We start from the raw sequence: 67,639 nt of genomic DNA on the forward strand, positions 1-67,639 counted from the left end.
TAAATTAGCTAACTTAACAAAATTCTCCCGAGGGGGGGATACGACAAATTTGGTGAGAATCAAAAGTAACGCCAATTTTCTGTCACGTTTTCAATCTGTGGTCACTGGATTGACCAAAATCGATACATCGGTCGGGATAGGGTTTTTTTATGACTTGTGTGACTACTTTGCTAGCCCTTTACTCGTGGAAAACACCAATTAAATTTAATCATGACTTTTAAGAAAGAAAGCTGTTGTTAATAGTGTTATTATTGTGTCGTTGATATCGTTCATGCCCATACATATCCCGAAGAAAGTTCTAGATTAAGACCACTAAGTCATCGGAGATTTGTCAAAGGCTACCACTGATGGTGCAATAATACAGTTTGTGTTGATCAAGTGATGTGATGTCTACAGTAAGAAAAGAATCATCAATGACTGCTTTGGAATGTGCACTGCGTTCCGACGGTAGTGCTAAACGAACAGTTAAATTTTAAAAGCGCGGTTATAAGATCTAACAGATCTTCTTGTTTTTTTCGACTTCGGTGCGAGCAGACCCAAGCTTCCACTCGGCCAAATTTTGAGTCACGCAACCTGTGATGTTTACTCGCCAAAAGCTGTTGAAACAATAAATCTCATCTTTCGCGGGAATAAATTAAAAACCCAGCGCTCGTCAAAAATTATATTTTTTCACCAGAAATTTAGCTCGGAACATATACATATTTATATTCGTTTGAATCGTCGATGAAATGACCTTTTCCGGATATTTTTTCCTTCGGGGTCAACCGAAACCTCAGATTACAAAATCACGCCGAACCCACATGTTGCAAAAAAATCTCTTCAAAACCCTGACTTCGAAGCGATATAACACTTCAGCGTTAATAGCTACCACACATCGGCAGGCGGTAAATCTATTCGTTAACAATCCAGCTTTATCGTGTTAAAATTTCAGCGAAATCGAACAAAACCAGAATTAATTAGAATTTTTTTGTGACCTCACTTCCCAGACTTGTCCTAACAAAGGAAGCAACGGTCGCCCATAGCAACCGAAAGACACCAACATAACAAAGCCGACGTTTCGGCCAAAAAACTCCACAATTATCGCCTGAGAGTTTAAACCGGAATGGGAACATCTTTTTCGAACTTTTTTCAACTGATTTAGACGAAAGACTGGCCTCGGCGGGCTACAAAAACGACAAAGAGAAAAAACAGAACAAGACAGCAGAACAAGACGATAATATTTCATCGCGTGGCTTTCGACACGAAAACGAAAATACAGCTTACTTCTGGATAAATTCAGCCTTAGAAGCCAGCAACCGGTCCCAAATTACTTTCTGTATCCTTACAAATGTCCTGATTTCCATCTCCGAAAGATTTTGCCCCAATTTTGAGCAAATAAACATTTCGCCGGCGGCGACCGCCATTACGGTGGCTTGCATACTAAATTAGCTAACTTAACAAAATTCTCCCGAGCGGGGGGGATACGACAAATTTGGCGAGAATCAAAAGTAACGCCAATTTTCTGTCACGTTTTCAATCTGTGGTCACTGGAGTGACCAAAATCGATACATCGGTCGGGATAGGGTTTTTTTATGACTTGTGTGACTACTTTGCTAGCCCTTTACTCGTGGAAAACACCAATTAAATTTAATCATGACTTTTAAGAAAGAAAGCTGTTGTTAATAGTGTTATTATTGTGTCGTTGATACGTTCATGCCCATACATATCCCGAAGAAAGTTCTAGATTAAGACCACTAAGTCATCGGAGATTTGTCAAAGGCTACCACTGATGGTGCAATAATACAGTTTGTGTTGATCAAGTGATGTGATGTCTACAGTAAGAAAAGAATCATCAATGACTGCTTTGGAATGTGCACTGCGTTCCGACGGTAGTGCTAAGCGAACAGTTAAATTTTAAAAGCGCGGTTATAAGATCTAACAGATCTTCTTGTTTCGACTTCGGTGCGAGCAGACCCAAGCTTCCACTCGGCCAAATTTTGAGTCACGCAACCTGTGATGTTTACTCGCCGAAAGCTGTTGAAACAATGAATCTCATCTTTCGCGGGAATAAATTAAAAACCCAGCGCTCGTCAAAAATTATATTTTTTCACCAGAAATTTAGCTCGGAACATATACATATTTATATTCGTTTGAATCGTCGATGAAATGACCTTTTCCGGATATTTTTTCCTTCGGGGTCAACCGAAACCTCAGATTACAAAATCACGCCAAACCCACATGTTGCAAAAAAATCTCTTCAAAACCCTGACTTCGAAGCGATATAACACTTCAGCGTTAATAGCTACCACACATCGGCAGGCGGTAAATCTATTCGTTAACAATCCAGCTTTATCGTGTTAAAATTTCAGCGAAATCGAACAAAACCAGAATTAATTAGAATTTTTTTGTGACCTCACTTCCCAGACTTGTCCTAACAAAGGAAGCAACGGTCGCCCATAGCAACCGAAAGACACCAACATAACAAAGCCGACGTTTCGACCAAAAAACTCCACAATTATCGCCTGAGAGTTTAAACCGGAATGGGAACATCTTTTTCGAACCTTTTTCAACTGATTTAGACGAAAGACTGGCCTCGGCGGGCTACAAAAACGACAAAGAGAAAAAACAGAACAAGACAGCAGAACAAGACGATAATATTTCATCGCGTGGCTTTCGACACGAAAACGAAAATACAGCTTACTTCTGGATAAATTCAGCCTTAGAAGCCAGCAACCGGTCCCAAATTACTTTCTGTATCCTTACAAATGTCCTGATTTCCATCTCCGAAAGATTTTGCCCCAATTTTGAGCAAATAAACATTTCGCCGGCGGCGACCGCCATTACGGTGGCTTGCATACTAAATTAGCTAACTTAACAAAATTCTCCCGAGCGGGAGGCGGGATACGACAAATTTGGTGAGAATCAAAAGTAACGCCAATTTTCTGTCACGTTTTCAATCTGTGGTCACTGGAGTGACCAAAATCGATACATCGGTCGGGATAGGGGTTTTTTATGACTTGTGTGACTACTTTGCTAGCCCTTTACTCGTGGAAAACACCAATTAAATTTAATCATGACTTTTAAGAAAGAAAGCTGTTGTTAATAGTGTTATTATTGTGTCGTTGATATCGTTCATGCCCATACATATCCCGAAGAAAGTTCTAGATTAAGACCATTAAGTAATCGGAGATTTGTCAACGGCTACCACTGATGGTGCAATAATACAGTTTGTGTTGATCAAGTGATGTGATGTCTACAGTAAGAAAAGAATCATCAATGACTGCTTTGGAATGTGCACTGCGTTCCGACGGTAGTGCTAAACGAACAGTTAAATTTTAAAAGCGCGGTTATAAGATCTAACAGATCTTCTTGTTTTTTTCGACTTCGGTGCGAGCAGACCCAAGCTTCCACTCGGCCAAATTTTGAGTCACGCAACCTGTGATGTTTACTCGCCAAAAGCTGTTGAAACAATAAATCTCATCTTTCGCGGGAATAAATTAAAAACCCAGCGCTCGTCAAAAATTATATTTTTTCACCAGAAATTTAGCTCGGAACATATACATATTTATATTCGTTTGAATCGTCGATGAAATGACCTTTTCCGGATATTTTTTCCTTCGGGGTCAACCGAAACCTCAGATTACAAAATCACGCCGAACCCACATGTTGCAAAAAAATCTCTTCAAAACCCTGACTTCGAAGCGATATAACACTTCAGCGTTAATAGCTACCACACATCGGCAGGCGGTAAATCTATTCGTTAACAATCCAGCTTTATCGTGTTAAAATTTCAGCGAAATCGAACAAAACCAGAATTAATTAGAATTTTTTTGTGACCTCACTTCCCAGACTTGTCCTAACAAAGGAAGCAACGGTCGCCCATAGCAACCGAAAGACACCAACATAACAAAGCCGACGTTTCGGCCAAAAAACTCCACAATTATCGCCTGAGAGTTTAAACTTGAATGGGAACATCTTTTTCGAACCTTTTTCAACTGATTTAGACGAAAGACTGGCCTCGGCGGGCTACAAAAACGACAAAGAGAAAAAACAGAACAAGACAGCAGAACAAGCCGATAATATTTCATCGCGTGGCTTTCGACACGAAAACGAAAATACAGCTTACTTCTGGATAAATTCAGCCTTAGAAGCCAGCAACCGGTCCCAAATTACTTTCTGTATCCTTACAAATGTCCTGATTTCCATCTCCGAAAGATTTTGCCCCAATTTTGAGCAAATAAACATTTCGCCGGCGGCGACCGCCATTACGGTGGCTTGCATACTAAATTAGCTAACTTAACAAAATTCTCCCGAGATGGGGGATACGACAAATTTGGTGAGAATCAAAAGTAACGCCAATTTTCTGTCACGTTTTCAATCTGTGGTCACTAGAGTGACCAAAATCGATACATCGGTCGGGATAGGGTTTTTTTATGACTTGTGTGACTACTTTGCTAGCCCTTTACTCGTGGAAAACACCAATTAAATTTAATCATGACTTTTAAGAAAGAAAGCTGTTGTTAATAGTGTTATTATTGTGTCGTTGATATCGTTCATGCCCATACATATCCCGAAGAAAGTTCTAGATTAAGATCATTAAGTCATCGGAGATTTGTCAACGGCTACCACTGATGGTGCAATAATACAGTTTGTGTTGATCAAGTGATGTGATGTCTACAGTAAGAAAAGAATCATCAATGACTGCTTTGGAATGTGCACTGCGTTCCGACGGTAGTGCTAAGCGAACAGTTAAATTTTAAAAGCGCGGTTATAAGATCTAACAGATCTTCTTGTTTTTGTCGGAGCCAGACGCAGATCTCCACTCGGTCAACTTTGAATTACGCAATCTGTAATGTTTACTCGCCAAGCCTTGTTTCTTCAGGGTCAACAGAAATCTCAGATTACAAAATCACGCCGAACCTACACGTTGCAAAAAAAATCGCTTCAAAACCCTGACATCGAAGCGATGTATCACTTTAGCGTTAATAGCTACCACACATCGGCAGAAGGTAAATCTATTCCTTAACAATCCAGCTTTATCGTGCTAACATTTCAGCGAAACCGAACAAAACCAGAATTAATTAGAATTTTTTTGTGACCTCACTCCCCAGACTTGACCTAACGAAGGGAGCAACGGTCGCCCATAGCAACCGAAAAACACGAACACAACAAAGCCGACGTTTCGGCCAAAAAACTCCAGAATTATCGCCTGAGAGTTTAAACCGGAATGGGAACATCTTTTTCGAACTTTTTCCAACTCATTTAGACGAAAGAATTGTCTCGGCGGGCTACAAAAATGACAAAGAGAAAAAACAGAACAAGACAGCAGAACAAACCGATAATATTTCACCGCGTGGCTTTCGGCATGGAAACGAAAATACAGCTTACTTCTGGATAAATTCAGCCTTAGAAGCCACCAACTGGTCCCATATTACTTTCTGTATCCTTACAAATGTCCTGACTTCCATCTCCGAAAGATTTTGCCCCAATTTTGAGCAAATAACAGGGGCACCCAACGACCGTTTTCTCTCAAATGCTTTTAAACGCTGTTTTAGGTTATCTGGAGTAGTTTTAAGCTCTGTAGGTTAATTTTAGGTTGCGCTAAAAAATTTTGTCTGTTCGGTTATTCTAGGAGAACTTGAATATTCTCGAATTTATTAGGGCTTTTTCGTCCATTCCCCGAAAACCTTAGGTCTTATCGCCTTTCCGAAAATGATAGCTGACCTTTTTTCGGTACCTAAAACGACATTTTTTACAATTCGAAAACAACAGACACTAAATTTCTCATATCACGAAAGTTCGAGGTGACAATTCTCTTCAGAAAATCAGAGGGGATTAAAGGCCTTCCGAACAAATAATTTACCGAAACGATCCGTTGGGTGCCCCTGAAATAAACATTTCGCCGACAGCGACCACCATTACGGTGGCTTGCATACTAAAATAGCTAACTTGACAAAATTCTCCCGAGGGGGGAGGATGTGACGAAAAGAGCTGAAAAATGGCCTGTAATTGGCTAATGATGAGATCTTCCCACTGTCCAAATTTGGTGAGAATCGACAGTAACGCCAATTTTCTGTCACGTTTTCAATCTGTAGCCACTGGAGTGACCAAAATCGATACATCGGTCGGGATAGAGTTTCATTATTAAATTACATGACTTGTGTGACTACTTTGCTAGCCCTTTACTGGTGGAAAACACCAATCAAATTTAATCATGTCTTTAAAGAAAGAAAGCTGTTGTTAATAGTGTTATTATCGTGTGGTTCATATCGTTCATGACCTTACATATCCCGAAGAAAGTTCTAGATTAGGACCATTACGTCATCGGAGATTTGTTAACGGCTACCACTGATGGTGCAGTAATACAGTTTGTGTTGATCAAGTGATGTGATGTCTACAGTAAGAAAAGAATCATCAGTGACTGCTTTGAAATGTGCACTACATTCCGACGGTAGTGCTAAGTAAACAGTTAAATTTTAAAAGCGCGGTTATAAGATCTAACAGATCTTCTTGTTCCTTATTGTTTCTGCATGTTGAGCGAGTTTGCAAAAGTGTTTGAAAGGAAAGTCTGACGCGTACAAATAGCTCATTTACATAGTGCAGCGCGTGCACTTTCAAGTCCGAGTCGTTGTTTTCAATTGTCATCAAATCTTGACAAAGATTTCTTTCGTAATCTTTGATATTGCGGTTAAAAACAAATCGAATGTGGTTTAGCGTGGTCTGTACTCTTATCCACTCTTATCGAGTGGACTCGGCTGCGCCTCGTGAGTCGACATCATTTTGACCACTATGATGACGCGTACTCGTTTTTTACCACAGTATCAACGTCAAAGAAAATGTTTTTTTTTTTTTAGAGCGCGAGCTGAAAAAGGCATTACGCGACACATTGACGCGAGCAACGTGGTATGGACTCTTATCGACAACGGCAAATTAGCCAATTAGATTGCGAGATTAGCAGCAATTGTGGTAAAAAGTAACCTTACTGAAGCGCACCAAATAGGGGGAAAAATGAAAACGAGCAATCAACTTTCCGGGAGATGGTGATATGTCAGTATACTATTTTTATGATTGACCCTCTGAGCGGAAAACCTGTTTTTGCGGATCCGAATAAGCAAGGGAACTGTTCATTTCGAGGACAGATCTGGCTGTAAACATTCAAGAAGAGTGTCAAATAACTGAAGATGTAATCAAACGCAGGATGCAGTTAAAAAGGCATTTACATTTAGATTCTTGCAAATTCCCCAGTGACATTAGTACAGTGGAACTCAGTTAATACGGACACCAAAGGGACATGATTAAGTGTCCGCGTTATCCGGGTGTCCGTATTAAGCGGGCTAATTTAAGAGAAAATATATGAGCTTTTTGGTTGCCGGGACAAAGAAAACTGTCCGTTATAAGCGAGTGTCCGTAGAGCGGGGTTTCACTGTACAAGATTAAATAAACAAAATTAAAATACAAAAATTAACAGGGAAAATTCAAATAACATTCGGGAATAAAATTACAACAACTAAAAGTGGTCAGAGACAAAGACAAAGAAAACGATGAAAACACACTACTACTTGGTCCGGGGCGAAGTGTTTCGGATACGTCACCGAAATGAATTGACCGCGAAGGCCTTGGAGAAAGCCGTACAAGAACTAGGCAATAAAACTCGTCGTGCATACTCGCAGTCGTGTAATGACTTTCTCCCATTCGCTATGCTGCTCCATGATTGGCAGGAAATGCAAGTGTCACTTTCTAGATGATCAATGTGGGTGGTTACAAGGCGACCCCTAGATCTCTCTTCACGGAAAGGGGTCTAAAAACAGGACCGTTCACCGAACGAGAGGGCACTATTTGACATCACTGTTAAAAGGGAAAGTTGGTCCCCTCGTCTCCCTCCCCCAACAGTCAAAGGACCTTACACGATAACGTAGGGGGACTGGTAAAAGTTCATTTTGAAGAAATCAAAGACAGCAGAACTGTGCACAAGAGTGAACGACAACAACACTGAAATATTAAAGATTTAATATTTATTGTGCCATGTGCGTGACGTAATATTTAGATAATTTTATAAAATTCTGGATTTACAATTTCTTTCATTACTAGAATAATATATAATTCCACATTCAACTTACCACGAACGGATAGTAAATACCGCTAAGAGATAAAAACCAAATACCAAGGGAAATAGTCCCTTCTCTCTTTTCCGTAATTTCTAATTAACAATTAGATTATGAGCTCGAGATTTCTATCTCGCGTGGAAATCGAGAGCGAATAATCTAATTGTTTTCAGTGTAAATCTGCTAGTCGTGCAGAACCTTCTCTAAATCCTCTTCAAACACACTTCGAAAACGCAAAGAAGTGCCCAGTTTATTACCTGGCGCACATTGCTACGCTACTCACTATCTACAACAGAATAGATAGTGAGTATAGCGTGGCCATTCAGAAAGCGGTATTTGTGATAGACCGCTAGTAAATTTATACTAATGCCGACTTTTCTCGCTTCATTAAATTAAATTCCAAATATTCTCCAAAATTTTACAAATTTTTACTGGGTGAAGCTCTTCGTGACATAATACAAAGCTCCTACAAAATGTAAACTCACACCACCATGTTACGCAAATGATCGCGATGTGTTTTTTTTTTTTTTTTTTTTTTTTTTTTGGCTACAAAATATCATTGACGGTATTCAAACTATCACAGGTATGGTCAAGAAGTACGAAAATCTAAATCACGGCTTACTTATCATTGCATTTTACAGTGTTTTTTCGTTTCAACAAATCTAATCTAGTAGTGTGACACTTTACGTTATTATTCGACAGAATTTTGCGAATGCAAATACGGTAACATTTTACAAAGTGTGACTCTGTAGCAACGATACGATGGTTCTTAATACCTTAAACAGCGTCAGCGTTTGCTTTAAAACTATCTTAAAATAAATACTCTATTTATTCTTACTTGTTAGGCTCGAAAAAGGCCTTGTTATTTCGGATAACCCTCTCGTACCAAAAGTACCCATAATACATACCTTTACGTTAACTAACCAGAGTATACATGTATTTACACTCAATAAAACTAATACTCTACAATATTTCCACGGTTAAAAAGTATCTATCTTAACATTTACAGGAACGACAGGAATTTATATACTACAAGTATTAGGGTTTACTATTACCACAAGAGCTAAATATACATCAGCAACAATACCAGATATTTCTAAAATTATTTTCTACAATGTTTCCATAACGTCTATTAAAATAGCAGATGGAGAGTGATAATTTTCTACGAAGTCAATTCATACTTCATTGTGTGATGTTTGTCGTACCTGACGATGACAATCGACTGTTGAAACATGTCCACTATACAAATAGGTACCCAATGGGTACTTGTGTCTGCTGCAAAGGAATGCAGTATGTTTACAGATCCACTATAAAAATGTTGTGCTTTTTTCCAAAAGTATTTTCAAGGAAATTGCATGCCGCAAAAATGATGTCGAACCATTTGAAACTCACGAAATGTCGTTAGCTTCCCTTACAGAACTTGAAGTTCGAAAAATTAAAAAACTTACGTCATAATATCGCAATGCTATGATTTTATTGCTGGTCTATGATGCCAGTGGTTTTTTAATGTTAACACAACAACACTATGTCGAAGTGTATGTAAACCATACAAAAATGACGATAAAAAACTTTTTAAAAAAGTATACCAACCACGGTCTGACTAGTTTTCAACTTATCGTGCACTCTCTTTTAATTTTTAATTTTTTTTATGAACATTTGGCAAAAATCTTGAATTTTTCCCATAAATTTAGTGTGAAAATGACAAATATACATACAGAACGAATCAGCTTAATTCAGTTGTACCGGGGAATCAACATTGTTGTCACGTGACAGCGACTTAAGCAAGAGTTATCGCAATTCAACTTTTTAAAAAACTTCAAAAATACAAATCTCTAAAGAACATTTTCAGGACCAAATCGTTGAAAAATAGAAACTTCCACCCTCAGCCTCAATACAAACGATGTTATAAAAAAAGAGTGCGTGTCGTATACAAGTAAAAATGTCATATAGAGTTCTGTTAAGAAATACACGAAATCCACAACCTGGTATGGGAGACTAGTACAAAAACACACAGTGTTTCTAACTACTAAAATCTCGAAGCTTTCAGTACATTGAAAACCTCGCTTAGCTAAATTTGCAATTACATGTGCTAACGAAAAAAAGTACAGTAAAATAAATAAAAAAATAAGTAAAAAATAAAAAGAGTAATATAAAATGCACCAACAAAAACGCTACATACACACTTGATTGCGTTGAAAGACGTTTCCTTGAGACCCTCTTACGCAGTACAATTTTTCGTGAAAACCATGCATGTTGCACTGCGAGTCAAGTTTCAACGAGAGCTGCATAGAACAGAGTTTGAAATCACAGCGAAGACGTTCGGAATGACGATCATTTCTCGCGCCGCTACACTATCTTACACAGGAATTTGCAAAGACAACGTTCCAGCCTGTCCAAGTAGAAATATGGAAAATTCACCTTTTAATCATTTCAACTCAGTTGCAAAGAATGCTCAAATGTAGTGACTTGTATAACGCACGTGCAGATCACGTGTTTAGTGATGTTCTCGTTGCCGTTGTCGTGGTTTTGTAAATCATCTATTTTATGATTAGTAAAACTGTTCTCTACATGCGAGTTTCGAGTTTTGGGGTTACGCCGTAACTGAGAAAGATATTATCCCAACCACGAAAAATTCCACACAATTAGTTAACGTCTCGTTCAGCTCCATTTCTTGAGTTGTGCACAATTGCCTGACGTCTTACGCCTCTGTAACTCATTTTTCTGTATCAAAAATTGTACTGTGTAACAGGGTAGAAAAAAAGGCACAGAAAACTACTTGCTTAAAATACAGCTCACGCTTCTGTGTCTCCGAAGTTAACCTTTTCGTACGTGTCGTCCTCGTCCTGAAGCTCGATAGGCTCCGGTGGTGCTTCGTACGATCTTCCGAGAGTCCTCAGCGGTAAGCATGGCCGGCCAACTTGCAAGGCAGGGATGGTCGAGTATGTCGGATCTTCGTTGGGGGTTGCTTGGTCACTCGTAGGATTATGGTTGTAAAATGGATTATCAAATGACGGTGGAACCTCGCTGTTTTTTAGTGAATGCATTTCATCATTATTTGATGCTTTCTCGCCACTTCTCTGTCGCCTGAACTTCCTTGGTTGACCCGCGTTGGAAGCACGAACTTTGACGTTCGCACCTTTCAAGTACGCATTTAGATTCTTTTCAGCTTCGGCGATTTCCCCTCCCTGGGACTTAGCCGATTTATAACCGAGGGATACCCGCATCGGAGGGGAGGTTTCATAAGAGGGATTCAGTGCTCCCCCACGGGCATCATCCTTAGGTTCCGAGTAAGGATTCTCTTCTTTGTTCTGTGCTTTAGCCGACGCAATGTCATCCTCTTCAGGCATTCTCACCGCCTTGGAGAACTCTTCACTCCCGCCGGAATTATTGGTGGAAGGACGATAATAAAGAGGGTTCTCTGACATCTAAGGCAAAACAAAGCAAGCAGTTACAAACTATGAATTTACCAAAACAATTTTGCGATGACCGCGGTGACGACGGGAAAACAGAACTGAGTTCGTATAGTGTGATCGTCCGGGTGAGAGTAGTTCTAAAAAGAACTGTTGACGGTGACCGACGTTTCGATAAACTGAGCGGAAGTCATCTTCAGAGTCAAATGAATAGTGTTTGGCAGTCGATGGTGTTGTACGTTGGTTGAGTAAATGTAAATAGCGCTCTAGAACTGATTGGTCAGTTTGGCTGTGATTGCATTGCTTGAAAGACGGCTCGTGCGAAGTTTGTCAACAGTCAATGGTCAGTTTCTATCCGTATCGAAACCGACCAATGCCTGTTGACAACACTATAGATTGACAAACACCATTCACTTGACTCTGAAGATGACTTCCGCTCAGGTTCAGTTGTCGAAACGTCAGTCACCAACAACAGTTCTTTCCAGAACTACCCTCACCCGGAGATCACACTATACGAGCTACTGATACTCCTGGGTTCAAACAATTTACTAGGATGCGTTCCTTTGGGATGACCCAAATCAGGAAAGTTTATGACCCAGTAACACTCAGATCATGGTGCATCAAAGGAAACGATAAACTCACTCAGGACCAGGATTCATCGGCTCGTCACGCACCATCCCAAAGGAACTCATGAGTTGCCCATTCCCTGACTTAACCTAGCGGGGTTTTATTTGATGCGCCATTATCCGAATGATCTCGGATCCTAAATCCTAATTTGGATTATCCCAAAGGAACGCAAAGCCCTAAGTCAATCGCTTCTGCCATTTGCAATTTGGTTTGTCACACAACGCTTCTCCCCTAAAAGATGCTTTGAGTGACCACCCACATACGTGTAACGGCTGCTAAAGAGAAGCTCTCCCAATTTAAACTTGAAGAGTGAATGATTGACTAAATGGCTGAGGGCTGACAAGGTTTTTCTCGTCAAATTCTCTTCCTAAAGCTTCATCTAACATACATCTCACCTTGATATCATTTCGTTTGATGGCCAAAGTTGGATCCAAGTTGTGTTGCACAAGTCCGTCGGAATCCTTCTTCAGTTTCTCGGCCCATTCCCTGTTCGACGGTTTTGACGTCGCCGCATTTCTGTTGTCGCCATAGATTGGGTCTGAGAAATCGATCTCTTCCGTGCGGGACTGGTAACGAACTTCTTCTTGATTCTGCTGTAAAAAAATGATAATCCAGTCTTAGGTCTCCGCTTGTCACACTACACAACTACACTACATATAATAAGTCATCAAAAGTCGGTTTTGTTGAAGCCAAAAGGGTTACCCGCTTGTATTAAGAGTGCCCCCTCCTTGAGTAATTTTAAAAGTTTGATAATTAAGCATTTTTATTTGTAATTTTTATCCTTTGGAAATCTACAAACATTTTATCATATTTGTACATTTCAGCCTTTTCAGTGTTTTTTAAAGTTTTTATTATTTCTACTCTAATTTTAACTTTCTAAATTGTACTTAATTTTTTAGATCTTGTAGATTGTACATATCTTTATTTCCCAGGGCCCCTATGGATACCAGCCACGTTGCTGAATGTGCTACCCTGGTTAAATAAAGTTACTTACTTACTTACTCACTCGCTCACTCACTCACTCACTCACTTACTTACTTACTTACTCACTATATTTCCGTTTAAACTCGGAACGAATTACAACTAATTAATTTCAGATACATTCACGATTGGGATTACGCTGGTTGAAAGACTTCGTCTTTATTCCACCAAACCGAAACAACAGCGCTATGCTTATGAAAACTATCCACTTTTGCACAATTATAAAAGAGCGTCAAAACGTATGTATGTCTTTTCCAAACCAAAAAGCATTACTGTGGGCTGCAATTTTAAGTGAGACACGGTTTTTATTTGAATGTTTAAGCGTTCTACTATGCTGAAATATAACAATCCCGGATTAGGACCATTAAGAAGTGCGCTTCATCCCTTGCAATATATAGACTGAATTGAATGACATATTCTCTGAGAAAAATGTGACAGAAACAAGCCACAGCAAAGCAACTACAAAAACTGATGATGGAAAACGTCTCAACGCAAATTGGAAAATTCAGTTCAATCCAGTTACCTTTGCCATTTCGTATTTCCTTCTGTAGTAGAAGGCAGCACCAGCTAGAATGACAACAATGAGAACAATGACCACAACAGAAATGCCCGCCACTCCTCCAGTGGACAGGCTTTGTGTTGCTTCTTCTTTGGGAACATCAACGTTCTTATTTGATCCCCCTTGGCCACAAGGCAGGTCAGCCTCTATTAGTATTTGACAACTCTCCACGCACTTGCGCTCGGTGTTGACGAGCAATGCGCATGCTTCAGAAGCGAGAAGAGGGGAGTACTTGTTGGTAGCATCCAGGGCTGTGAGGATCAGTAAACTCTGTTTCTGGGTACTCAGTTGATTGATTTTAAGAATTTCAACGTAGAAGAAATTTACTCGCGCTCTTCGTTTTCTGGCGCTCGCTACAAATAATAACAATAAAAAAAAACAGTTAAGGTTAATTGCCATTTGTAGACTCAATAAACTTCATCAATCGGGACTGACAGACTTTTCACTGACTACTAAGCAATTTTCACTGACCATGAAAAGTAAGCAAGTTTACTTTGTTGGCTTTCTCTTGGAGATATCAAAAACCTGTAGCAACCTTAGAATAACATTACACGAGATCTTAAGAATAGATATTAACGATGGTTCTTGACAATCAATGACCCAGGTCGAACCCCTAAATTTCCCCGCCCGATTTGTCAACGAAAAGTGAGCGGGCGTTCGACTCCTGTATCGAGAATTTTGAATTTTTTCGGAGCAGAGTGCATCATGGATTAAAAGATGGATTAAAAAAAATGAATGATTGACTGACTGACTGACTGACTGTCTTTCTGTCTGTCTGTCTGTCTGTCTGACTGACTGACTGACTGACTGACTGACTGACTTTGTTTACCTTGGTTGCCTTCACTTCTTTTTGCATCCAAAATGGCTGCTATCTCTTCCTCCAGCTCGGTGGTTCTCTTCGATGATATCCCAGTCTCGCTCACGAGAATTGGGATGTGATATTGCTTACCTAAACACCTGCCGGACAAAAAAAAAAAAACAAAACTGATCAACATTTGCAAAAACTCAGTTCTGTAAAGGTTTCAAATGGGATTACTCACATGGCGATTTTTCTTGCATGTCAGATAACAAGATGCTAACATAATCGAAGCCATAGCAGAAAAAAAGTTTATGAGTGAGTACATGTAAAATTATTGGATGTTATCAAACTAAAAACGTAATGTACTCTGCACTCTTTTTAACTCCCACTTTGAAATACTTCTTCTCCACACTTACCATTCCCATGCAATTAAAACATGTTCAGAGCAGAATTTCAAGGTGCGCGAAAGTTCTTTAAAATGTTCAAGTTGTGGGACAGTCAATTGTTGCGTTTCAAAACATGTATCAGATTTCATATAACCCATTTCCGAGTGCCGTAAGCCTCTCTATCAAAGCGAGGCCTGGTGCGCAACCATTCATATGAAAATGAGTTTAATTTGCATGTGAATGAAATCTCATTTTCATATGAAAGGATGGGCACCAAGACTCGCTTTGAGAAGGAGGCTAAAGGCAATTCAGAAATGGCCTACTGGGAATTAGAAGGCCTTGTTAAAAGAAGCATTTAGGTCGTACACTAACAGTATCAAATCTCAAGTTGCGAGACAGCACTGGGTGAGAGCGAGTGGGTGCATGGATGAGTGCGTGACCAAACAAATAGAGCTTTCAGCATTCCACAGCGTTAAAGGCATACGTTTTACCTGATGGCTGCTTGCGTAACGGTTACACACAACGTTCTTGCAGCACAATTTGCACAAAGAGACGGTTGCCGTTCACAAAATTCCCCTGAAAATCCACCAGCACACTGGCAAGTGAAGGATGCAATTCCATCCGCACAAACACCTCCGTTCTAGTTTGGTGAGAAAAACAACAACAACAACAATAAAATCGAATATTAAATATAAAAGTTGTCAAGTTTTTAACTTTATACAAATATTATATTTCTTTTAAGCTAACTCGGCTGACAAGAGCACAAAGGTTACCGTGAAAGAGAAAAACCGAAAATATATTGATCATTTTACTTAACAGGCATATGTTGAAGTCTTTTTCAATCACAGGCTTGGAACAGTTGGAAATGCCAAATGAATCATCAGTGGCAGTGTTTATCTTCTGGCTCCGTAGAATGAAGTGACTAAGAATAACACTACTCTCTCCTGGATAGAATGCTAGAGCATCGCAGGGCTACCTACCCCCTACCCCCCCCCCCCAACATTCTGTCAACTTAGCCCATCAAAATGCTGGTATCTATCTATACTCCGGGGGGGGGGGGCCTTCCCTTAGAACACAACCACGTGTTGAACTAGAGTCCAATGTCTTTAGGCCACAACGGTGTAATTATGAGCATATGATGACAGAATACACAACAGCCAATTCAAGCTCATGTGACTTACCTTACAGTCAATGCCTTGACATTCATTAACGTTTGTCTCACAGTGGACACCAGTATATCCAGACATACACAGGCAGCTGTAGCCTTCAATCACATCTTGACAGGTGCCACCATTCTGACATGACGAACACTCATCAACGTCTGGACACACATTATTGTTGTCACAATCTGAATACGGGGGAAGAAAGACAATCCATATTAATCGGAAAAAAATGACGATTAAGCGTCTTTGAAACAGAAATCATGTATACTTCCAGTCAAAGATGAGACGAGTAAGGGCCGGGTACGCGCTTTACGATTCTAAGCATCAGCATATACGCACAACTCCGTGTGAACACGCGCGCATGAAAACCCCAGTTTTATTCTCAGTCGACTACAAATAACACCCTCGGAATTTATACACTACGCTTTTCCTTTGTTTTAAACCTAATGTAAGCGACCATCTTTGGAGATAAATTTCAGTAATTCGGTATTGTATTAAACATAAGTACCACTCAAAGTTGTATTTTAATCTGTCAGACAGATTGTTGCAAGTCTACTATGAGGCAATGGTATCGTATAATGTTGGATCAAGACAGTGTGTTTGTAGTCTCTTTGGTGTGTTGGAAGCTCTCGCAGGCAACCAACTTCTACCTTTTCTGTGGGTAGTTGCTGACAAAATCTCATCGCTATTAAGAGATTAGCACCAGTTAAACCACTTTTCCAAACCCTTAGGTGATCACTTATGAAAGCTACAAATAGAGCGGTTTTCGAAACAGGCAACCTATTGAACCAATCAAAACTTGAAGCAAATCAATGTAGACAGCGCCAAGCGCGGGAAAACGTGTACGACCGAGTTGCTGATTCGTTGAGAAAGAGGCACACGATTTCCTAGCCAATCGCAAGTGTAGTAATGCGAAACCAAAGCAAATGAGAGTTTCTTTTGACACTCGAGTGAAAACCGCTCTTAGTTAAACAAGCGCATAATCACTGCACCTGCAACAGAAACTTGGAGAGATTGTCCAATGAATTGCAGTGGATGCCTGGTATGGAAACAGCTGAAGTGTACTTCCACGCTGCCATTAGAGTCCTTGAAATTACTGTAGAGTAGTGGAACCTTGGTACGAAGCAGAAAGCCATCATCCAGTCTAAACAATGAACTAACATTTTTTTGAAGCTGTGGAATGGCCTCGTTATTCTCTGGAGTGTCAACATGGCACTGATAATCAAATTGCCTGCCTAGACTTTGAGGGGGAGGGCAGCAGTGCTGTTTAGCGCAAGATGATAATGGTGATGATGAGTCGTCGATGACCAGCTGACCCGCAATAATGCCCGATGGTTGATTTTCATTCACAGTGTGGGGGATCAAACACATGTTGACTGGATGAACCCTTTCATCTGAAAAGAAAGTAAAAGAACAATTCTCAAATAGCATCATAGGCTGGGTATCAATGAACAGAGAGACCTGTAAGGCATGTGGTGGAGAATGGTACACAAGTAGAGGAGTAATTTTGGCTGGAAGAGTTGGAGTGAGGTGACAGCAATAACCAGGAACAAACAGGACCGTTGTTCACGCCCTATATATGCAATACCTTACTATTGGTCAAGTGGCACATTTATGACAGATGATGATAATGGGCATGCTATTCGAGTGATTAAGAATTCAACGCTTTCTGTATGCACGCCATTTCATTTATTGCAAAGTACCTTGGTAGACAGGCAATGCGAGTGAATGGCTGTGCGGTACTATACTTCTGCATGCATTACCTATCCGACACTGTTCAATGATGATTTCCAGTTCTTTCTACAACACCTGCATAACTAGGAAGCCGAGATGCGACCTAGTCTCAAGAATTCATAAGCTACTAACACCCTGTACATAAGAGACACTTCATGATAATCTACAGAGCTACATGTACGTCACCAGGATTTCAGTTTCAGTTCTTATTTCAGTTTAGCAGTCAAATTTGCCTTTAAGTAGGTGATGAATTGAGAACAAAAGACTCACTGTATACTTAAACGTCTTTACACCTATCAACGTGTAAGGCTCCCAGGAGTTTTTAAATCTTTTGGGTTTTACAGGGTGGAGAGACTGGCCCCACGTCCAACCACCAAAGCCGTGAGTGAAAGACATTTGGGGCCTTCCTTTTTATCAGGCCTCTCTGCCTTGATCAAACTTGCAAGGCTCATTGAGTGTCAACAGTCCCAAGAGAGCATGCTAGAGACATCCTTTTTACTCCTGGTACTCACCTATAACTCTCACATAGAAGGACTCCCTGACAATACCAGACACGCTGCCTTTACTTATAATGGATATTGGGAGCAAAGCTTCTTCAGAACTTGACACTTGGAAATCCAAACCATCCTTCTTAGCAACAAGAAGTTTGTTTCCAGTTACTCTAAAAGGCAAATGAGCTTCATCTACGAGCTCGTACAAAAACGTTTCACCAGGATTTTGGCTGACTGTTGACAAGATCCCAATCACTGCACCATTAGCTGCTGTAACAGACACTTGACTGGGTTCAAGAAGGATTTCAGCTGTCTGGTAGTATTCTGTGATGAAAGAATGATTATAATAAGAACAAGGTTTATAAATTTCAATGAGCAACAAAAGTGTTGAGACAGTCGTCAGGGTTCCAGATAAGTGAGGGGTTTCAGGTCGAACCCTACAAGGTCAGCTACTAGAAAGTTTGTCATGGTATGGTTGGAGCAGTGGGAATTGACCCATTCAAATTCGTTGTTGACACCCAACCTTGAAAACTAAACTGGAATCCTGAGTCTTTACTTTAAAATTCTATTTGGAACTCGCCAGAAACACTTCCCCCCACCCTTCCCCCAAAACAATGTTGGCTAATAATAATAACAATAATAATTTATAATAATAATAATAATAATAATAATAATAATAATAACAATAATAATAATAATAATAAACAAATCTTTAGACAGGATTAACCCATCAGTACTATAAAGTACTGTTATCAAAGGGGTCCTGTAAGATTATGTAGACTATAGAACTGTACAAAATGTAGAGTATCCATGTCCCGGGGGGGTACTTTGGCAGTGCCCTCCCCCCCGGATCCATGTAGAGTATCTAGAAATGTAGAGTCTCCATTTATTTAATTTGTACATGAGCACAAATGTCTTACTAAAGACACTGTCATTTGTAAAGTGCAAATAATTCTTCTGATATCCCATCATTACCATTCTGTCAGTAGATGTAACAAAGGTAAAGTACACCTGGGTGGAGAGAGCCACTATGAGAATAAAGTGTCTTGCCCAAGAACACAACACAATGACCCTGGCCAGGACTCGAACCCGGATCACTCGATCCGGGGACAAGCACACTAACCATGAGGCCACCACACCTTCCATAGATGTAATAAAGACTGCAATAGAAATAACATAATACACGTAAGTTTACATATTAATTTACCACAGGATAAATTAATCAATTAATTAATAAATAAATTTTAAGCAGAGAAATGTACATCATACCTGAAACAATCACAGTGCAATTAAAGACTGCTGACAAGGACTTGCTCTTGGTGTACTGGTATCCCTTGGAAGAGAAACTTTCTACAATGATGCCATCATCCTTGACTTCCACACTTATTGTGAAGTTTTGGGATATGGATATTTGCTGAAATGTTTAAAAAATGCTCTCTGTCAGCATGGAGAGAAACACCACAGTACAAAGACAATGACTCAAGGTTTACTAATCCAGCCCCTCTAAAACTGGGTTTTTTGTGAAATAGAAAACATGTTCGGGGTTTCTGTCACATTATAGAAACACGAATGGACATTTGGGAGAACAAGAAATGCTGTAGCAACATGCGCTGACAGCGAGTGTTTCCACAGCCTTTTAGAGTTCTCCTAAAATTTTCTCAAGTGTTTTTCTAACTCGAGAGAAATGTAGAGAATGAGTTTTGGAATTCTTTTAGAAAATACCTCCAGGAAAAAAAATGAAAACAACTTGTTTACTTTGATCATCAAAGTGTAAAAGCTCTTTGCTCATGCCATCATCACTTCAACAGCTCATGTTATTTCTGTGTTTCTATCAAGTTAGTAGAAACACAATTTTTAACCAATCAGTGCATGTATTTTCTTTGGGCTATTTTTTAAGTGTATATGAAGGCACACAGTTCCAAGAAGTAACACTTTATTTTATTTCACTGATAGGTAACACTAATCACCACTTGTACTAAGTGCACAAATAGGACTTAGTCACAGCACTCAGTGTTACAACTTGTATGAGTCATAGTTGTTGCACTTGAGTCTTAACTTTTAAATTCACTGACAATACTAATGATTGTATTAATACATTACAATGAATTGGCATAATTTATGTCACTCACCTCACTCTTGAAAAGACTGTTTCTGTCAATTCTAAAAGGCCAGGAGTTCTGCACAGTCAAGGAATATGTCAATTGTTGTTTATTCTTGATAACCACACTATGGTTTGAAGGATCGTCATGAATTGCGTTTTCATTATCAGGATCACTGCCATGCAAGACTGCAATCACAGCACCAACTGAAGTCTTCAGACCCACCAAGATGGGTGCATTGCACAGATCGGATGGCACTTCATTAACATCTATGAACATCAAGGAAGAATAAAGAAATTAAATATTGGTCATAAAAACCTTGACTCTCATTAAGCAATATATTGAACAAATGAATAAGAATATTACCTTTGACTGTGATAGTAAACAACTCTGTCTTGAAGAAACTGTCTGTCACATTATCACTACAGTTGATCATGATATCCAAGCTGTGTTGAGCTTCAAAATTCAAACCGTGTGATGTCTTGAGGTTCAATGCACTATCCACAGTGAAAAACTGACTTGGTGTCCCAGTGCTGGATCCCACATCAACAGTACGATCATGTACTGTGCACCGATGACGCTGGCCTTTGTCTGGGTCAGAAACTGTCACTTTACCAACCACTGCATCAGGTTCATTTTCACGGACAGAGGTGGCACTCAGTTTGATTTCTGATGGGGCCTCATTGACATCTAGAACAAATCAATGCCTTTATGGACAATTATAATACCAGCTATAACATTACAACTAGTGCACTTGCTAAATGTGAAAACAAAGACTTTCAAAGTTTGTGGTCAAACACTACAAAATTCTAAAAAAAAAAAAGCCAGTCACTTGTTTTGATTAATATTTTTTAACATCACTGAATGATCAGCCAATTGTCACACATTGAAATTATCATCATAAATTATTTAATGCATGAGCACCTCTCTCTATCCCCAACTAGCAGGTAAAATTCAGACTTCTAGTAGTGTCTTTAATTTGAACTACCAAGAAAATAAATAACAGCCATTCTTTTAAACTAGTCTACATTGCAGACTATTCCACTTTCACTTACCAACAACTTTGATGAGAAATGACTTTGCAATAAACATCCCGTGTCCATCAGAACAATTTAATGTTATACTAAACTCCTTTGTTGAAGGCATGTCATTGGATTCATAGTCTGTTTTAGTCAGTCCTGCAACCAGATTTGTACCCACAACTTTGACATGACCACCAGAACTGTCCAAGAGCCTGCAGGAGGGAAGGTCTCCGTCCTGATCTGTGAGTATTATGGAACTAATCAACACTCTTTCGGCACTGTTCTCTCTCAGTGATGGTGTGGGAAGAGTGAGGTTGCTGGGTGGATCATTCACATCTGTTGATAATGTAAATTATTAGTGATTTAAAATATGCTTGACCCTTATAGAATCTTTGAAAGATCTCACAAACATGTTTATTTAATGAAAGATCTTGCACAGGTCTTGGCAAAAATTTTGAGATAAATATTTGAAGACCCTTAAGGATCTTTGGGAAGATCTTTGAAGATCCCAGCAGCAATTTAATGATCCTTAAAGTGTTAAAGATTCTTGACCGGGATCATCATCATCATCAACAACAACAACTTCATTTACCCTCAAATTGAGAGAGCAGCATTGCTGCTAATTTCTTTGAGCTGCCTAATGTTAGAAATTAGAAATAAGCAACGAAAAATTAGAACAAGGCAGATAAATTTATGCAATATTACAGGACAAAATTAATGATCTTTGAGGATCTGCATATGTAGATAGTGCTACTCATTTTCTGGCACACTTTGTTGTATAATGATCAAAGACCACAGCATATAAAACTCACCATTGATGGTTATCTTGAAGGTCTTTTCTATAAAAAGGCCTCCATCATCAGTAGCTCTGATGATGACTAAGCTTGTTGGACTTGTCTCATGATCCAAGGGACCATTCACTAACAGTGTTCTGTTGTTAGTTCCACCAATTCTGAATGGCACACCAGCTGGACCCACAATACTATAAGTATGAACACCTCCAGGATGGTCTGGGTCATCTGACGAAAGGCTACCCACAGGATTACTAAGGAGAGTGTTCTCGTCAACAGTTGTGCTAGACAGTGTCAGGTTAACAGGAGGCTCATTGACATCTGAAGAAAGATATTAAATAGATTATAGGTAAGGTTGATGAAAATTAAATTTATTAAAAAGTTTTTATAGAAGAGCTCTCCAGAGGACTGCTAAGCAGAGCACCATGGTCAATTGACAGAGTTCTGCTTAAACAAGGTGTCCACTGACAAGTATAACATGACCATGTTGCGTGCTCTGGCTTAGAACTCATCAAGGTTGAGTGTTTTTTTTCAAGTTGACCATTGCCCAGGTACTGGTTTTTGATTGGATCGTAGGCTCAAGCAAGGTTATTACTCTGGGGGAGAAGGAGGGGGTATGTACAAAGGCAGAATTTTGGTGCAAATAACCCCTGGCACATTGACCTTTCTTCCAAGATATTCATTGCACAATCTTCTCTTGGTAAGTCCCTGATATATTTTTTTATGGGAGCTCCACTTTTAGGCTTGGCTAAATCTATATATTACCATCAATTTTATAGCTGAAGATCAGATTCAAAATAGTTTTTAATATAAAACAGGTCTAACATTAATTACCTACAGTAAATAGCACATAATAACAGTGATAAGGTCACTATGTACCTTTCACAGATATAACAAAGCCAGCTGACAGTGAGCGTGGTGGGTTGCCACTGTCGGTACAAATCACAGTGAAAGCCAGACTTTTCATCTGCTCATAATCAATCTGTTGAGCTCCTTTCACTTTCAACACCAGTCCTGTGCTGATGATAAAGTAATTTTCATCACTAGGTTGACTGACATCAAACAAGCATGTGTGTCTTTGATGTGATGGGGACTTGGCATTATCTGGATCAGTGACCTGTTAACAGTTAAAATACTTTGATTAATAAATTAAAAATTTACACTTATTAACTTTTATGAAAAGTGAGTGGTTTTGACTCTCACACATGAAGCCTTTTTTTTTTTTTGAGACATTAAAGCAAATGCAAGCACTGTGAAGTTCTCATGATCAGTTTACTGATCCAGCACTTTAAGAGGATTTGATGATTTGGAAGCTCACACTTAGAGGTTGTAAAAATTTGACAATATATTAATTTTATTTCAAAATTCTTTTATTTCAAAGTTTGATGGCCAGCTCTATAAGTTTTAATAGCCCATTTTACATGTACAGTGGTCTGCTTGGTGACCTGGCCTCTGAATGGTAGTGAGGCTGGAGTGACCTTGCTTTGATACAGACCTCTCTGGTTTTGTCATGTAAATGCACCTAGTTAGCATTAGAACAACTTGATTTACACAACAAAAGCAGTGAGGTCTGTATCAAGACAAGGTCATCTTCAGCCTCGCTGCCATTCAAAGGCCAGGTCACTGAGCAGACAACTGTAAAATGGTCTATTTGATATAGGGCTTGAGTATCTACAGTTTAAACCGGATGCACTACATTGTTTGTACGTGAGGCACCCCTATAGGAATCTATGGCTACAATACTAAGAAGTTTGTTGATTACGTCATTCAGCATATGACGTAAACCAGATCATTCACATCACACTGAATTTGGACAGGATACAGTCACATGTAGGAGCATGCCTGCGCTAAATGTTGCTGAAGTGTCCCTAGTCACAGTTAACTCTTATTGGAATGGATTCATACATACCAAAAATTGTCCAACAACAGCTCCTGCCACTGCATTTTCCATCACAAAATGAGAACCTGTCAAACTGATAGCAGTTGGAGCCTCGTTCTCATTTTTAACTTCGATGTTGAACACTTTAAATGCTCGTGTATAAGAATCATTGGCTTGAACACTTAGCCTGTACCATGCTTTGTCTTCATAATTTAGGGAAGATTTTACTGTGACATTCACTTTGCACTTATTGTCTAGTCCATGACCTGTACGTATGCATCTGACATCACCGATTTCAAACTTATTCAGTGTGCCCACATCTGATTGGCTGATGTCAAAAGACACATCATCACCATCCTTATCTATTACTACAAGCTGCCCAACAACGGTACCAACAGGAGCCAATTCACGTACAGTGGTGCCAACTAGTTGTAATGAGTGTGGAACATCATTGATGTTCATCACATTTATGATGAAGTCTTGTGTGGTTGATTTCACTGGGACTCCAAAGTCCGAACAATCGACTGTTATCTTAAACAATCCAGGAACCAAACTCTGAGCAACAACAATCTTGTTGACATTAATACTAAATTTTCCATCACCATCATGAATTAACACCCATTTAAAGTTTGAGTGCAGATCAGTATTTGGTGGGTCGTCCCCATCAACAGCTGTCAATTCTCCAATCACTGTCCCTACAGTTGCATTCTCATAGACATCAGTATTAGACAAGTTGACCTGCTCAGGAGGGTCATTCACATTCTGAATTGTGATTGGAAATGTCTTCTCTAGCCACATGGGAGGCACACCATCATCTGTTGTTCTAATTGTCACTTCTAAAGTGCCATCGTTTAAGGACACGTTTCCATTTAGTATTGGATTATCCCACATGTTGATTAACTTATCTCCCTGAGCTGCAAGAAGTGCACTTGGTGTTTGAACTGTGTACATGAATGTCTGTCCCGGTTGCATGTCTTGGGAACTTAGTGTTCCAATGAAGGTCCCGATAGCTGAATGCTCCGCAAGAACAGAACCATTCAGATGCAACTCAACAGGAGGATCATTTGATCGTCTACAATAGTACTGGCTGAGCTCATTGTCCCTCACATCCCAGACATTGGATATTTGTGCTGGGCCAGTTTTTTGGCAAGTTATACTAGAAATCACCGATGAAAAGTCGACATTGGAATAATCCTCGCCAAACTTCTTGTTCGGCTGAGCAGTGATCTTGGCTAATGCATAGTTCTGAGGACAGTTCAGGGAACACTGTTCATTGTAGGTTGTTCCTTGCAAACAGCTTGCCGCAACATTAGCACAAACAGAGGAGACGTGATCACTGTGGGAATCTGATGGACATGTATTCAACAGAGTAGTAGGATCACCACAATCATACGCAAGACATTTATGGGAATCAGTGCCAAGATAATAACCCATGGGGCACTCGCACTTGTACCAGCCAACTGTGTTCTTGCAGATGTGACTGCAGGGACCCAATCCACTATTTGATGCACACTCATCAATGTCATTGCACTTTTTACCTAGTAAACAAAGGAATATTAAATAAAAGTTTACTTAAAAGCAATTGGCATTCTTGAAATGGTAATTAAGAAAATACAGTATTTTGTTGTAACTTTTAGTTTAATATTAAACTCAACCCCCCAAAAAATCATCAAATTAAAGAAATTTCCATGTTGTTATATCAAAGTTTTGGCTCTGTTTTATTCTCAATCACATAAGAAGATCTAGGCCAGTTTTGACTCTGCCTGGGTTACAGTGACTTAAATAAATAAATAAATAAATAAATAAATAAATAAATAAATAAATAAATAAAAGTGTTTGTAAAGATGTAGTACAAGCAAAACTCTGCTAACAAGGACTAAAAAGAAGTTGATATGATTTTTTTTTTCATGCAATTGATGCATTGCCAATGGCTGTTAAAGCACCCTTTCAACCTCTTCAGATCTACAGTACCTGATTGAGTGTAGCCTATCTGACAAGAGCAAACTCCATTGTTACAAAGCTGGTCACATCCTCCGTTGATTAAACCACACTGCTGACTTTGTGTAAGGGAATATGGACAGCTGCCACCCCATCTTTCGGGAGTAGTAACAGTACGTGTTCTTGTCTGGGTACCAATATGACATTTCTGAGAGCAGGGACTCCACGAAGACCAGCCTGAAAAGCAATCAGCAATAGGATTAATTTATGAATTAATTTTTCTCAATTTGGTTTCTGTTTAATTTACAGGACTGGTGTACAAACAGCACTTATAATACATAAATGCAGTTTTAATGTTTGTCTGTTCAAATTTACATTGTCCAAAAAAAAATATGAAGTTAAATGCAATTTAACAACGTTAACCATGAAGAGAAGCTGAAATTCATCAGGTGGTCAGCATCTGAATGTTATCATAGGTGTAGAGTACTCCATAGTAATATCAAGTTTAAGGTAGCATCCCACCCCAAATGACCGCTTAGCGTTCGCACCGTTTTAAGGTAAGATGTTAAATAAAAACCCAACAAACTATATATTTTCTGAAAGCTTAATACAAGAAGACTACCATACCATATTTATTGAAAGAAAAAAGATAAATGCCTTTAAAATATAGTGATCGTTTTGCAAAAGTACATGGCTTGCATTATTCAGTTCCTGTGCAGTTGGAAGTGATCTAGAGGAAGAGACAAACATTGCGCCAAGTTCTTAACAACTTTGTCTCAAAAGCCGTGTTGGCAAATTTTGATATCTTGCCTGGTTTGTTTTTTTATGCCTGGTTAAACTTTGAGGTGCGAAAAAATATCCCTCCTGTTCCTTCATTTGTTTACAACTCTAGAAAGAATGGGAAAAAACAAAAACGCTGATAAGGTTTTTGAGCCACATTATATAGGAACATTCTCGCCAAATTTGAGCTAAAACGGTTGAAAACTTGATGCATGTGAACTTAAAATGTGCACCCAATTTCTTGAAAATATAGTTTCGAGAAAAAGAGCAAAACATTTTCAGAGACGTTTTTCTGGTTGAATGAGATTAAAACAACAAGGCCTGAAAGTAATTACCTGCGGTTTAAAAGCAAACGGCTCATCTTACTTCATGAGAATAGTGCTCAAATGCTGACCAGACAAGATGACAAACACTGTTCCGCATGGAATTTAACGCTACATTTCAGTTCTACCAGGTATCGCTGTTGGGTCGCTTGCTCTGAAGGTAAGTTGTTACTGTAGAATTGGAAGTGTTTCATACCAGTTTTCGGAGTTTTCATTCCTCTGACAGGTAAATTGTATTATGAATACGCCAAACCAATGTTGGCAAAGCCTAAACAAACAAAGGGGACAAAGGTAACCGGGACAAATACGACGAAGAATAAGGGTGCGTTCCTTTGGGGTGATCTGGATCAGGATAAGTGATCCAAGATCTGTCTGGATCATGGTGCATCAAAGGAACCAATGAGTCTACTCTGGTCATGGATTCATTGGTTCCTTTGATGCACCATGATCCAGACAGATCTTGGATCACTTATCCTGATCCAGATCACCCCAAAGGAATGTACCCTAAGACACGACGCCGAACGCGCAAGGCAGGGAAGGAATTAAGTACCACTGACTCCAGTGAAAATCCTAAAGAAGTCATGCTTTCTGAGATGTGAGCAGTTGGGTAAGAATGGTTACGTAATAAACTGGATAAGAAACAATACAAATTGCTTTATGGTCCATATGATCAGTACTGACGAATAGAGCCACAAAATTACTGCCACACAATTGCCAGGCACAACTTCCGGTGCGGGATTTACTTGTTGTTGAGTGTCTTTCACAACCTTTGCAAGAATCCCTGTTTTCATACTAGAGACAATTAGTTCAAAACAATTTCCTTGTTTTCTTTTTACCAATCTCTTTGGTACAAAAGGGCAGGTCAATCGCTTTCACTTTTTTCTGGAAGACATGGCGACAGCACGAAAATATTGCTGCTTAGTCTGGCCATGACGAAATTGCATGTCTAAACAAGGATGGTATGTAACATGATGATGAGTTGACAGATTGTCAAAATGACTTGTCAACATTCCATTAAAGGCAATTAGTGAAGAAAACACTATTTTGTCTATAACTTCCTGTATAAACAATATTTTTTCGAATTTTTTTTTAAAAAACAAAGGTAGGAGTGAGATCTATCTTGCTATCACAAAATATTTTTTTCCCCACAATGGTCACATTTGGGGTGGGATGCTATCTTAACAAATAAGAAATTAATAACAATTGACTGTGATAGCATTGTAATAACATAGTAGTAGCAAGTTCAAGCATGGCAAAACATACTGGATTCGGGTTATTTTGTCTTCATTTTTTCTGCCCCTCCCTCCCTGGATCTACTTTTCCACTGTCATTTCAGTGTGACAGATGCCTGTATGACTACAGTCGAATCTCCGCTTGCGACAACCTCTCATCAGCAATCAACTCTCCTCAGTGACCAGTTTTCCAAAATACTAAAAGTTTCCCATTCAAATCACTATATTTGGAACCTATTGTAAGTGGCCACCTGTTGTAAGCAACCGTGACCCCTTATAGAGCTGAAAGTTGGAAATTTTCTTTGGTTTTTAACCTCTGTAAGCGACCACGACAGATAATAGAGCGTAAATTAGATAATAAGGTGTTGTAACACATATTATCACATTCCTGGGCAGTACAAGAGACAGAAATTATTCAGTGGAAAGTGATGATTTTTCTTTCTCAAAAGTGACTTTTCACATGAATAAAACAGTTAAAACATGGTAAGTCTCTGCAATTGCCATATGCTAATGAGGCAAAATTTTGACCCAATATGGCCCAAACTTTCATAAGCAACAGGGCTTAACATTTGGGGTGGTCACTTACAGGAGGTGCGACTGTATGTGTGGAGGATCATGGCTGGGTTTTGATGATTGCCAAACATGGGAGCATTTTATTGTCCAGGGACCAGCTAATCTTGGGAGGCCCCCAGACATCCTGGGCATCCATCTTCCACACAGGTTGACGCAGTTGTTGAAAAAGCAAATAACAAAGCTATACAAAGAATTTAACCTCTGTATTGGTAAAAGTGTGCAGTCTCTCAAAAGGTCTGGTCAGACTATACCTCCTTTCACATTGGATGTTCTTGATCAAGAAATAATAGGAATGAATTTGACAGTTTCTAAAGGTTGAGGGCTCAAGCTTTTAGGAAAACTTGAAACATTTGAAATCTGAAACTGCAGCTAAGTTTTTGAGAATTTGCTTACAAGAAAATCTCAACCTAATTTATTGTTTCATATTAAAGATGGTCATCTCTTGCTAATTACATAGCTTGCCAAGATATACAATTGCAGTGAATTCCACAACTTTACTAATAAGATAATGCCAAACCTATTTCACTATACTGATTATATTTAAGTTGTATCTACTCATGAAACTTGAGAGTATCACTGACACCACAAAGCATCACCCTATAATGTACATGTTGTTTATTTAGTAGCCACAGGAATGTTTCAGGTTTATTGTGCTCATTCTCACAATAGATCCTTCCGTTATTGGTAACATAATAAAGCATTTCAGAAATGGTTCTTAAATGTTAACACTTTATCAGTTTTGATTAACTCAACAGTCTTCTGGATTATAGCCAGTGAACTTTTCAAAATATTTTCTTTAGTGCTTTTTTTCCTTATTGTATTCTCCTAATAATGTATTCAAATTACTCAAAGAAATGACGAGGCTGATTACACTAGGTGCTAAATGGTTACGTTTGTTTAGGTTATAACCAAAAACCCCCACATACATGTACAACAAGGAAGTGTTGCTGTAAGTGAGTTTGACATTGATTATGAAATACAGCTGGCTTCACATTTCAAAACTGGTGGATGCTCAGCAAAACAAATGCTGATTTCATATGCTATTTGGAGAAAAGAATTCATGTCTTTAATTAAGAAACAAAAAGTATGTGTTTTGAATATAAGTAACCTGATGTAAAGACAAGAATTAATTTAGGATGTACTATCTAAACCAGAGCCAGGTTTTTACATCAGGACTTAATACGAGGATATGCAAGACTTCCGTGTTACTTCATACTTAATTATGCATACATTTTTGTCTCCTATTCAATTCTTTACACCCCCACTTGTGATAGAAATTGCATGCATAAATAAGTATGGGGGTGTATGGAAATCTTTACTCTTTCGTTTTTCAGTACCCTGTTTCACTCACCAATGAAAGCATTAACAATGTATTGATCAAGAAATAGAAAACATGTACACTGTACAGTGTTTCTATCAAGTTATAGAAACAGGAGAGGAGATTTGGGAGAACGAGAAATGCTGTGGGAACAAAAGGCAACAGGCGAGTGTTTCCACAGCTTTTTAGAGTTCTCCCAAACTTTTACGATTGTTTCTATAAGTAGTTAGCATGTAACATGAATGACATCACAGCTTCAAGAACTTTAAAGTCGACTCACGCAAAGTAACTCGTCACCCAATACGAATGCGTGTTTCATTAACAACTTTTTATCAATGAAAATGAAACACTTCCGCTAGAGCTATTTAAACAAAAAACAACAACACTCACAACATGTATCGTCATGGAGGCTCACTACATCCGTAAAAACAACACGTCAATGTTATTCTGTGCGCATAAATTAGGACGATATTTGAACTTAAAACAACTAAAAGTCATGTTAGCCTACCTTGAACATTTAATCCCAATAAAATACATGAAGATTATTTGTAAATATATCTGTGTCGTAAAAGTTCTTGTGAATTTCGTCATGTTCGTTGACAGCTGGCTCGGACAAGTTGTCTCAGCGTCGAACAAAATATGGAACTGCCTAAAAAACAGCTTAACTGAAAATAGCACTGAACAGTATCTTGTTTCTAGTACAAATCCCATCTTAACCGTTGGCAAGGTGAGCGAAGGTGTGAAGGCTCCAACCTTTATCTTCTCGCTAATAAAAGGATTACGTTCAGTTTCGAGTACATCATTTTAGCAAAGTTCTTCATGCAAGTTAATTAAGGGAAGTACTCTGTACATGTTAAACTTCTAACTAGTTTCACCATACCAGATACGATGCAATTTTGTGGCGGCGGGGGAGTCCATCGTCTGCGCCTTCTCCTTCTCCATGCTTCTCCTTCTTCCGGGAAAAGCATCAAAATCAAGAAGAAGAAAACCAGTCTTGACATCATCATATAAGCTTGTTTCTCTTCGTTTCTGGAACAGCCTGACGTAAACCTGCGTAAACTTATTCTGGAACAAACTTATCGAGAGTTTCGTACAAACTCGGGCGTACAAACCGGTCAAATCTTGAAGATAACTCTCAAATTGCCGCCTTCATCTCTCAGCAACCGTTCAATTACTTGTTCCTGCCTAGACCTGTACCCACTTATTGAGGCGATAGAGGTCAATCAATGTTTAACGAGTACTTCGTCGTTTGACGTCAAACGGGATCGTTGAATATTGGTTCAGTCATGGCTTCTTGTCGCAGGAATGTGCCAAAAAAAACCTCTACGGTGGTTACTGAGTACAGCCAAAACACACTAAAACTAAGACTTAAACTTTATTTACTTTAATAATAACGCTTAAAAATGTACACAACAATTAATTTCATGAGAGAAATGAGCGCCACTTTCGAAAAAAAAAAGAAAACAAAAAAAAGAGTAGTGAGAATGGAAAGCGATATCACTAGGAACTAGAAAGTAATCACTTCTGTCTTGAGTACCCGCGGGGCTCAAGTGCTTGTTCAGTCTGTTACCCACCCCACCCCACATGAACTAATACTGAGGTTACTCAGGTTTGCGCGGGAAAACTAATTTGTGTTCAATGAAACTGATTCTTTATCATAATTGCCCATGTTCAATTCGCTTTAGCTTGTTTAAAGCGACATATCTTCTATGTTCATCGTTCAAGCATGTCATACTTTACTGGATACGTTATTAGAGAGGAAAAAGACAGCGCCAAACGTAAAGAAGACTCCGATTTTGAAAGCGATAGCGATGACGACGACGGCGTCTTTGAAAGCGCTGATCAAGATTTTGACTTTCTTCACAGGCCCTCGCGCAAACTTCGCAAGACTGTGGAGAACATGATAGAAATGGAAATCAAAAGCGATCGCCTTGTCGCGAAGCCAGGTATCACCCGTGTTCGAGGGCGTTTAGATCGCTTATTCTCTCGACCTTGGTGGATGGTTTATATGAAGATAAACGCGTCTAAATCGTCGAAGAAAGAAAAGCTGGCCTCTTCGCTACCGTCGTACAGTTTGCGAACAGACGATGATGTCGATGGAAACTTACTGTCTCTGTTCTTGACCGAAGGGTGTAAAGTGCACCCTCAACACGTGAGAATGCTGTTGGAGTTTATGACGACAAGCAACCTTAGCTCTACGTTGAAGGATCTGATGGAAAACTTGGAGAAGTTTGCTGATTCTAGTGAAGACAACGATACTGTTGCCGAGCAGATACAAAAAGCTCTGCATTGTTCACGTAAGTTTGTGCTGTGGAACATGAACAAAGGGTTATTTTGTTGATACGGACACATCTTTAATGCTGACGGACCTTCTCAGTCAAACACCAGTTTTACAAAAATCAAGAGTTCGATTGAGTTCGATTGTCTAATTTTACCACAATTGCTACTTATTTCGCAATCTGATTGGCAATCTGATCTGTCGTTGTCAATAAGAGTCCAGACAACGCTGCTCGCGTCAATGTGTCAGGCAATGCCTTTTTTAGCTCGCGCTCTGAAAAAAACATTTTCTTCGACGTTGATATTGTGGTAAAAAACAAATCGAAATGTGGTTTAGTGTGGTCTGTACTCTTTACGACAACAATATGCATCATCACAGTGGTCAAAATTTCTTGTGGACTCACTCAGCTGCACCTTGTGAGTCCACAGCATTTTGACCACTGTGATGACACGTATCATTGTCGATAAGAGTACAGACCACGTTAAACCACATTCGATTTGTTAATTTTACAATAACTGCAGAAATTCTTGCACACTCATTGGCTAATGACAGACATGAATTTCTTGCGTTTTGACTTAATTTTGTCCCTTCTGCCTTTTTGTTATTGTATTATTATTGACATCAGCTTTTCATGCATTTGTCCTGTTATTGATCGTGAATAAATGATGGAAGCAGGTCTAAAATGGAGGCAAGGTGTGAGAGGCGGAGGTGAGCTGAAAAGCACTCCGGTTAGGATGAATGCTCAGGAATTTTTAACGCTCAATAATGCAGGCGAATAATGGCAAGGGCAATAACTCTCACTCACTCCCTCGCGCCCCTCGCACATGTTTTTTGTAATAACAGTGACAACTGACATAAACTCCCAGCTAAAATTTTACTTCCCTCGCAAGGGAAAAAAAATGAGCGGTAATGGGTGTGAGGACCATCAGTTCCTTAGAGAAACCGATCATTTATAGCACTTTCAATGCCCATTCACCTGTAAGGAAGGTGCATTTCATTTACTGCCAAGAGACGTGAAGTGATTTTGCATGGCTTTGTGGTAATGGTTGGGGGGGGGGGGGGGTACGTGTGGACTAGTGCTGTGAAGTTCAACTGACAGAAACAAGAATTCATCATAGCCTCTATGTCTATGATTCAAACATGTCCATAATACAGACATTTAGCTCTGGCCTTAGAAAATGGCCAGAGCTAAATGGAATATAGTTAAATACAGTTAAATAGTTTTAAACTGTATTTTCTACTTTTTTACTCCAAGATTAGATTGATTTTTAAACGGGTTATGTGTAAGTCAAACATGGTTTCAAAGAAAGGCTTTCCACCATCTAATTGTTATTTGCAGCAATTATGCTCTAGAGGATTTAAAATATGAAACATTCCTGACAATTATATTTGCTGAGCACTTGCCTTTTTTGCTAACATAGCTATGTCTAAATTGACATATCTTTGTAATTTTTTTGCAGCAACTGGTAAAGCATTCACATTTCCATTATTTACAAGGTTTGCTCATCGGTTATTTCCACGTCATGTTTGTTCATTGTTTGATGAACGTTCTTATAGAGAGTTGGAGTGTCTCAGCGAGGCCCTTGAGAAAGAGAGTTGGGTCTTTGGTTATTGGAGTGTTCTAAAAACTAGATTTGGTCTTAAAGGTTGTGAAGCAAAGTTGCAATCCTTTATTGACTGTAATCTACTCCAAACAATGCCAGTTGTTATGCAAGATGCATTGCGTGTATATGATGCACTTTCCAGGATGATCTACAAGGATGGTCACACATATGTGCATTTGATGCAGCTCAAAAGGCATCCGAAGATGAAAAATGTCACAAAATGGGAAGAGAGTCTTGCCTATTTAGAGGAGATAAACGTTGTCAAGACTTCTACAGCAAGGGACAGTTGTCATGTGTTTCTTACACATATTCGTGGATATGAGAAAACAATTGCACGGAATCTTGCTTGGATCATGGATAATAAACCATGGGTTGGCGACATTGAAATTGAGGAACAAGTAAGTATTGCATTGGTAACATTTATTTTGTGTAACAGTTATAGAGGTTCAGTATAAAGCCTGATCAAGCTGGTGTGAGGTGCATAAGTCTTCTGTTGACAGCCATTAAGACGTCAGTCTTACCAACAGTGTACAGTATATGTTAAAAGGAAACTGAGATAGGACACCCCAAACTTAAGAGTTATTCTGAGATTGACTTTTTTGCCATTCAAAGACCACTTTGGAGTATGAACAACAAAAGTAGAAATAATCATCATTTTGCTGGAAAAATTTCACCATTTCCCAAACTGAGTGGACTGCCTACCAAGGGTAAAATTGGACCACAACATCTACATTACCTGTGCACAAGTACAACAACAACAATCTTTGTTTTCTTTCTACAGTTTATGTACTTGATCTTTATGTTGATCCTCTGCTTCATGAGCCTATTGTTAGTACAGATGAGAAGATTATTGTTTCAGTCATCCTAGACTAACTCGTCTTCAACACTGTAACAGTCTGGTACTCAGAACGTGTTGTACACCTGACATTTTGTGGTTGGATGTCATTACAGTAGGCCATCTTTGGATGGAAGGTTTGACTTAGTTTGAAAGGTGAAGGAGGTGGTACTGAATGTGGTATGGTGGGTGCACTGGCTTGATCCAGCTGAAAAATGATTCAAAACTTCCAAGATTATGACTGTCTAATAGTGAATGTGTATGTGCCCTTAGCTTTTCACAAGTCTTGCCACTCATTCCTTTGATAGGTGGCTTATACAGGCTGTAAAGATCCATGAGAGACATTTGAAAAGCAATGTCTCAGTATATAGTAATAAATTATAATATTCATGAAACAAAGTCTGCATACGAGCCAAGTGGTCCATCTGGCCAGATTTGTTTCTGGATTCAGTGGCATGAAGCAACAAGGAACTTATTTCTTCTCCCACCTGGATGGAATGGTAGTCCATCGCAGGATTATTCCCCCAGCATAAAATTCGCCGGTACCCATTTATACACCTGGGTGGAGAGAGGCACTGTGAGTTAAGTGTCTTGCCCAAGAAAACAACACTATGTCCCCGGCCAGAACTCAGACCCAGACTACTGTACTCCAACTGGAGATCACTGGACTAACCATAAGGCTATCACACTTCTCCCATGGATGGGATGCAAGTCCATTGCAGGGCTACCCTGCAACAGCATTAAATTCACCAGTTGCCATTTATACACCTGGGTGGAGAAAGGCACTGAAAATTCAGTGTCTTTCCCAGGAACACAGCACAATGTGCCCAGGCTGGTTTCATACATGTATACAGACTGCTGGATCCTTAGACAAGCACACTGATCATAAGGCCTCAGTGAGGCAACCTCATCCCCAGGGCCTTCTCCTTGACGATTTTCAAAATGGCAGCTGGTCGATTCCCCTAACCCACCATTTTAAGAAGTGGAGAATGCCCTGGGGACAAGGTTGCTCAGTGAGGGTAATTGTGGTATACTGTACTGAATTCATTTTTTCTGTTCTTATTTTACTCTACTTATTTAAGGTATTTGGGGGTGATGAAGACCAGGTGAAGGCAGCCAAACTTATAACAGAGAAGCCTGTGGTTGCAATGTCAGGTAGGGGTGGCTGTGGCAAGACATTTGTGGTAACAAAAGTCTTGTCAAAGGCACTGGAAGTTAAAAAGAAGAGGGTAATGGAAGAACATGAAGCTGGTTTAGATGGTGCAGACATCACACCTAATGCTGGCAGTGACATAGCCTCTTCCCCTGACCTGAATGTCCAATCCACTGAAGATTCAGATTGCAGAAGTGATCCAGATGGATACAAAGTCAAGCTAGATTTGAAGTGTGATCCTGGCACCAGCGACACTGATCCAGTTCCCCTGGTGAATGAAGAGTCATCTTCTGAATCAAAAGTGAAGGGTTGTAAACTCAAAGCCAAGCTGAAGGCAATTGACGATGAGGTATTACTCACAGCTCCCACTGGTAAGGCTGCATCAATACTTGGCAAGCGAACTAAGCTGCCCTCGCACACCCTACACTCAGTCATATACAACTTTCAACACTGGAATGAGAATGGTCAAGATGACTGGAAGTTCAGCAAGGTTCGCCTGTTGGTATGTGATGAGTGCAGCCTCATCCCAGTGAGGGTGTTTGCCAAGCTAGTCAGCATTCTGAAGGCAAGTGCACAGCTACAGCAAGTTATCCTCTTGGGTGACGTGTTACAGCTACCATCCATCGAGCCAGGCAATTTTCTGGCTGATATCTACCAAGCGTTGATGAAACATGGTGTTTCCATTACCCTCAACACTAATCACCGAGCTGACTCAGAGCTTATTGTGGAAAATGCCGTTAAAATATCAAACCAGCAGATGCCACTTTTTGATCAAGCGAGAGGCTTCTGCTCAGTGGAATACCAGCCAAAACGAAATGATGCTGATGACGAAGCTAACAAAATCACCCAGGTTGTGAAGGATGTGCTAAAAGGGAAAGAAAAATTGTTTGTCTTGCCTGATCCTGATGCATCACAATTCATTGCATTCCGTCGAAATGACTGTAACATCATAAATGAACTATGTGCTCTGCATTACAATGACCATCCTATTAAAGATGAGCGTGGTAAGCCAAAGTTTCAGATTGGAGACAAGGTCTGTGTAAGGCGCAATGTCGAATGTCTTGATGAATATGAAGATGTAGTTGTCAAGTTAGTCAATGGAGAAATATTCTTCATCAAAGGTATTGTTGAAGGGATAGACAATAGGAATAGGAAGGTGGCCAAGTTCAGCCTCGACAATGGCGAAAAGATAATGAAGATTGATTTTAAATATTTGAGAGCAGCCAAACTGAGTCATGCTTGGGCAAGAACTATCCACACATTCCAGGTACAGTGCAATAAATCCTCCTTATAAACCAAGTCTTGATGAAAGACATTTAAGAAAAAATATACTTGGGTATTAAAGCTAGTCACTAATGTACATGTACAATGTATATATTGAACATGAGAAAACAGTCCTAAGAAAATATGCACGCTGATTGGTTAAAAATTGTGTTTCTATAATTCGATGGAAACACAGAACTAGCACGAGCTGTTGACGTAATGATTGCGCGTGCAAAGAGAATTTACACTTTGATAATCAAAGTTAACAAGCTGTTTTCTTTTTTTTCATTACAGTGTTAAAAGAAATAGAAAACATGTTCTCCGTGTCTCTATCGAATAATAGAAACACTCATGAAAGCTTGGGAGAACTCGAAAAAGCTGTGGAAACACTTGCCTGCAGCGCGTGTTCCCACAGCATTTCTCGTTCCCCCAAACTTCCACTCGTGTTTCTATAACTCGATAGAAACACGGTACATGTTTTCTATTTCTTAAATATAAACATTGGTTTTGAAAAATGCGGGCATTGCCAATTACCTTTTATCCCATGTTGGTGAGATTTCAATGACCTATCTTTAAAATCTGAACTGTTCAACTGAACTGTCCATTTAACTATAAAATATTTCACTGTTACACGTATTTCAATATGCACAGATCAACGCAGTCACTACTTCTGTCCTAGACAGCTAACCTTGCCATCACTGTTTTTTGCTCTTGTTTTCTTCTCAATCAAGGATCTAAGATTGAAGAGAAGAACTTAGAAAGACTGCATGCAAAGCCTTCTAGGATTATTGTTTTATTTGGTTATTTGTTTCCTTTTCCTGATTTCACTGTCTCAAACTTAAAATCACAATGTTTTGATTTGCTATCCAGGGCTCAGAAAGTAACACAATTGTGTATGTGGTTGGTAGTCCAGCTTATCAGACCTGGCAACATGTGTACACAGCAGTCACTCGAGGTGTGTGTCAGGTCTTGATAATTAACAATCACAGTTCATTGGTCAAAGCTATCAAGTCTTCTCCTGTTAGACGTCAAACAAAACTGCAGGGAGATATGGTGCAAGCCATGAGGTACGGATGTTGTGTCGAGAAACATGATCAAGCACTGAAGACCAACACCCAGTCTGCCATTCAGTTTGGAGAGTTTCATAAGGCTGAGTTAACTTTGCAGCCCTTTGATGTCAAGAACGCAACTTCAGCCTCCTCTACATCAGAGGTACATGTGCACATACATACATGCACCAGGCGTTCCATTAACGTTTTTAGCCGAAGGGCAACTAGTTTTCACAGGTTTTGGTCTTCAGTGTTTTGAACTGAACTTAATTATAAGAAAAAAAATTTCCTCTTACATGTTGAAACCAGACGAACAAAATCATCCTCACAGAGGGTCAATTTGCTCAGTACTTGGCCCTTAATGAAACCCCTACATACACACATAACTGTATTTATCATCAAGGCTGATTAGGCCTCTAGAATATTAGGTATCACTGATAATTTCCCAGGAATAAGAAATACACAAGTAAAATTCAGCAAAAAGGAAGGCAGAAAAATTAGACTTAAACACAAGTTGTGACTATAAAAATTGTAATTTAATATTTATGAAAAAACTTTACAAAGCTGTTTGCAGCCTTAGGATTTTATAAAAAGATGACAATGTGTTTAAGGATCTTAAGGTGACAGAAATTAACATTTTACTGAGTTTAAACAAAAGCAAGATTAGGTTCTTGAAGCTTGTTGACCCACTGAGATTTTTGGTGTTTACTCTTAAATTGAACAGGTCAATCGCAAAGACCAAGAACCAGCCTCAGGATCATCATCTTCCGAATACAGCCGCCATCTCGATGCTGCAGCAAGTGCAAATGGGTTTTGCATTTCGCGAGAGAATCTGAGAATTAAAAAGTTTAAGCAAGATCTAAACGAAGAGGGGTGCCCGATCGCTTTCAGTAGAAACGCTGTATCTTGCAATGAACTCGGTGCTCAACCCAATCAGGAAAATCAAATGCCAGTGAATGCCTCAGAAGAGACTGTTCTTCAAAGCCCAGGTCACAAGAGAAAGCATCCAGAATCCACAGTTCTTATGTCCCCACCACAGACCCCGCCACATTTTAAGCAACTGGCATCGTGTCTTTCTTCCGTTAGTCCCCTGAACCAGGCCTCAAGGGAGACCCAGCAAGAGCAGGCCTTGCATCGACCGGCCGAAAATACAGGAGCAAAGAGGCCGTCAGTTACAGCAAAGTTTGATGGCAACTGCAGAGTTTGCAAGGAACGAATTCGGCATGACGAAGACCAGATAATATTTATTTATGTTGGTTCTAACAAATATTGGACTCATGAAAGATGTGACAAGCTTTAAACACTGTTAGCTTAGGAAATGAAGACATCTAAGTATTGTTAGAGTCAGACGCTGAATGCTGTCAGCCAGTTTAAAATACTTCATTTTTGTAAATATAGGTTTGTCAGTTTCAGAAATGATTTGAATCACGTTTTTAGGCTTTTTTCTCTCACTGCACAAACCGCCAAGCGTTTCAGTCAGAGAGACCGTGGCCGACTTGACCAGTTTCGTTTTAACTTTTACTTGAAAAACTTTTAGCACCTTTTGTTTTGTGTTTTCTTATTTTTATTTGTTATTTTATTTTACTTTATTTTATTTTATTTTATTTTATTTTATTTTATTTTATTTCATTTTATTTTATTTTTTATTTTTTTTGCTTTGTTCCTTAACTATGAATTTCAAAGAAAAATAGAGGAAGTAAAACTTGGCCTCCAAGATGTTTTAGAGGGTTTGAAATTGAGTTTCCTTGGGCAATTCGTTAGCTACCTGATCCTGGTCCCCGCGGTTTTCTGTCTTCCCTCTACTGACGCAAAAGAAAAAAAAATAAACTCTTTCTTCAATGCCCAAATTTGACAAAGAAAAGTAAAGAAAACAAAAACCTATCGGATCAGGATAGTGGATCACGCTTGAATTTAACACTCGCTTATTTCCCTTCACTACCAAAATGTAGAGCTGTATGAAACGGCTTGACATTTAGAGTAATGACCCCGGTGGATAAATCGCTATCTAGTGGATAGTGATTCATCCGGTTGATAGCGTTATCCACCTTTCAAACAACCCCGGCCTGGACACTTCAGGGACTTCCACGTAGCGGTTAGAACTATCCTGTAGAGCGGTATCAAAGTACTTATTAATTACTTTCATTTAAATAGTCACACATTGTCGAAGACGTCTGACGAACATAGCGTGGTTACAATATTGCCCAGCAAAGCTAACCGCAAACAGTCTTTACTTATTAGAGGCAGAAGCAATAACTTATCTTAGTTTGCGCGAGGAACGCTCCTACCCGTTCATACCCGTTCTAATTGTTTCTTCTAGAACAACTAGCGACTAATAATTCCATGAGATCAGGGCAAATATTCTCCCTATCTTTCTACCCTTGTTGAGTTTTCACAAGTTTCAAATCTATCCCTGCTCCTTGCTAATTAGCTATTCTGTCTGCTAACCAATAAAGTACACCAACGCTTCCAAAATTAATGAGTCGATCACTTTGTTATCCATGGGTTCTGTGTACCAGAATTCACACCACAGGTAGTTGAATAAATTAGCCTCTGGGACGAGAGTCCATAAAATAGGCAAATTGTTGTAAATTGAGCTGTAGCAAGAAAACGATTGAGTTGAAATGGAGTTGAAGTCTGCTACTCGCTGTCCTGATAAAGATCTCTATGTGCTGTAAGTAACTCTATGCAAGCGGGATGCGTATGATTGCCGTTCCAGTACCAAGGATAGGACGAACCCAAAAACGAGTTATCTTGAAAGCCGTTAAAAATTCGTCTAACTATAAATATATTAACTGAAAATGGCTTTGATGTTTTGTTTGATTTCTGCTTGCTTTGCTTTTGTTTAATTTTTCCCCTTGAAGTTAATTTCCTTCTGTACAATCACTTACTGTCCAAACCCTACGAAAACGCTGTCGGTTGTAACTGCTTTAGGTTCAACATATCTATTCCACGAGTGCACGCCGCGACGGCGTTCATTTCTAACGTTTTGTGTAACTGGACTGTAGATTTTCAGACTGAAAGACAAAATAATAACAAGCATTAATTATCCATCTTCGTAGAAGAGAACGTCTGTGTTTTTATCTATCACAAGTCCTTTTAGATAAAAACGGCTAAGGTAGAAAAGAAATCGAAGAAAACAGATGGGAACCTTTGTTAGAACGACTTGGTAGTCATGGTATTTGGGGGGTCGCATGAACTTTTTTCAAAACGTTCAAGTTTGATGTGGAACGATCAATATTTGCTAGGGCCATCACCAAAGGGTGGGGAAACAATACGAACTACCTTTTAATCAGTTCATCTTTCGGAAGTTTTCGTCCTGTTGCTGAATTTTAAAAATAGCGCGTTAGCGAAGAAAACTTCACTTTTGTTTCTTTCAAGTTTTCTTTGGGATGAATAAATTCCTGAAGGCGGATAACTAACCCTTTTTTATAAACTGAAACAATTAGTCTCAACCAGTTATGAAATTATTACAGTGGAACCTCGATATAACGAAGGGCCAAGGGACTGGCAAAATATGTTCCCTATAACGTGGTTTCACTGTCTCGAGGTTTGCTGGTTATACCGAGGACTCCGTCAAATAGAGGTTCCTTAATCGAGGTTCCACTGTATAAACGTTCCCTTTACAGTACGGCAGCATTTCACTTTACGATATACACTTCGAATGTATACTACTGATGTCCATCCCTGACTCCAATTTTAGTACTGTAGTATCTATCGATACGGGAAGTAACTACAAGTACGCAAGGCGGACCTATTTTTAAGAGCTGGGCTGAGGAACTGGCGCCTAAATAGACAATTATGGGTACTCCGCTGGGACTTTTAAATTTGGCGTCAAAATCCCAGGTTCCATTCAGCCTTTCACTGTGAAAATCATATGGTCAAGTTTCCAAAATCGCAGGAAGCATCGAAGTAGGTTTATGTAGCAAATAATGCAACAGAAACAAATGTAGCTGTAGATCAAGAAATCTTGCCGATCTCACCCTCTCCAAGTGGAATAAGCGTATGACATTGCGCGGGAGAAATTTAATACTGTCGCACGACTCAAGTAACAGTGTTGAGGTACTTTGAATTTTCATGAGCTGAAGTGATGAAGTTGTGATCGCTAAAGCTAAACATCATGGTAAACTGTAGAGGATTCTTTTTACCCAAAGAAAAGGACTCGAACGAAGAGCGAGCAGACTCCGAAGACGACAGTGAAAGTGACAATGACGATTTCGAGAATCCTGATTACCACGACATTATTCAGATATCCAGCGGAAAATATCAGTCGTATAGCCCATCGAGAATCCGATGTGTCGCCGAAAGGCTGCAAGAACTGGAGGACCGGAATGGACGTTCTATTTCAAAGGGGGAAAAGGTTGTGCGCGCTCGATTTGACAGCAAGTTTTCAGAGCCATGGTGGATGGTGGAGGTGATTGAGATCAACACAGGTTCGAGAACGGAGCGACCGGAGAAGATTCCTTCTTACGGCATTCGATGTGACGATGGAGTCGACAAATCCCTGTTGTCGTTGTTCCTGACGAGAGGATGCTGTGTAAATGAGCAGCATGTCGCTTCGTTCTTGGAATTTACTGAAGACAGAAATTTGAGAATGACGTTTGTGGATCTGCTGGGCAACTTGAGGGAATTCGCTAGCAGCGGTGAAATCAACAGCGAAATCGCCGAGCAGATTCGAAGAAGCTTCGCATCTAAGCGTGAGTTAATGCCGCAGTTTTGTTCAGGTCTCGATATAATGTATGTTAGTTGTGGCTACTTTTTTGTATTGAAGCGCTCTCTCCGCGATTCTGAACAGTGTTCACGCGAGTCACGCAAACGTTGGTATTGTTGGCCACCATTGTATGATTCACATCCAGCTGTATCAGAATTTTTGACAACTCAGCTGATTTCTGTTTTGGCTTTTGAAAATACTTCATCTTAGATCCCATTCCAGGATAAAGTTTAAAAGACATTGAAAACAAAACGCATTCAAATTCATCAGGGTTTCAGTAACATTTTCAGCATGAGGGCAACTGGTTTTCTCAGGCAGGCAAAACTATTTGATCTGAACTTCATTGTAAGAAAAGCTTTGTTCTAGATGGTCAAACCAGCCGGGTAAAATTGTCCTCACAGCTGGTCAATTTGGCCTGTGCCTGGCCCATAATCAAATCCCTGTCGTCATACTGATAATTTAGAAGTGAATCCTTGTTTACCCCCAACTACTGAGAAACTGGGACTTTACTGATCATTACTTTATCCTTGTTTTTCCATTTTTCTTAGCCACAGGCAAAGCCTTTATGGTGCCCGAGCTTACTAAGGTTGCCCATCGTCTGTTTCCGCGCCATGCCAAAACACTGTTTTCGTCTACAAGCCTGGAGGTGTTGCAAGACATCCAGCAAGCACTTCAAAGAGAACCTTGGATTTTTGGCTACCAAGCTGTCCTTCAAGAAAGGTTTGGCATATCTGGATGCGAAGTGAAGTTGCCAGCATTTATTAATTGTGATCTCCTGGAAACTATGCCTGTCGTGCAACGTGATGCACTGTACATTTACAATGCATTGTGTAAATTGATCCACAAGTATGGCCATACCTATGTACCCCTGTGGCAATTAAAACGTGAAAACTGGTACAATGTACCTTTCACACCTAGGGCTTACCAAGTAACCAACTGGGAAGAAAGCCTAACATATCTCAGGGAGATCAATGCGGCGAAGACTGCCGGTAATGCTTATAGCAATGGATGTCCTGTGTTTTTACCACATATTCGAGGCTATGAGCAAACAATTGTTCGAAACATCTGCAAGATAATGGAGATGAGACCTTGGATTGGTGACATGGAGGTAGATGAAAAGGTAAGTTGATAAAATGATTTCACTTTTAGCCATAATCCCCTGGGGGTTTTGGGCCAGCAATTCTTCTTCGCCATGCCACACGGTCAAATGCAACTACTGCTGCCCCACTCCACAATGTAAAACCAAAGGCTGTCATTTCTTTCTCTGCTGTTCTGTGCCAGGTCTCCCTTGGTCTACCACATTGTCTCTTTCCTTCTAGAGTCCAGGTTAAAGTTACCTCCCACCTTCACGGGTGTCCTTCAGTAAAAAATTCCTACGCGCACCAGTTTTAATAAAACCCTAACAAACTATAAATCAGAAGAAAACTTAACAAATGTAGTTGATGATAAAAATAAATTTAAGCAAGTTTTTCTTTTAGGAAGTGTCAGGAGCTGGGAGTGAAATGACCGAGGGCTCCTCTATTGAATTTATCGGGTATCGGATGCCGCCACACGAGCAAAATGGCTGCACAGTCTTATTCACAGTCTCATTCACAGGGCATCGAAAGCGTGTGAGGCTTTTTCAATATTCTGATTGGTTGTCTAGATATCTGCATCTAAAGTTGGAGTAGCTAAAAATATGTGAGACATGTTGTGTAAATGAATGCCATGGGAAAACAACATGTTAAATATAAAAATTTCATGATATACTTTCATTTGTCATAATCCCTGGAATGTTCTGAAATTTTGTGAAAATTCGTCAAATCTGCATACCCTTTAAATTTGCTCAAAGTGGATGTATTCCTCCCAAAATCAAATGCGAGATTTTAGTTCACAAAGGTTTGTAAACAACTTGTGCTGTGCCAGGAGATTATCTCGCCTTATGAAACCGCAAACCAATAGAACAGCAGGACCTCCCAGTGTCAATGACAATGGGTCAGGATTTCCCAGGAAAAGCATCGCATTACAACATGTTTTCTATCTCGCCTTGCATATTTAAAGAGAAAGACTAAAACGGGCAAAGCAGCCAAAGGCAAAAGAATAATCAGCATAAAGACAAGTAAAGTCAGCAAAAGTACCAATAACCACAACAACAAATCAAAGTACAGATAGACCTTTGTGGCCTTCAGAGGGGTGTTTTTGTTTTCACAGAAATGGGTCCTTTCTTTCTTCTTTGGACTTGTTTGTTTCTTTTCCTCGGTCCAAGGCCATTTTTCTGTTCTGAATTTTCCACTTGAGTGTAAGTACAAAGAGCTTCTATTTGCAAATTTTGTCAAATGCGCAATATAAACAATACAAAATAACATGAAGTACAAACTTCAAGATGAGCGTTTGCTGCGAAAAGTTCCCCTGGCAGTTTCGTCCATTTCTGCGATTGTGACACCTTCCTGGTTTATTAACTTTATTTGAAAATACACTTTTTCTAAATAACTTGGCCACTTTTTGAGATTTTTAACATTTTTCTTTTGTAAACATTAGATAAAATGACTGACTTAAATTTTGTTAAATGAAAGGAAAAAACAATTGTGCCGTTGAAGGTGGGAAGTAACCTTAATGCCATCTTGGGATGTTGGTTGGCATTCATTCCGAGGATGTGGCCAATGAACCTCCAGCGCCGCTAGTATATTTGTTGCTGGTGGTGCTAATGTTAGCCTGGTTACGGATCTCTTCACTGGGTATTTTCATAGGCCAGTAGATTTTCATGAGCCTTGGTAAAGTAGATTTAGGATTGCCAAAATGTGAAACTTAACTGAATTGGTGATCATTATTATTGTGCATTTCCAGAAAATATCCATTGCCACCCCATAGAAGGCCACTGGAAAATCTGAGAGGGTGAGGGGTCTCAAAAGCCAAACATTTTGTGAACCTTAACTAGATTTTCCAGTGGGGTGGGAGGGATTAGACCTAATGATCTTTCAAGAGATGGGAGATGGCATCAAATGAGTGGAAATTACTATAATTGAAATAATTTGAGTAGTAATTATTTCTATGTGAACACTACAGTCCATGATGGCCATCTGGCAATTTCTAAGCACATGCTTGTACTGTTCAACTGATTGATGTAACATAAATTCAAATTCAAACAAGTTGTTTAAGTTTCATGGGGGGTTAACTTATTAAGGAAATGACCTGAAGAAATCAAATTTACCTCAAGTTAGTAGGAAATAGTGCTGTTCAAGTTAACCGAGACTGCTGAATAAAGACTTGTCTGTACAGGTTATTCTCAAGCTGAAGTAATTTATTCACAGAATGCCGTCCAGTATGAAAGTGTTGAAGTGTAAGCTGAAATGACAGAGTTGTCAGTAGTTCATGGTCTCACTGGTATTTGCAGATATAGTAATTCAGCTAGAGATAAAGCTTTACTCCATTTATTATTGGTATTGGTTTAAGGCCTTATGCGTCCCATGGCGCAACGAGGATGAATGATGATGATTGGTCAACTCAAAACTGGATTATTTCAGTTATCAATGTCCCTGGCCAGGGCTCAAACCCAAACTGCTCAATCTGGAGTCAAGCACTCTAACCATGAGGCCACTGCGGTTCCCACACCAGACGTATATAAAACTGAATATTTTTTGTTGTTGTTTCATTTATTTGCATGTGCAGGTGTTTGGTGGTGATGAAGACCAAGTCAAGGCGGCACAACTCATGACAACAACTCCTGTTGTTGTTTTGTCTGGAAGGGGTGGATGTGGCAAAACACACGTTGTTTCAACTGTACTATCAGGGGAACTGAAGGTAAAAAGAAGTCAGATTCCTGTAGAAGAGTTAACCATGCAAGATGAATGCACTACCAGTCAGTGCTCAAAAAATTTTGCTGGTGACTCTCAAACATCTCAAGACAACCGATGTTCCACAACTGCAGCTTCTTCTTGTCCTCCAGAAACCACCCAATCTCAGAATTCTGAAATCCCTCAAAGCCAGATTACAAGGAAAGACCCCTGTGGTGATGCTGTGCTGCTGACAGCACCAACTGGCAGAGCTGCTTCCATTTTGGGGAAACGTACAGGACTTCCAGCCTATACCTTACACTCTGTGATCTTCAGTTATTTCCGTTGGCTGAAAGAAGTAAAGAATGGTGAGAACCATTCAGCTTGGAAATTTTCAGGAGTCAAGCTTCTTGTTTGTGATGAAAGCTCTCTGATATCTGTGAAGGCTTTCTCCACTCTAATAAACATACTCATGAAGAAAGCTGCACTTCAACAGGTCATCTTATTGGGTGACAAAAATCAACTTCCATCAATTGAACCAGGAAATTTCCTGAATGACATTTATTGTGCACTTGAGCCTTACGGTTCTAGCATCACATTGAGAACTAATCACAGGGCAGAATCGCAACTGATTGTGGACAATGCAAACAGGATATCCCATAAAGAAATGCCATTCTTCCCTGATGATCCAAAAAGAGGATTTATTCCCCTATGCTGTCAGTCAGCAGAAGGTTGTGATGAAAACAATTCTGACGACATGGTCATCACCCAGGTTGTGAGAGATCTGCTGGACAACAAAATAAGTACAGTTACTTTACCAGAACCTCAGAGATCTCAGTTTATTGCTTTCCGTCGAAGAGACTGTCTGAACATCAATGAACTGTGTGCACAGCATTACAATAAACACTCCATCAAGAACACCAAAGGCAAACTAGACTTTCAAACTGGTGATAAAGTTTGTGTCAGAAGGAACATTGTCTGCTTTGATGCTTATACCGAGAAGGAGGTGAAATTCTGTAATGGTGAAATCTTTTTCATTAAGGAAGTTATTGAAGAAGAGGACAACCATAACAAGAAAACAACTTATTTTGCTCTTGACAATGGAGAAAAGATTGTGAAGGTAGACATGAAGATGTTGAAGAGGGCTAAGCTGTGTCATGCCTGGGCCAGGACAATCCACACCTACCAGGTACATATATTTGCATGATCAGATTGGCTGGGCTATGCTGTGATATCTTTCCTGTTCCAGGATTTCATGTCCAGGTAGACTCCTGTAATTTATCCTGGAACCTCCCTACTCCCTGGCTTGAAAACATTTGGCACATATATTTTGGGATGGTGGGAGTTACTGTACCATACTATCAGAGACAACATAAGATGAAGGATAAGAAACTTGAATGATCCCCAAATATACACCTTATTCCCATGGTAATCCCTTTCAAGTTATTTTTAGACATGGTATCCAGCTGGTTTGCCAGTAAGGTGACCAAGCATGTTCCATGGATGTTTTCATGGAGGATAAAAATTCATCTAAGTCCCTGTGAGTAAAACGTGTGTCACAGAAATGGCAATCTCTAGGCCATCCTGGAGTTTCTGAAGCTGGGAGTGATTTAAAAATAGGGGTTACCTTTGGAATGAGGCCAGTGTGGGGGATTAACTCCCTTACCCTGCATTCTCTCTTATCAGTGGCAAATTGTTTTAAAGCATGATGCATTTCAGTACTCTAGAATGCCTGCACTACATCTGCGGTGTATCTAAATTAACATGTGTTGTTTCAATGTGAACTGAATTTCTGATACACAGAAGTATGTCCCTTGGCTTTCCACGAATCTTAGAGAGATTTTTCCGAGCTCGGTTGCTGTTAAAGGGGCAGTCTCGCCAAGATTTAGTGCTTCTTGAAAATCCAATGAAGGTGTTGGTATTAATTGGATATCCACTAGTAGTTGCCGGCCTAATCTTGCTAAAATGTACCGTACTAGGTACGAAAATTGTTTACAACTGTTGTGGCTGCGGACTAATAGGAAAGAAGTGGTCTAAAACTTGAAAACGTCGGCCCGACGTTTTCAAGTTTGACAATGTTACTTGGAGGAAAATCACTAAAAATCATTGACCTCTTAGAGATTTAATTCTATGCCTTTTTGTCTTTTAAAGGTTATTTTGTTGATCAGTGAGTGCACCTTTATAATTCTAGCATAGTTTGCACAAAAAACCTAGGAGACCTCTCGTGATACTGCCCCTTTAATTCATGAAAGTAAATTAATATCTTGCAGATAAATGAAAACTTTGCCATTTGTAATGCAGAAATGACTTTTTCATCTCTCTGTTGTTGTCGTTTTCCCCATTATCAGATTGATTTGACCTATTATCACTTTCTTTATTAAACTGAAATGAAAAGTGGTGCCTGATCATTAAAAGAAGGAAACGATTTTGCTAGCACCTGTTCAGGAAGTTATTTGGCTACCACATGAGACCACAGGCAAGGTCTTAGCCTGAAAGGTGTTCAGATGTCTTGCGCATGACCAGCAAGTACACTCATTCAAGATCATAAACCCCATACATAGACATCTCTTAACACCACTTTATTATATGGCTCTGTCTCACAAGGACTGGGAACTACCAAATTCACGAATTTGATTGGCTGAAATCAATATTGAAAGCGGTCTAGATTTTCCCATCTAGACCGGTATCTAGACCGGTAATGTTTTGCAGTGAAAAAGTTGCAAACTAGAATACAAGATCATTGACTATTTTATTCTAGCAATATTTATTTATGGAAGTGCCAAAAAGCCTGATGAGAAAAAAACAGTAAAGAGGACGAGCAACTTTGGCCGAATGAACTTCAGCTCATCGCCGTTCGCAAAATGGCAGTACAAACCAGTTACATCAAACGAATTAAATTGTTCTTGCTTGCCTTATAATAAACATCTTATTAACCGAGCAGGAGGTCTGTATGGGAGAATCTTGACCTCGGTCTGTACTCACGACCTCGGTCAAGATTCTCCCATACAGACCTCCTGCTCGGTTAATAAGAGCTAAGAATTGAAGATTATTAGGTATCTGCACATCGCTCTTCCTGGATACAAATAATGTTTTGTAATGTAAGAACTTTTAAATTAGTCTACTGGTAATTGACTTAACTTTGTTTATTTAATGTATTTTTGTGTGTCTATGTTTGTTTGTGTCCTGGACCTAAACATGTATAATATTTTTAATTGGCTTCCTGGCATTTTTAACTCTTACGTTATTTCGGGTTGCCAGCACCCCTATCTTGTAACAAAACATTGTTATTTCTAACTCTGGGATGAGGTTTTTGTTGTTGCTGTTGTTGTTGTTGTTGTTGTTGTTGTTGTTGTTTGTCTCACGATTATGAACAGTTTATACAATCCCAGGGAATAAAAGGTCAAATACACTCCAATTCAGCAATAAAAGCACTAATATGGTTCAACTGTATCTTAAAGCAGAAGTACCTATACTCATTTTCCTTATTTTGTCTATACAGGGTTCAGAGATTGACACAGTTGTATACGTCCTAGGAAGCCCAATTTACCAAGACTGGCGTCACGTCTACACAGCTGTCACTCGAGGTGTTCGACAAGTGATAGTTGTCCATGATCCCAACCACTTGAAAAAAGTGGTGATGGTAAACAAGCCATTCCAGAGAAGGACAAAGCTAGGAGAATTTCTCACCAAAGATCTAAGCACACCATCTATTTTTGACGACGAAGAAAGTGACCCGGAAACTGACATACTCCGTAGCACTCCTTCTGCAAGTGCTGGAGATAATGAAAACGATGATGTGTTTCACAGCCAGAGTTTTGGCACCGGATATTCGTCCTGCGGTCATCAAGCATCCTGTGCGAGTCCGGAGATGACACACTCGTCTTATCATACGGCTGCCAGTTTGACCAGCACAAGCAAGGAAGAAGCTTGGGAAGATGAATTTCACGATGAAGGTGATGATGAAATCCTTGCTTGGGCCTTAGAAAGCTCCCAACAGGGAACCCAAGAAGTCAGCACCAGTTGTCCAGATCCACAAGGGTTGGACTCCACTGAACTTGCTGGTAATAACCAGCCAAGTGCAGATGTTACGAAGGAGTGCTTTGAGTATCTGTTTGAGTCCACTGGTCCTCGTGATAATAGCACCACGTCTGTTGATTTTCATGTTGCAAGAAACAACTTGAACATCAAAAAAGAGCGACGATACTCAGAGGAATGTGGTATGCAGGAAAATTCTCGTCCCTCAGCGGCATTTGAAGGCAATCAGAGTGCAGTGACTGCTGATGATTTCCTCGGGTCAAGAAATAACGTGAGAGTTAAGAACGAGCAGCAGGACAAAGCGGAAACTGGCATGGTAGAATGTTCAAATGGTCAGTTTCTTGGGAGTCTGGCTGACCTGAGTAGTAGATTAAACGCGTTCTCTGCTACTTTTCATCAAAGATCGCCTGTGACAAACAGCACAAGTGTTCTGGACATCAATCGTAAGGCACGTTCCAGGAGATTCTCTGAGACTTCCAGTTTTCCAACTCCTCCTCAGACCCCAACCAACATCAGAAAGGCCGCACCGTTTTCATCAAGGCATTTATCCAACACGTTCCCTCGAAAAAGCAGTTCACAAAGAACATCCTCCAGCACATCTACAGGGACCCCAGCTAAGAGCAGAAGGAAATCACTTACTGCTAAATTTGACTCTGTCTGTAAAGTGTGCGAGAGCCCAATAATCGCTGGACTAGATGAAATAACCCACTTCGACAGTGGATCAGCCAAATCGTGGGTGCACCAAAAATGTGTGCACTCCAAGTAAAACTGTTAGCCAAACTCTACTCAAGCCTTTCGTGAAGATTATGAGAATAACATCGTGCTGGACCTTTGCCATCTCATGAAGTCTGTTCTTGTCTCCTCTCGTTTCATTTTTGTAGTGTACAGCATTTGCATTTTGGATATGCTGTACACGTTTTTTACAAACATGTCCAAGGTGCGCCCCAGCGTTGTTTTAAGGGCCTTTGCTGCAAAAAATCCGTCTTTTTGCTTGTTTTACAGAAACACCCATTTCAAACACGGGGTTTCAAAAGAATGTATTAGCCATTACAAGAACGTTAGGTGGTGCGCTTTCTGAGCAAAGCTTTTCGTTACAAACAGAATTTACCACCTTGGGGGTGAAGAGAATTTCCTCTACAAAATGTATCGTAAATTATCAAATTAGCAATTTTTTCACGAATCTGTTTTTATTGAAACATGTGGTAATGTCTTAGTAAGGAAAGTAAAATGTTAATGATTGTACAAGAAGTTTATCAGTTAAGAAATTGTTACCATGGTAGATGTCTATACAATTATACTGTGAAAAATTCAGTGGAAAAACGTCAGAGTTGTTAAATTGAACAGTCCAATGCAAAATTGGGAATTGTTCGTTTGGATAGTTTCAATTTGCTACGGAGAGAAATATTAATTAAACGGTCCTTGAATGAATTATGTCAGCAGTGTTTCCCAAATCAGCTGACCAACTGAACACCTTTTTGTAGAACACCGCACCAGTGTCCTTTAAAAGAACTGAAAATTGGGAAAACGTACTACATAAGCCTCCTTTCCTTAAGATATCCCAGGAGTCCACTTAGAAGGCTTGTATCTCAAGACATTGAGCCCTTCAAGTGTTGTGCTCATACAACTTATCTATTCCTTTAACTTCCGGTTCCTCAACCGCGTTCTTGCTGGCTGGGAAAACCGGGGAGCCTCGAACTTATCAATCTAACTCTTGCCGGAAACTGTCGCCTCCGACCTCCCACTTCCCTCCTCCTCCACACACACCCCTCGCGACTGAAGGTTTAAAGATGGCACTGGAACTGCACCCCAAAGTTTGTGTAGTGCGTGTAAATTAAACTGCTGGCTGGGAAATTTGAACAGCAAAATTTAGTGGAAAACAGAGCTCGGACATTTCTACTTGGAAAGTAGAACGGAAAGAAAAGTTAACCAGCCTGAACTAAAAACATACATTTCAAAGTTCAAGTTGGCTCCTTCGGACCCATGACGATCCCAGAAGAATTCTGCGGTGGAACTGGCTGTTTGAATGCCGATGTATTTTTGCTTCCCTGATTCACGAAGTTGTAGCCTTTATTAGTTTCTGTAATTCAATATGGTCAGCATACCAAAGGAACTCGTTTGTAACGGAAATTTAACCTCACTAAACCGAAAATCGTATAACACAGATAACATCAAATACTTCTACAATTTTCTGTCATAGCAGTTCAATACAACCTTGTAAATCAATAACTTGGAAAGAAACAGTTGCCAGGTTTGTTGTTCTAAAACAAAGGAAACAGCTTATCCAGTTAAAAGTTTATTTACTTGCAATCAAAGATAAATATTCCGATGGAACCTGAATCACTTAAACAGTAGAATGCCCTGGTAGCAAATAAAGAGAGTAAAACCGCTGATTGATAACTCTAAATATCTAAATGTCCACTATTCATACTCCTTATTTAGTTTTTTTTTTTAACAAAACAAATAGTACGAGAAATATCAATATAAAAAAGATAACATACAGCTAATCACTAAGTTCCCTTACTCAAAAGGAAATATCTTCATTCATCTAATAGTACAATTTGGAGATGGTATTTTAGGAATCCGGATTTCTATTCCCTAAATTAGCTGTCAAAGACCGCGCTTCCACAGATTACTAAATACCATGTCCCTTGGTGATCATTAGCTGAATTCTCCTGACAGTGTGGTCCGCATTACAATGAGGAATTAAATGCTTATTATTCTTCAAACTCTTAAAAGCAGCAAACAAATGTTTCAATGTTGAAATTAGTATTATTCCTCTTCGGTTTCTTTACAACAGACGTTCCTTAAGATCCTTGTTACGCTGTCTCTGATTTCCTTTATCCTCCAGTAATAAAGCAATGGATTGAAAAACGACGCAGAAAACACAATGGCGGTGAAAGCTGGCATGGCTGCTCTCGGCGATAATGTAATTCCGAAATAACCCATAATATTAACTGCTAGAAGGCCACACACGTGGGGAACGTAACTCAGTAAAAATAATGTAAGAATATACAGAATTGTAGATACAGACTTTTTGTATTTTCCGATGTCAATGGCGTTTTGATTTGTTTGTATTTGACTTTGATGGTGACGTATGATTCGAAAAACTTTGAAGTAAGCGAAGACAGTGATAAAGAAACAAAGAGCTGCACCGAAAACGAAAACAGTAATAAAGAGTTTCAAGAATTCGGTTGAATGATACCAATAGTACATAAGACTAGCGAAAAACACAATTAAAAAAAGTACAAATGTGACATAAAGCATAACGACTCGACGCACCGTAAGAAGAGATCTTCGACTCATATGCAGCCATCTTTCTACGGCTGTTATTGTCAAGGCGATGACCGTTAGGGAGGAAAAATAGTATCCAGCGATTTGTGCTATAAGACCAGCAATGCAGATCAGTTTTCTCCAGCCTGCTAATTCCGCCAGTTTGTACACAACATAAAATGGTTGAGTTAGTAACCCACTGCAAAAGTCTGTGAAGGACAAACCAGCTAGAAGAACATAAGATGGAGTCCTGAGAGACGGGTTCTTCCAGATTGCCGCCAAAATAAACGCATTTCCTATCACTGTAATCGGTGCCAGAAGCGAGGTGACAACACAGACCGTAAGAGTTACTGTATAGTAACCTGAGATGCTGTCGGTGACATTAGAATCGGCCAAGAAAATACACCAGCTGTCCTCTAAACGCGACAAGTTGAAGGCCATTGCTTACTTTGAAGTTTCAAAGGCTTCAAAAAAATCATGGCAAAGGTTTTGAATGCATTTTCGCTTTTCTAACAGTACTTTTAGCGATCGTCATGGATTTTTTTTCATTCCACTCTTCGCGGCTGTACTCTTCTGTTGGCCTCTTTCGCGATTGTTGCTTGAAAACCGGTTGTCATGGGATACTCTTATTTCTTATTTTAACAACAAAGTGTTTCTTTCATTTCACTTAAGCGAGTATGCCAGCTGAACTGATTGATGCTGGAAATGTTATCAAATCATTCATGCACCACAAACAAAATCAAACACCTTGGGGAGTTTTATTTATGAAATAAACCTGATGTCGTAGTATTTGTTTTATTGTGCTCGTTTAATTATTTCACATTCACTTTTAAGAGGTTCTAAGGGTTCTAAATTCAGGGAAAATCTAAATATGGTTTAATTTTTTTACCATGGCAACTCTTGATAATTCTTTTCTTTCTTCGTGCAAATCAGTAAAGGAGCCTGAAACAGCCGTCTGGTTTCAAACCGTGCAATAAAGATGTTTTTGTTCAAATAGTCTGCTGATGAAAAACTGAAGAGCATCCTCGACCATTATTTCACTTTCTTGGGAAAAAGTTCTTCAAAGGCTTCCTTTCAGGTGCACTAAGACATCCCTGGAATCCCACTGGAAGGCTTATATCTCAAGACATTGGGCCCTTCAAGTGTTGAGCTTGTATGACATATCTGTTCCTTGAAATACCGGTTCCCAACCTACTTGTAAACCTAACCGAAAGTCGGATATTGGACCACAACTCCCCCCCGACCCCCCACCACTCCGCCTGGGATTTTGACATGGCGTTGGAACCATACCAAGGTGTTTAGTGCGTGCAATGGGTGATTTTTCTGCTGGCTGGGAAATTTTGACAGGAAAAGAGATGTTTAGAAATGTCTGCTAATTACTGAAGGCTTTCCTTGAGCGTTTGTGAAACTAAACCGAGTGTGGAGTTCCAGCAGCGGGATGATGAAGACAAAGATGAGATGATAGAAGACGCTGATTAAGCCGGTGCTTATGTATGGTTGTGAAACGTGGAAAATGGACGAGGGCTATGTTTGAGAATCGAACCCTGAAAAGGATAATGAAGTAAAATGGCAGGACAAGATTGGCAATAGAGAGCTAAATGTAATGTACATGTGAATGTAATGCAAATCTTATTTATAGTCAGGGTCATGCACTTAGCTATACAAACGCTAAGCTTAGGTAGTTTACAGGCATGCCAATGCAATAAAGGAGGAAGAGAAACAGGAACAGGAAGAAGAAGAAGAAGAAGAAGAAGAAGAAGAAGAAGAAGAAGAAGAAGAAGAAGAAGAAGAAGAAGGCGATTCCTTGGAAACTAGTACACATCCTCAAACGACAACCTAACAATCACCTTATTGCGGCCCTGACATGGCTCTACGACAGAAAGAGAAAGTGGAGAGGTTGGCTAAAAACAACATGGCGACGTTTAGTGGAAGAGGAGAGGTCCAGAGAAGGGTGGCAGTCCTGAAGTGAGGTAGGTGCCGCTGCGCAAGACGAGAGTCGATGGGGAACAAATGTGGAGGCCTTATGCGGACGACATTCTGCTAGGAAGAAGGAACAGATAAAAGTTTGCCAGCCTGAACTGGATGCATTGTTTCCAAAATACTGGTTGGTTACTTCGTTCGTAGCCATGAGATCCCAGATGAAACCTGGGGAATTGGCTCCGAGTGCCTTTGTATTTTTGCTCTCCTGATTCACGGAGTTTTAGACTGGCTGTGAGATTTTATCGGTTAATGTTATTCAATAGCGTGGGTCGCTATGCCAAAGGAACTAGCTTATAATGGAAATTTAATCTGACTAAACAAAAAGTCGTATAACACCAATAACATCAAGCGTTTTAGGGGAATTTTATTCAATCGTCTTGCAGTGTCGTTGTCAGTTTTAGTTTCAGAAAACTCTTCTCCTTATCTCGCACTCACTTGTTGCGCTAGGGAGCAATAACTCAAAGGAAAATACTTGTGTAATTTTCTATCAACCCAGTTCTAGGCAATTCTCTTTTTTCGGCTGTAAATCCATAACTAGGAGAGAAACAGTTGCCAGGGTTACAATTCTAGAATAAAGGGAACAACGTCTCTCAACTAAAAATTTATTTGCTTACAATTAAAGAAAGAATATTGTAACGAAAAAAAGCAATATGCAGTAGAATTCCCTAGAAGCAATCAGTTCCTGTTGGTATTTTTCACAGCATAAGTTCCTTACAAAAGTCCTTACATTGTCCCTTATTCTAATTTCTATTATTATTATTGTTATTATCATCATCATCATCATCATCATCATCATCATTATCATTTTCATTATTATTATTATTATTTGAAGACATGATGATAACGATGAAACCACTTTGCTAGATAGAAACACTCTTCGAGAAGCAATCCTGCTTTTAATTGCATGCGCCATCAAACGTCGGGAATCTGGAACATTATAAAGCTCTCCTAAATTCTAGCATTTGGAATCTAGAAATAAAGAAATCAATTTGTTAAGTTGATAAGGTGCGATCAATATATACAGCAAAGTTAAATAAAAATAAAAAGTAATCAAACCTTGAAATGACACCTTTTCGAGTCTTTCAAATAATATTGATAATTCAATATTGCGATAGGGTTTCATTACAGATCAAATTATTCATCTTAATGAATTATTGCAATTTGGAAATTAAAATCTGTTTAAAAAATAAAATTTTTAATGGGGCTGATGAAAAATCTGCTTTCCACTTATTGCATCATGCTGCTATTATTTCTAACTGCAATTTCTGTTTAACAATTATGGGCATCAAATTTCTATGAATGATAATTATAGCCGACTAACAGTTTTTAGAAATCGAGAAAGAGTGATCTACGAGAGTGTAAACAAGTAATAGTAAAGCAGGGTTTTCACAAACAAAGAAGGACACAGCAAAGCCGGGTAAGCATTCAAGGTCGCCGTAGACGATTCAGTTCCACAATCCTCCATCAGATGACACGTAATTTTACTGATCAAAACACTGCACGACATTACATTTTTGAGGAACTATCTCTCGGTGAAATGAGAAAAAGTAACAATATTGTAGACCTCTAGCCGGCCTCACACTAAATAAAAAGCTGATAGTATACGATAGTTCAGCTAATCACATGGCAGCTTTTGTATTTATATACTAGAACATATTTCCGTTCGTGTTTCTATAACTTGATAGAAGCAAGCATGTTTTTCATGTCTTGTTTGGTTAAGTTATTCCCGTGACTTTGTGATTCATCGTTCCTCAGCTATTGCTTCTTTTTATAACATTATTTACGATATTGGGAATTATTATCACTCCTCGTCGTATTTTTTATAGCACAACTTCCTAACGAGAGCCTTTATAGTGGAGCTCCGGTGGCCCGAAGGGCCGCCAAGCGGAGCCCCATACCCATATAGGAAAGAAAAGGAAACCCGTGAATGGATTTTCTCATGGTTATCATGGCCAACGGTAGTGCTCCTGGGCGTGTACGCACGACGGCGACGGCGACGACGGAGTCGTGCAACATGGCGACCATACTTCAAATAATAGGTTGACAGGGACATGCAGACCTGATTTACAGTGTCCTTCTTTGATATTAGACATACATGTTATGACCAACTGACATCTGTCAAAACAAGGTATCCGCTGATCAGCATCACGTGACCATATCGCGGGCTCAAGTTTAGAGCTCATCGAGGTCACGTGTTTTTTGGAAGTTTACCGCTGACCAAGTGCTGTTTTTCGATTGGATCGTGGGTTCATGTCAGGCTAACTTGTTGAAAACAGGGCAGGGTTGTTTGGAAGCAGGTTAACGCTAACCCAGGGCTACAAGTCAACCGCTTTCACTGCTTTTGTTTTGTGTTAAAACTCACAACAGAACGCCAAGATACAGAAAACCTCACCACAAAGTTACAAAACTCAAATCAAAATTCTACCTTATCCTGGGTTAGCTTAATCGGGCTCTGAGCAACCCGGCCCAGAAGCTATGCTTTTAGGCTGGCCTAAATCTATATATTACCGTGCCTTATTTCCATTATCCTCCAAGAGTAAAGCAACGGATTGAAAAACGACGAAGAAAACAATATTACAACACAAGGATCACAATTTTTTCCAAGCCCCATGAAGCTCCCTACAGCAATACAACAGACTAAGGGACTTTACTCAGTAAAAATGTTGCAAGAATTTACAAAATTGTGAATACAGATATTTTGTATTTTTCTAGGTCAATTTAATTAAATCTTTTATAAATAGAAAACTATAAATGGTTCTTATTAAATGTTTCTTTCTCAAGTAACACGAAACAGATCCCGCGATATTTAATTGTTGAAAAGAAAATATAATTGCCTTGATAGCAATTCATGCAAGGCTTTTTGGCTTCTTTAACAGTGTTTTTCTGATGTTTAATTTTAATTTCATAATTTCTTCTGTTTCCTGGACATTCCCTGAGCACAATGTTGTTACCTTTTAACATACCTTTTAAAAAATATAATACATTTAATATTTTACAAATTCTGAAATTTACGTTTGGTATTAAGTGTAGGCAGGTAGGTAGGTATGCCATTTGCAATGTTTAGAGATAGATATTTAACATTGCCGAGAAAGAAATCATACAACATAGTAAACATTACAAAAAACTTTGGGGGTGTTCAGTTTTAATCATAACATGTTCTTAATAGTATAATGCTAATTATCGTCAAATTGCATTATATTATAATTGAAAGAGTATTTAATTAAAAGTCTCTACAAGCGGGCTAAACGAATAGAAAACATAGATTTCCACCCTGCACGAGGAGACGATATACAACGGTATGTTCTCGGTCTTTTTATCTTTTGGATAAATATAAGTGAAAATAATAATAACATAGCGAGAACATGGATGGACTTTCAAACTGTCAATCTATAATTTTTGGAATGGTTCTTGTTAAAATTAGTTCGCTATAACACATAATAGGTTGTGAGAAACCCACTTTGCTGAAAACAAACACTTTTCAAGAATCACTCCGCCTTGAATAAAATGCGGCATGCTAGGAAAAGAAAACATTACAAAGCTTTCTTTGTTTTGCTTATGATGGCAATTCTAGCATTTAGGGCCTAGAAATAAAGAAATCAATTTGTTCAGTTGATATTGTGTGGTCAATACAGCAAACTTAAATATACAAACTAATTAAACCCTTCAAATTAGTTATCGTGTTTCCTTGTTCTACAAAAGCCCTGTAAGGCTCTCAAATAAAACTGATTAATTCAATATAGCATTACAGATCAAATCATCCGCCTTCGTGGATGATTACAATTTTGAACTGAAGTCTTTTTTAAAATTTAAATTTCTTATTGGGCTAATAAGAAATCTGGTTTCTACTTATTACTTAAAGTTAGTTACCGTTATTCCTAACTTCAATTTCTATTAACGGTTAAGGGCTGAAACTGTCCATGAATGATGGTTGATAATCAACTATCACGGGAAGAAATCAAGAACGAGTGAATTAATTGTATAACTGAGCAGCCTCTAACTTCAAATGACTATTTAACAATTAGACCCGTAGCTCGCAAGGGCTACGGGTCAATAGCCCATTCGGCTTCGCCTCATGGGCTATTGACCCGTGGCCCTTGAGGGCGAAGGGTCTAATTGTTTTAGTATCACCCAACTAGCCGGACAGAAAAGATAATAATAAAGTTAGCAAATGCAAGTTGAAGAAATATTTATTTGGGACTAAAACGAAAGAAAGCGTCACGCTCGATGGCGCCAATTTCGCTACTCGATGACCGTTACTAATAGTCCCCTAGTAGCGTAGCCAATCAAAATGCAGGATTTGCATTAGTCCACTAGTTGGGTGATACTAATTTCTATTAAATCTCTACCTTTTGAACTATTAAATCACATTCATCATAAAACACATAATGGGAGTGTTATTCATTTAATGAATCTAATTTGATTATGTTTATTTAGTGTTTTTCTTAAGTTTTCCACTCAGTTTAAAATGAAATCTTAAAGTGTAAAAGAACAATTGTTCTTCATAAACGTTAGCCTAGGAACTGGCCTCCAAAGATTACAAGTTTGTTACACGATTTCTGTTATCAGTTCTAAATGTAATTTCTCTAGTGATCAGTTACTACATTCTCATGGCTGTGTGACTCACGTTGTACTGAAATATATTTATGAAACAAAATGCTCATTGCACTTCAGCTTCTGTTTTTTTAATATTCTCTTTTTTTGGCATCCGCCAAATGTTGTATTATTGAAATAATTACGTTTCTTTACAACTGAGGTTCCTTAAGATTCTTCTAACGCTATCTCTGATTTCCTTTATTCTCCAATAATAGAGTAAGGGATTTGCAAACGACGAAAAAAATAATATAGCACCGGAAACATTGAAGGCCGCTATCGATGTCTTAGTCCCAAAAACGTCCGTAAGGTAAAGGACTAAAAAGCAACACACAAAGGGAACGTAACTCAATAAAAATAATGCAAGAATATACAAAATTGTAAATTAAAAACAGACTTTTTGTATTTGTCGATGTCAATGGCGTTTTGATTTGTTTGTATTTGACTTTGATGGTGACGTATGATTCGATAAACCTTGAAATAAGAGAAGACAGTGATTACAAAACAAAGAGTCGTACCAAAAACAAAAAAGGCAGAAAAAGTACTGAAAAATTTTTTGTGTCATACCAATTGTACACGTGGTAAGAAAAAGACGCAATTAGCAAAATTGCAGACGTCGTATAAAGAATGACGATTCGACGCACTGTAAGAAGAGATCTTCGACTCGTATGCAGCCATATTTCTACAGCTATTATTGCCATGACGACGACTGTCAGGGAAAAGAAATACCCGGAAACGTTTGCGGCGACTATTGCAGCAATACAGGACAGGTTTACGCTTCCTGTCATTTCCCCCATTTTGTACAAAACATAAAAGGGTTGAATTAGTAACCCAGTAGTGCAAAAGTCTGTGAAGGCCAAACCAGCAAGAAGAACATACGATGGAGTCCTGACACACGAGTTCTTCCAAATTGCCGCCAAAATGAGACCATTTGCTACCATTGTCATCGGTGCCAGAAGCGAGGGAACAACACAGGTTGTAAGAGGTACCTGGTAGTAAACTGATGTGCTCTCGGTGGCGTTTAAAATGGTAAAAGGGGAACACCCAATGTCCAGTAATCGCGACGAATTGAAGGCCATTGCTTACGTTGAACTCTCAGACCATTCCATGGCGAATGTTGTGCAAAGAATTTTCCCTTTTCCGACAGTGTCTTCGCGACGGTTGTTGCGGATGTGATAATTCTCACTCATTAATAAATCATTTGCACACAAGAAACAAAATCACGCACCTGGAGGAGTTTTATTCGTGAAATCAAACTAATGTCGAAGGACTTTTCAATTGTGCTCGTCTGATTATTTCACATTCACTTTAAAAGGTCCCAATTCAGGAAAAATTTAAATATACACATTTGTATAAATTTTTTACCATGGCAACTCTTGACGATTCTTTTCTTTTTTCGGTGCAAATCAGAAGAAATGAGAACCATCTATCTGCTTTCAAAATGCGCAATAGAGATGGTTTAATTGGTTTAAAATGTCTGCTGATTAAAAAAATAGCTATTAAAAACAGCATCCTCGTAAAAATGTTTTAATTTTGCACACCCTCGGCTGAATTGTATAAGTGGTTTGAAAGCTCATAGGAAAAGCTTACATTAAAATATTTATATTTTTTATCCTTCCAGGAAGGCCGCAAAATGTTGAAGCGCTTTTCCCATGAGTTTCAAAATTAATTCGCATTTGCCTTATTTATTTATTTATTTTATTTTTTTTGGATTACTGGGCTTCGTGCATGATAAGTTTAAAAATCTAGCGCCACTACTCATCCAATAAGAAAACCAACCCCTCATGACACTTTTTCCGCGCTTTGTCCCGGCTACACATGTATATTTAACAAATTGACTTCAGTGTTTTATGCGTCTGTCCTCTTATCGATGATAAATTGCGTCATAACATTGTCAAAGTGGCAGTAATATCAATTTATCTTCGAAAAATATAAATTTATCTTAGAAATTAAGTGCCAGTTTTAGTGCTCGTAAAGGATTTTCTAGCAATTTAGAGGTATAGTCAGTCGATTTGTCAATGTACCTTTTAGCAAGATATTTCACTGCTGTTGTGAAAATGCTTTAATCCAAAATATCTTCCAGCAATGTGTTTAAAATACAATTTGTTGTACGTGTTTTGTACTTATTCCACGTACGTTCCTTTCTTTTGGTTAAGAATTGGTGCCCTTTAAAAATGCTATTTAAGTACCTTTTATTTCCACGCGTGGGTGTACCTACTTAAGCTTAGAAGTCGTCTTTAAGCAAGCAATATCGTAAGAGGTAATAGATGACTCTGATTACATCGTCGAGTACATTGTCGGGATTTCATGGACGATTACAAACGAACTCGCGCGAAAATTTTCCAATCGATAGATTTTTTTTCAATTTGTACTGCAGTCAGATACTGAGTCACTTGTGTCAGAAGTGCAAAAAAAATTTGGGATAATCGACTTCGTTTCAGAGCTAAAGCGTGTGGAAAAATACCCTTATTTTGAAAATTGGCGCACGTAATTCAGCATGATCTCTAGGGGTTTATAGTTAAAGATATCGAAGGTGAGTCAGCGGAGGCAAACGATCTTAGTCATATTTTGTAGAAGTGGGTCTGTTGCGTAAATAACTCCAAATTTTGCCAACGTTTTCACAAAAATTAACCCTTCAAGAGGCATTTGAAACCCCCGCACAGTTAAACGAAGAGCTAAAATTAACGGAATTCGATGGTGCATTTTGCAAAAAATTCAAACTTCTAATCGATAGATTTTCTTCATTTTTTCGCTAAACGTAGAAAATCGGTAGAGAAAATGATCCATCAAAAGAAAATAGCGGTCACCGAACGTCCAAGATCGTTAAATCTAGGCAAAGCTATAGGAATTGCCATTTACCCTATCATTGTTCATTTTATTACCTAGAGCGCGCATCGATACAGGACGTGACGTGTGAATTTGCGTGCGTAGTAAGGATGCGCAGAAACAATTAGCGCTTAAAGTCATTCCCCAGTATTGCATTGCGCATCCCTACTGCGCATAATTTCACGCGTGATTAGCGCGCGCGCATTAAAAAATGGCGGCATTTTCTTTACAGCTGGACCTCGCCATAGAGGTAAATCGTCATTTTCTCGCAAACGAGTATGGTGACCTATCATTTTTTTCTGTTGTTTTAAATTGACTAATACATTTCTCTGTGTAAAATAAATATGGACCAATTCTCAGTGTAGAACAAAAAGCAATCGTCGGAAACGTGAATTTAGCAAGCAATCGTAACTACAATCATGGTGCTATTATAAGGATTTATATGGGTATAAACAAGGTGCTTTTGCTCCTAAACGAACATGGGGACCCCTCATTTTTATTTCAAAATTTAAGTTCCTGTAATATAAACAATCGATACGGAAATTTTCACAAAAATCTCAGTGCAGGTTCTATTTCAGCGGAATGACCTTAATGTGCGCTCGGGTAGCCGTCTGAATTAAGAAACTTTTTAACGGCAAAGGATTCATACGCACGGGTTAAAGTTTTTCATTTGATAAACTAATGCTTTAGTAATTTTTGTCGATCTACTTATTCTCATGATATATTCTTTGAGGCCATTTCCCTGAAACCGGCTTTCGAGTGATACTTAGTTCTGAAATTTACGAGCTTTGTATTTTTCTTTTGGCTTACATCAGTACGTATGCTAACTGATCTCGTTTTAGAAATAACATCAGGCTCAAATGAACATTATATTCTCATAAAACACCTTAGGAGAGTATTATTCACTTAAAATAAAAATTTCTTAAACTTCATTGTATTTTTTTCTTGGTGAACTTTTAAAGTTTTTTTTCCTTCAGTTGTTTTTAATAAGAAATGAAATCTTACAATGCAATAGAATAATTGTTCTCCATGATACGTTAGCCAAGGACTGGGCTTCCACAGATTTATTTCTTTATTGCATGTATATAGTTAGGTTCTTTTTTAATTATCGTAATTATTCATCGTTAGGAATTTTTAAATTATTGTAATTAATCTTTTAAATATATGTTTTATTTATTGTACGGCCGATGTTGTTATTGTAATTTAGGCGAGGGCCACAGGTTTGTCAGTCCCCGACTGTTAAGTGTTTTCCCTCGATATCGATAAATAAACTTATTATTTATCTGTTATTTATTTATTTGTTTGTTTGTTTACTTATCAAACCGGGCAACCGCACAAGCAAGATAGTCGCGGTATTTTTTATGTTTGGTTTTTATTGATTTCTTCTTCCTCTTGGATGGAGAAAGGGATGATACCTAAAAAAAACCTTTGTTGCACGTATCTTCATCTTTAGGAGGCGTTATTCAACAAATTAGTCTTAACGAAGTCCACAAGGTCAATGAAAGTAATTCTTAAAAGTAATGAACCTTTTGACTCAACACTGAACTAGACTCAATTGCTTTGTCTTGCTTAAGTAAAAAATTCTTATCAGTAAATGTAAATCGAATTACGAACTTTTGACTTGCTTTCTCTTTTTCCGTCACTAAATAAAAGTTCTGATTGTTAAGTACTCCCTGACTGGATTTTTTATTTATTCGTAACATCCTTTCTTGATAATGCACTTATAATTATTCAATAGACCAAATTTCCACAGAGATTTTAATTAAACAGCATCACGTGAACATGTCAAAACTTGACTGAAAGTGCGTATTTGATTTGGGCAAACATCGGGCTTATCGCAGATATCCTTCCCTAGCAGAACTAAGATTGCATTCATATCGCTTTGCAGTACAAACTTTTAAAATAAAACGATCACACACGAAGCCATCATCAGACCGTGTAGTTTAGAGGATGCTCGGTAGGTTTCATAAATTCATAAAACTGGGCGGCTGGAGCGATTCCCCTTCTGACTTGCTGCATAGAATAAGTTTCTCTTTTCTAAATAGTTATACTTTGATTTCCTGATAAGAAGATTAGACTTTTCAGCAATTTGGATACTGCGCTAGACAAACACAAAGATAAATACATCTAAAACTGAAGGAATTGAGTGCCGTAAAACCAAAACCAACCACTTACTCACCAATTAGACTACTCAGCCAATCTCAAACCGCGGTAAAACCAAAACCAAGACCAACGTAATTGTCTAATTACTTTCGACACTCAAGTGAAAACCGCTCTGTTATTGATATCATTATGATCCCTCTTCGGTTGCTTCACAACAGAAGTTTCTTACGATTCCTCTTATCTTATCTCTGAGTTCCTCTATCCTCCAATAGTAAAGCAAGGGATTCGCAAGCGAAGAAGAAAAAACAATTACCGTGCAAGAATTCATGGAGACCCTCGCTAATTTAGTGCTTAAATAGCCCATAATATTAATTACTGCAAGATTGCACACGTAGGGAACGTAACTCAGTAAAAGTATTGCAAGAAGATAAAAAATTGTGAAAACAGACTTTTTGTATTTGTCGATGTTAATGGCGTTTCGACTTGTTTGTATTTGACTTTGATGGTGGCGTATGATTCGAAAAACTTTGAAATAAGAGAAGCCAGTGATAAAAAAACAAAGCGCTGCCCCCAAAAAGAAGACAACAATAAATGTACTGAAATATTCGTTTGTATAATACCAGTTGTACATGTGACAAGCATTCAACACAATAACCAAAACTGCAGACATGATATAAACAATAACGACTCGACGCACAGTAAGAAGAGATCTTCGGCTCATATGCAGCCATCTTTCTACAGTCATTATTGTGATGACGATGACTGTTAGAGAGGAAAAACAGTATCCCACGAATTGGAGGATAACACCAGCAATGCAAAACATCTTAACGTTTCCTGTTAAATCCGCCCATTGGTACACAGCAAAAAATGGTTGAGTTAGTAACCCAGTGCAAAAGTCAGTGAAGGCCAAACCAGCAAGAAGAACATAAGATGGAGTCCTGAGAGACGGGGTCTTCCAAATCGCTGCCAAAATGAAAGCATTTGCTGCCACTATCATCGGTGCCAGAAGTGAGGAGATAATACAGGTTGTGAGGTTTGCCCGATAGTAAAGTGAGGTGCTTTCACTAGCGTTAAAAATGGTTAAAAAGGAACACCAACTGTCTGGTAATCGCGAAGAATTGAAGGCCATTGTTTGCTTTGACCTCTCAAATCGTTTCACGGCGAATGTTGGGCAATGAAATTTCTCGTTTCCAACAGTGACTTCGGGATCGTTGTTGCGTATTTTTTGACTCACTCAAACGGCTTATCGTGTGACACTCAGTTCGTACATTATAGACTTTATTTGACGTGGGTGGGTATGACAAGTAACATGTTTGCTGTTGCAAATTGAGCCAATTCATACAAACAAAATGAAACAAACAACTTCAAGCACCTTTTGGGCGGTTTTATTCATAAGTCGACCGTAGTGTTTGTTTCATTTTTCTCGTTTAATTAATTCGCATCCATTTACAGGAGTATAGTTCTAAGGTGTACTTAACTCGATTTAGGGAAACAAATACATACGTTCTTTATTTTCTTCTATGGGAACATTTGGCAATTCTTTTCTTTTCGGTTCAGATCAGTAGAATCGAGAAACAGCTGACTGGTTTCAAACTGTGCAACAAAGACAGAGTTTTTAGCAAACAGAAATTAATAATTTTGTACACTCTAGGTTAAGTTGGTTACATGTTTTTAAGAGTCAGTGTCAGTAAATATCAGATATGATCATCAAAATCGCGGACACACAAAGAATCGATTTCGTTCATACTTTCTGTATAGATAGACCCTTGTGCAAAAGTAAACAAAAAAAGGTTAGTTTGTTCCAATATTCATTTTTGTGAGAGTAGCTAAATAAAAACCGCTGAAATTATTGAATTCTGTCATGTTCATGGCTTGTCAGCGAAAGTCGAAAATTAACTTTGAATTTTCCTTTGCGGTTTTAACAAATCGACCTCAGTTTTTAATGCGTCTGTCCTGTTATTGATCGTGAATTTCGTCAAAACATTGTCAAAGTAGCTGTGGATCCACGAG

At 39.0% G+C, this 67,639-nt stretch overlaps 5 protein-coding genes and 1 pseudogene across 7 annotated transcripts; 2 read left to right on the forward strand and 4 right to left on the reverse strand.

Moving 5' to 3' along the window:
• Positions 1-7,969: 7,969 nt before the first annotated feature.
• Positions 7,970-31,622, reverse strand: LOC110059583 (uncharacterized). Of its 2 annotated transcripts, none has more exons than XM_089282684.1 (17): positions 31,067-31,622; positions 25,994-26,197; positions 24,053-25,560; positions 23,023-23,260; positions 22,165-22,464; positions 21,386-21,688; positions 20,697-21,020; positions 20,361-20,599; positions 19,501-19,645; positions 18,253-18,555; positions 16,999-17,400; positions 16,025-16,191; positions 15,335-15,483; positions 14,488-14,615; positions 13,623-14,011; positions 12,514-12,708; positions 7,970-11,506 (listed from the first exon to the last, which is right to left on the reverse strand). In XM_089282684.1, the coding sequence occupies exons 1-17, from the start codon at positions 31,191-31,193 to the stop codon at positions 10,874-10,876; spliced, it is 5,754 nt and encodes a 1,917-aa protein (XP_089138810.1). In that variant the 5' UTR covers positions 31,194-31,622; the 3' UTR covers positions 7,970-10,873. The 2 variants fall into 2 exon arrangements, with proteins under 2 accessions (XP_089138810.1, XP_020621965.2); XM_020766306.2 differs by having other exon boundaries at positions 12,514-12,711.
• Positions 31,623-31,796: 174 nt separating this feature from the next.
• On the forward strand, positions 31,797-40,195 carry LOC110059605 (DNA helicase B-like). 2 transcript variants are annotated; one of them, XM_020766328.2, is made up of 5 exons: positions 31,797-32,483; positions 33,925-34,466; positions 35,986-37,323; positions 38,190-38,531; positions 39,093-40,195. In XM_020766328.2, exons 1-5 carry the CDS (start codon positions 31,913-31,915, stop codon positions 39,666-39,668), a joined length of 3,369 nt encoding a protein of 1,122 aa, XP_020621987.2. In that variant the 5' UTR covers positions 31,797-31,912; the 3' UTR covers positions 39,669-40,195. The 2 variants fall into 2 exon arrangements, with proteins under 2 accessions (XP_020621987.2, XP_089138811.1); XM_089282685.1 differs by having other exon boundaries at positions 38,190-38,386; positions 39,093-39,313.
• Positions 40,196-42,167: 1,972 nt separating this feature from the next.
• Positions 42,168-52,288, forward strand: LOC110059665 (DNA helicase B-like). Its single transcript, XM_020766392.2, has 4 exons — positions 42,168-43,062; positions 43,625-44,196; positions 46,722-48,014; positions 50,325-52,288. Exons 1-4 carry the CDS (start codon positions 42,486-42,488, stop codon positions 51,624-51,626), a joined length of 3,744 nt encoding a protein of 1,247 aa, XP_020622051.2. The 5' UTR covers positions 42,168-42,485; the 3' UTR covers positions 51,627-52,288.
• An 884-nt stretch (positions 52,289-53,172) lies between these two features.
• Positions 53,173-54,592, reverse strand: LOC110059666 (adenosine receptor A3-like). Its single transcript, XM_020766393.2, has one exon. The coding sequence runs from the start codon at positions 54,569-54,571 to the stop codon at positions 53,630-53,632; it is 942 nt and encodes a 313-aa protein (XP_020622052.2). The 5' UTR covers positions 54,572-54,592; the 3' UTR covers positions 53,173-53,629.
• A 6,206-nt stretch (positions 54,593-60,798) lies between these two features.
• LOC149116972 (uncharacterized) lies at positions 60,799-61,779 on the reverse strand (annotated as a pseudogene).
• Positions 61,780-65,816: 4,037 nt separating this feature from the next.
• On the reverse strand, positions 65,817-66,863 carry LOC149116973 (uncharacterized). Its single transcript, XM_089279062.1, has one exon. The coding sequence runs from the start codon at positions 66,756-66,758 to the stop codon at positions 65,817-65,819; it is 942 nt and encodes a 313-aa protein (XP_089135188.1). The 5' UTR covers positions 66,759-66,863.
• Positions 66,864-67,639: the final 776 nt, after the last annotated feature.

The sequence above is a fragment of the Orbicella faveolata genome, unplaced genomic scaffold, assembly GCF_042242905.1.
Source record: "Orbicella faveolata isolate gen_17 unplaced genomic scaffold, um_ofav_v1 contig_12, whole genome shotgun sequence".
Classification (NCBI taxonomy): Eukaryota; Metazoa; Cnidaria; class Anthozoa; order Scleractinia; family Merulinidae; genus Orbicella; species Orbicella faveolata.

Coding starts and splice junctions, on each gene's coding strand:
- LOC110059583 (XM_020766306.2), bottom strand. CDS start 31,193: ATGATGATGTCAAGACTGGTTTTCTTCTTCTTGATTTTGATGCTTTTC. Junction 26,198..31,066: donor ACAAAATTGCATCGTATCTG/GTATGGTGAAAC, acceptor ATTGCTTTTCAG/GCTGGTCTTCGTGGAGTCCC. Junction 20,600..20,696: donor GTTTACTATCACAGTCAAAG/GTAATATTCTTA, acceptor TGATGTTCATAG/ATGTTAATGAAGTGCCATCC.
- LOC110059605 (XM_020766328.2), top strand. CDS start 31,913: ATGTCATACTTTACTGGATACGTTATTAGAGAGGAAAAAGACAGCGCC. Junction 32,484..33,924: donor AAAAGCTCTGCATTGTTCAC/GTAAGTTTGTGC, acceptor ATTTTTTTGCAG/CAACTGGTAAAGCATTCACA. Junction 34,467..35,985: donor ACATTGAAATTGAGGAACAA/GTAAGTATTGCA, acceptor TACTTATTTAAG/GTATTTGGGGGTGATGAAGA.
- LOC110059665 (XM_020766392.2), top strand. CDS start 42,486: ATGGTAAACTGTAGAGGATTCTTTTTACCCAAAGAAAAGGACTCGAAC. Junction 43,063..43,624: donor AAGAAGCTTCGCATCTAAGC/GTGAGTTAATGC, acceptor CATTTTTCTTAG/CCACAGGCAAAGCCTTTATG. Junction 48,015..50,324: donor GGACAATCCACACCTACCAG/GTACATATATTT, acceptor TTGTCTATACAG/GGTTCAGAGATTGACACAGT.
- LOC110059666 (XM_020766393.2), bottom strand. CDS start 54,571: ATGGCCTTCAACTTGTCGCGTTTAGAGGACAGCTGGTGTATTTTCTTG.
- LOC149116973 (XM_089279062.1), bottom strand. CDS start 66,758: ATGGCCTTCAATTCTTCGCGATTACCAGACAGTTGGTGTTCCTTTTTA.